This window comes from Furipterus horrens, unplaced genomic scaffold, assembly GCF_987537825.1.
Source record: "Furipterus horrens unplaced genomic scaffold, mFurHor1.1.pri manual_scaffold_5, whole genome shotgun sequence".
NCBI lineage: Eukaryota > Metazoa > Chordata > Mammalia > Chiroptera > Furipteridae > Furipterus > Furipterus horrens.
The window spans coordinates 50,889,281-50,950,364 of NW_028327175.1; the positions used below are offsets into that span (position 1 = coordinate 50,889,281).

The 61,084-nt window shown below is 39.4% G+C and overlaps 1 protein-coding gene across 1 annotated transcript; it reads right to left on the reverse strand.

Moving 5' to 3' along the window:
• Window positions 1-24,790: 24,790 nt before the first annotated feature.
• On the reverse strand, window positions 24,791-35,209 carry MTX3 (metaxin 3). Its single transcript, XM_090276420.1, has 9 exons — window positions 35,115-35,209; window positions 34,536-34,605; window positions 34,093-34,169; window positions 33,505-33,597; window positions 32,814-32,996; window positions 32,590-32,666; window positions 31,935-32,092; window positions 30,594-30,682; window positions 24,791-27,547 (listed from the first exon to the last, which is right to left on the reverse strand). The coding sequence occupies exons 1-9, from the start codon at window positions 35,193-35,195 to the stop codon at window positions 27,437-27,439; spliced, it is 939 nt and encodes a 312-aa protein (XP_090132546.1). The 5' UTR covers window positions 35,196-35,209; the 3' UTR covers window positions 24,791-27,436.
• Window positions 35,210-61,084: the final 25,875 nt, after the last annotated feature.

Below are 61,084 nucleotides of genomic sequence, written 5' to 3' on the forward strand. Positions count from 1 at the left end.
GATACCTTCAGAGTGATTGTGACATCTCTGCTCTCCTCACCTCCTCAGGTTTCTTCCACCTCTTCATTCCCAAAGCTACTCTCTGAGCACAGGCTTGGGTCACCTGGATGTATGTCAACAGCCTTCTATCGGGCTTCCCTGCCTCACCTTCTTCCTTCCTCCCTCCCATTTCAGGAGATAATTATGCATGCATGCAGGTCAAGTCACATTGACCTTACTAACTTTTAGTAGCTTCCCATGCCAAAGGAAGGAAGTCAAACCAAGAAAAGCAGCGAGAGCCTTCCCAACCCTTACATCTGGCCTTAATATCTTTTCTTTTTTAGAAGATTTTATTTATTTATTTTTAGAAGGAGGGGGAGGGAGGGAGAAAGAGAGGGAGAGAAATATCAATGTGTGGTTACCTCTCACACACCCCCAGCTAGGGACCTGGCCCACGACCCAGGCATGTGCTCTGACTGGGAATCAGACCAACAACCCTTTGGTTCACAGGCTGGTGCTCAATTCACTGAGCCACACCAGCTAGGGCTGGCCTTTTCTCTCTCTCTTTCTTGCTCTCTCTCTAGCTGTGCTTTCTATTGTCCCCTCAGCACATCACGTGCTTTTCACCAAGGCTATGCTTAGCTCAACCTCCTAAGGATTCCCTCAGTTGTTTCCCTTTCTAATTTCTCCTCTTTAGAAAGCCCTTTGTGCCCTGGCTGGGGTGGATTAGTGGATTGAGCACCAGCTTGCAAACCAAAGAGTCACCAAAGACGCCTTTCGTATCTCAGGAGTTGAGTTTAGACTTCTTGCTTAAAGAATTTTCTGCTCCTTTCCTCCTCTCCCCAAGTTGATCTCTTTCCCCTGCATTTCCATAGCAAGTGATTGTCTTGTGCTACTGTTTCCATTCTGCTTTGCAGGAGCATTAGTCCTTGGCATAAACTTTTTCTCACTCATTGAATTGTAAGTGGTTGCAAGGCAGGAACCATGTCTTATCATCTCAGGATCCCGCCCACAGTACCTAGGACTTAATGCTCAATGAGAATGTGTTGGATACCTGCATTCAACAAATATTTGTTGAATATAGACAGTAGGTCCCTGCCCAGGTAGCTCAGTTGGTTAGAGCATTGTCATGATAATGCCAAGGTTGCAGGTTTGATTCACAGTTAGGGCACATACAAGAAGCAACCAGTGACTGCTCAAATAAGTGGAACAAAAAATTGATATTTCCATCTCTCTCTCTCTCTCTCTCTCCCTGCCCCCTTTCTCTTTCTTAAACCAATAAACAAAATTTAGAACAGTAGGCATATCAACCTAGATTGGGTGGCAGTTCTGACTATTTTTCTCATTTTCAACCAAGAAGCTCTGGTTCTCTATCCACTCACTTCTTTCCATTCTATAGATTTACACATTGCTTTCTCCCAGCTTAATCAAATCTTAGCATTTTGTCACACTTACTTCCTGTGCTATAAAAAAAAAGACATTACAGACACATGACATCCACTAGGATATCTTCTTGATCTCCTTCTCTTCTGTACCCCTCCCCCAGAGGTAACTACTTTCCTGAATTTTTTACTTTTATATTTACATGCTTTTATCCAAGATATGATCAAAGCATTGTACTTGAACCTTGAAGAGGCCTTATGCTCTACAAATAAATAAAATATAGGTGTTTGTAGCTGTGGTGTAACAAGGAGTTCCTGTATGATAGACCCCCAGACTAAATGGGTATATTAAAGGCAGTGGGTCCACAGTTAAGGTGTCTCTTGCCCCAAGGTTTCTTTACCCTCTGAGGGCTATTGAGACCACAGAGCTTCAAGCACCTGTTCTTGAGGGCCTGGGGAAGAGACTCCCCTCTCACCTCCGTGTAGCCTTGATTTCTTCATGTAGCCTTGGTAGTAACAAATGTGGGGTCATCTCACCCTATCTCTCCATCCACCAGCCTAGACCTGTCTTTGTAGACTAGTCTAGCTCCTTATGTATCCTTCATCTACAATAGCAGATTAAGTTAGCATATTTTCAAGTTTTATATAAACTGTGTGCTATTGTTGTATGTGTCATTCTGCAAATCGCTGGGGGGCATTTTTTCCCTCAATTTATGTTTTGAAGGTTTATAACCATGTTAAATCTCAAGACACATATTCGACTATATGCATATAGCAAAAGCTGTATTTTTTTTCCTGGTGAAAAATTACCCAAGCTTAAAATTCTGACAATGCTGCGGTGAACATACTTGTAACATGTCTCTTTGTTAATCCTGTCTCGTCAGCAGCCGTCCGTCTCGAGAGACGATGGTGTAGCTTCTTAAGAGTCTATCTGCATCGCCGAGAATGGTTGTGCAGTCCGACTCGGGAGTGACACGGTATCTGTCTCCTCCCGTGTTGAATCGACATCTTACGATGACGCTGGAGTGTCCTCTCCAGTGAAGCTGAAGCTACAGAGCCTCGAGAGACGATGGTATAGCTTCTTAAAAGTCTATCTGCACCGCCGAGAATGGCTGTGCAGTCCGACTCGAGAGTGACACGGTATCTGTCTCCTCCCGTGTTGAATCGACATCTTGCGATGACGCTGGAGTGTCCTCTCCAGTGAAGCTGAAGCTACCATGCAGCAGACCCCCCCTCTCTTCGCAGCTGAAAGATCCAAGGGAAAGACGGAGTCAATACAGCTTGGCTTCAGGTGCGCCGCAGGAGTTGCCGGTGTTGACTACAACGTCAAACCGCCTTAGGGACTCCGGCTCCAGATTTTCTGTCGGGATTTACTCCCTTAGCCTTTCCCCTGAAGAGGTATGCCACAAGGCAGCAGAGGTTTTTTGGAATCAGAGTTTTCCTTCTCTGATGTGCCCTGACTGGAAGATCGAACCAGCGACACTTAGCTCGCAGGCCGACGCTCAATCCACTGAGCCAAACCATTTCTCACTTTTCTTGCGTTATGCTTTATGACAACCTGATGGGTATGTGAAATGGTATCTCCTTGTGGTTACAATTTGAGGCGTTCTCTTACAAGAAGGAATCAAACCACGGAGGCAGCGGTTGGCAAACTCTTTTTGTAAAGAGCCAGTTAATAAATATTTTAGACCATTCATCCTCTGTTGCAATACTTGACCCTGCCTAGTAGCACAGAAAGCAGCACATTCATTCATAAGCTAATCGGCATGTTTTAAGTAAGTATTACTTATAAAAATAGCTGTATCTAGCTAGCAGGCTGCAGTCTTCTGACTCTTGCTCAAGAGATACTCCCTGAAAAATACAAACCAGTAGAAAAACATCTATAAGATAATGTACAGGTGGTCAATCAATAAACAAACAGTGTAGGGAGGGAGATGCTGGGTGGAGGGGAGTAAAGGGGAAAAAATTGGAACTATTGTAACAATACAATCAATAAAATATACTTAAAAAAATAAAAATAAAAATAATAATAATTAAAAATATATATATATATATATATACAAACATTTTAATCTTCCAATGCACCAGTTTGTGGTCAAATTCCCTCCTGACACACACTGAGAAAGCCTCAGGTACTCTACCACGGCAGGAGGCAGCCATGAGACCAGTAATGAGAGCTTCCTGGTAGGTAGCTCTTCCCACCCAGAATGAGGGACGCACCTTGTCTGTTCTTCATTCACACTGAAACTGTCCAGGATCCTCCTTGACACCCTCAGATGCACTTAAAACATGTATCTCCTGCCGGGAGGCAAGAACTGCATCTAGTAGAATCACTGATAAGAGACAAAAAATTTCCAGACCGTCCTTCCTAAAGGTTAAATTCTTTCTGCGTGCAAGGAGAGTTGAACAATGGGGTAACAGAGCAGAGGCAAAGAGGCTTCCAGAGACCTTCCTGCTTGGTCAGCTGTAATGTTTCCTCTGAACATCGCTGATACTAATACATTTTAAATGACTCAAGCTTAAAGAAAGTTTACCACTAGAAAAACATCCCACTATCCCAAAATATGATCAGTGGGGAAACTAATAGCTGCAGAGTTTGCAAAACTCTCCATCTTCCCTGGATTAAGTCTGCAACCTGGGAAAACACTGGGACTAGATGGTTCGCAATCAGGGTTAACAAGCAAACCCGAGAGGAACTGAATTTCTTCCTTTCTTTTTTATTTTTTTGTTCAACTTTCTTTCTTTCTTTTTTTTTAATTTTATGTATTTTTGGAGAGAAGAGATGGGAGGGAGAAAGAGAAGAAGAGAAACATTGATGTGCAAGAGAAACATCGATTGGCTGCCTCTTGCATGCCCACCAACCGGGGACCTGGCCCACAACCTGGGCATGTGTCCTGACCAGGAATCCAACCAGGTGACCTTTTGGTTTGTGGAAAGACACCAAATCCACTGAGCCACACCAGTCAGGGTGAGAAACTGATTATCTGCTTTCAACTAACTAATGGAGGAGGCCTGGTGCAGTGGGAAGGACCCTGATTATGTTGGTGCTAAAGGCAGGGAAGGACCCCAAGGAACAGGGCTTTAAAATGCAGGCCTGTCTCACCAGTTAAGACAAAGCTAGCCCTGCTCTAATCAGGATGCTTTGACATATTCATTATCTCAAATGTCAGCTGGGTGACATGGCTGGTGCTGGAAGCCATGCCCACCTCAGGTGTATAAGACTGGAATGAACATAGGCCACCCTTTTCCCCCCAAGGAACCCCAAACCATACTCCATTCCAGAAATCACCACTGTAGGATAATCCTCCCATCCTCGCCCCGTCCATTTGTCCATTTCCTACAGACCTTGCAAAGGAGTAGACTTCTGAAAACTAGCATCTACGACATCACGACACAGCCTCAGGTCCCAGCGGGGACTTGCCCAGGACTCCAGTTTTCTGTGTCAGGTCAGATTCCATAATTAGCTACTCTGGTCAAATGTTTTGTGATAAACTTTCTGTGCTGGGCTTAAATGTTGTATTTCACCTTAGACCGGTGAGACATTTGCCCTATTTCACCTTAGACCAGTGAGACCTTTGCCTGTGACCAGCACACTCCAAGAGCTGGGTTTGAGAGTCAGCAGCATGAAGAGTTAGCAAGTAACTAAGGCCTAAGGGTGAATTCCCGCCTTGTCCTCTGACCCCAAGACCCATCACATGCAATTGGAACAGAAACCACTACCATGGGAATAGAGAGGAGATATGTTGCTACCTTCTGAGCTAGAACCTGGAATTTGTTTTTCTGTGAATAAAGCCAATTTATAAAACAGTGGCTTGTTATAGGTGGAATAGCAGGAATAATCATGTACTTCAAGTAATTATATATTAGTATTAACATTGTTTGCAGGTGTTTAGTGCCAGCACATTACAATGGGAGTGGGAGATTTTTTGAAATATGTGTGTAAATTTTGTTGTTGTAAAATCACTATAAATTGAAAACTACTTGGACTTTTCTTTATGAAACTTTGATTTTCTTAGAATGTATTCTTCATCGTTATCATTAAAGATAAAGGCACTCTATGCACGGTTTGCAAAAAATGTAATTTTATGTGTCCTGCATACAATGTTAAATAAGCTTCTCTAGGCTGATCTGGAAATGTAAGCATTTATCCCATTGTTTCTGTCTGGAAATATATATGATTTTCAAACAAATAACTTGAAAATGAATTTGTAGCACAGTCTGATCAGAAGTGGAAGGCAGCCTGCATTTTTACTGGTCTCCTGGTCCCTTTGGATTCACATGCTGTGTTATTCTTGTCCCTGTATTAATTGATGTTTAAGTGACATCAATGAGAGTACTTTTTGAAGAGGTGTGCTCTTGTACCTCTGGTACATCATCCTGGATGGTGGAAAGGTCTCCGGCTGGGAGTTAGGAGCTATGAGTTCTGGTTCTGAAGCTGCCATACATTAGCTGTAAGCCCATGGGCAGAGGTGAGTGACTGTACAATACCTCTGAGGTCCTTCTATTGCCAACATTCTATGATTTATGACTTTATGGCAACTAGATCACAGATGATGAAGTAAACTTTCCATTGCTCCATTTTCTGGTCAAAACACAATGAGAATAGTCCAACCACTTTATTAGGATGTCTTTATTTTTATGTCTTTTCCACCAAATGCATTGCTTTCTTTATTTGGCCTGGGTTTTGGGGACATCAACTTGGCTATTACATCCACAAATGCTTTTGACAACAGGCAACAGAGAATGTGGGAGCCAGAAGCTTTGAAAGGTCTATAACTTACAGTTCTGCTGGGATTTTGAGTTGATGAACCTGTTTCACTTCAATAAATTACTGAGACTTCTCTTTCTCCTGAATCTTTTCTGGTGTCTTTGTTCCAAAACCAGCCAAAAAATATGCTCTAGAAGTTGCCTATGTCCCTGCTTTGAAGGTGAAAGATTGCTGGGTGCACCCTGAAAAAGCGACCTCTCCTATTCAATGTTTCTGTGGTTCCAAGCCCACTGTGAGCTTTGCCTTTCACTTGGCAAAGGAAGTCATCGTTTGATAAGCTATTTCTAGCCCAGAACAGCTGTTCACAGCTTAGGTTCAGCAAATGCCATCATTTTGCAGACTTGGTCCCAATACCCCCAGAGAATTTATGATGACCCAAGTGTATGGCTTTGATGAATGAACAAATAGTGACCACTTGTCCAAAGTCTCACAGAAGTCACCCATTGGATACTTAATTATACTCACTTCTCTTAGCTGGTCTAATGCAGGCTCTTAAATGCAAGAACCCAAAGGAGAGTCTAAAGCCCTCTAGGTTCCTGCCCTGGTCTTCCACTAGTAAAATCAAGGGGTCAGATGATAGTAATGAGGTAATAATAATAATAACAATAACAACAGTAGTAATTTTCATTTATTTGGTCTTTATTATATGTTAGGTAATATGCTAGATATTTAACACATTGCATATGGGTGGCAAGAATTCTCGTCATTTCTAAAGGCATTTAAATTCCCCGGTACATAACGTGTTAACAAAACTATTACCCCTATTTTCAGATGAGGGAAAAGAGATTGTGTACTTTGCCAAAGAACTTGACATCTACGAAATAACAGACCTGGAATTTAAACCCAGGTCCCCCTGGAGAAAAGGTTCATCTTATTTCACTATGGTTCATGGATTAAAATTTTGACACAGAGACATGGATGTGGGTATGTGTAACTGTCCTGGCTCCTTCTAGTTTGCAGATCCTTGCTAGGTTCTTAAACAGTCTGACCTCAATTCTGCTGAAATAATCCCCACTTCCCCAGCCTGTCCCCACTTGCATAAAGACAGAACTTCTTTCCTTGGTGTTTCCTCTGTGTTTCCGGGAATACGCAAGTGGTGGCAGTGGAAGTTAAAACACATCACTCACACTACTTCTTGCCCTTTGAATCCTCTGTGCTGTCTCTTTACCAGCTATGTGATGTGGCCTGTAACTTTTGCAGACCTGCCCAAGTTCTCAGGTGGCACTAAACCACCTGTCTGTGACCTCTAATAGAGGTCAGGCCACCCACCCTCCTTTCTCCAGTGGCTCATGGGGCCCCTTGGTATCTCTGATTACCCCCAGGCCTCCCTCTGGCTGGAAGGGAGAGTGCTCAACCTTCTGTGCCCTGCTCTCTCATGTGTATCATTTCACCTGTGTGGGAAGGAGTGGGAAGGTACAGTACCTTGCCTGGCCAACTCTGGAGTTAGTTCTTTCTGTTTCTCCATACAATCCTCCCATCCAGGCCATATAAGCACTCAGGGCAGGATCAGAATGGTTCATGTAGTAGCTGCTGTGCTCAGTCAGCGGGGCCAGGGCTCCTTCCTCAGTCAAAGATAAGTTTTTCTCCCCAGGGCCCTGGTTCTTCCCTGTAATTTGTGTACATGTCTGCATATGAACCAAAGGCTTTTGGGCCAATGGAAATCAGGAAATGTGGCCAGAGGGAGTGAGGTGGTATTTCCTAACACGCTGGGTGTCCAATTCTCAGGAGGGAAAGAGAGAGGCATGAGTCTGGGCTGAATAATATGTTGAAGTATCCATCTACCATGATTTAATCCTGTTTCCTTCTTTTTCTGCCTCCTGCTCCACTCCCCTCCCCCATTCAAGCCAATAATAGCTGACTGCTCCTGCCCGGTGGGAGGTTTGTGGTAGGGCACAGGCAAAGACTTTCCTCCCGGGCTTTGGAAACAAAAGCCTAAGCCCTTAACAGAAGATGTTCAAAAATAATTTTAAAAAATTAAAAAGAAGACAGTGTGTCCTGAAGAAACAGGGGAGGAAGCGATTTCCCCAAATTAGAAAGATCTTCTGTTCCGCTAGGAGGAGGCGAAGGTGAAGGTGACAGAGAGAAGTTGTAAGCCCTGTTTCCTGGAGAGTGACATCAGCATGGATCAAAGGCACCTCTGCAGAGATGCTGGGGGGCAGAGTGGAGGGGCAGGAGTGTGTCACCACGTGGCTAGCAGCACACGAAGCGGCCAGGCCAAGGGGGCATGCAGGTCAGGCAGGTCAGGTAAGGGCAGCGCTGTCACAGACAGGAATTATGCAGAGAGGAGGACCAGCCCCACACCCACCAGAGGCCTGTGTCCACTCCAGAAACAAGGGCATACACCACCGAAAGGAGGGCACCCTGGGAAAGACAGGCTATACAGTTTTTGTTTGTTTGTTTGTCTGTTTTTCTGCCAGCCAGGAGAAACAAGATCTTGGCATTAGAAATGAAGTTGTTGTAGAAACTAGGGACTGGGACTTGCGACCTCCATCATCTGTCTTTGCACCTCTTATGTTAACCCAGGAGAGAAGGGGCTGTCTCACCCTCTGGCCCCAACATTTGGTGAAACTCAGACCTTCTGTCTTGGACCCAAGAATAAGTAGCCCGACCATAAATGTTGTCATATTGTGCTTTCTTTTCTACTTCAATAATAAATAATTCAGGGAAATAGTTTTAAATGGAAAGCATTCAGTCAACACTGTTGAGTTTTGCCAGGACCTTAAACTTCAGAGGAATGTCACAAAATCATCTTCAGAGAAGCTGCGCGCTTGTAAGGCCAAGAAAACAAGAGTCCATAACGAAAAGTTCTAATTAAACCTTGCCGAGCACTGTATTTCCTGCCTTGTAACTGTGATGAATGGTACGGCTTTGTTTTTAAACAACACCTAATCTTTAAAATGACTCTGCTGAGCAGCCTAGCATTTTTTTCCAGAATATGTCCACTGTGTATATTAAATTGACTAAACATTCAGAAGAAGGAACACAAATCAGACCCAGGAGGGTCTATTGTTCACTGTAAGTAGGAGGGAGGGAGATGTTACCAGTACTGAAAATACACTCAAATTCTGATTAAAATTCCAGATCCAGGCCCATGCAAGCCTCTTAGGAACATTCAGACTGTTGAAAATAAAATGGAAAAAAGCGATTACCGACTGGCAGCAGCATTTATTTGTTTAATGAACATTGCGTGGCCTGGATCCTGTTACTAATGTTTCTCTTCTTCAACATACGTCCACTGATGAAGGAAAGTTCTCTGTGGGTTGCGAAGTGGCCTTCAGAAGTTGGACGCCCTGAGAGATGACAAACAGGCAACGTCTTTTTCTTCTTGCTCACCAGTGAAGTGCTGGCACTTTTGACTGGTCATAAACACACATGAAATGCTAAGCTTAGTGGGTTATTCAATGCTTTTCTTAACGTTGAAAAAAAATTTTTAAATAAACCTCCCTTATGTCTACTTTTTTTCCACATACTCAACTCTGACATTCAAGTGCACATCACAAACCAACATGTAATAATATGTGAAACCAAATTCAGGAAACCTTCATGAGTCCAGGCACTGTTCTTAGAGAATTTGCACGGTGTGAGGCCTAGGAGACTACAGGGAAGCTTATCCTAGTGTTCTTCTGAACAGACAGATGAATGCTGTAAATAATATTGTTAAGAATAACTTCATTAAGAGACATTTTAATGTTTTTTAGCTATCCCCCAGGCAATTACCATAGTTACTTTGAAGTTGTCTGTGTTTTGGTCTTTTTGTTAGAGCACTGAAATTCATTAGATCCTTCTGGAAAGGGTCTCATGGTCAGTTTCTCTGATGTCACTCCTCCTTTAGTTTCCAACTAGCTCTCAGGACACATCTTCCCAAATTCTTTTGTAGGCTCGTCTTCCTCACCCACCTACTGAGCTGCTGCAATGACTCAGCATTCCATCTGCGGACCTCCTCTTTTCTCGCCATTTACAGACTCACTGGGTCACATCAACCCCAGAGCCTTTACTTGATGAGAATGCTCACGTGTAGGTTCCCAGCCCTGATGTCTTCCTTACACTCCCTCACATGTCTGCTCTCTCAGTGGGTCACCTCACAATCTGCTGCTAGCCTAAACCTTAAACTTGGACACTGTCTGTAATCCTGCCCCACCCCCATCATTATCCTAAACATCACTCACTTTAACCATTCACTCTGTCCCTTCCCACTGTCACCATCTTATTCCTGCATTCATCATTTCTTGTCTGGATTTCTATAACAACCTGTTCACTGGTACATCTGCTTCTAATACATTCCCTCCCCCACCCCAGCCTGAGACCAAAGGGATCTTTCTAGAGTACAAATCTTAGATGTCATTCCCTGGCTGACATCACTTAGTTTAGACTCTCACTGCTGTTGGGATAAAATCCAAACTTTGTGGAGGCTGACAAGGGCCTTTGTGATGAAGACCACATTCATCTCTCATCATAATCTCCTCTATTTTTGCACACCAGACCAAATGCACTATGTTTGCCTCTTCTGTCCCCTCTGCTTAGAATACCCTTGCCCTTCACCCCTACTCTCTCCTGGATCTATTAAGCTTCTGGTTAGGACATCACCTCCACTGGAAGCTTACTCTGCCTTCCTGGGGCTACCTAAGGCACCTCTCCTATGTGTTCCCAAGTATTCCTTGGTACTGCCCATGTCTCCGCATTTAACACGAGGCATTGCAATAGCAGGTTTACATCAGTTTTCTCCAATGAACTGCAAATACCTCCAAGGAGAGATTTTTTTTTTTTTTCCATTATATCCCCAATAATCAGTTCGCTCTAGATACTCAATAAATATTTAAAGGATAAATAATTACAGTTACCTTAAAAATCTGTTTCTCGGTTTCTTGATTCTAAAAGATGAACAGGGAGGATGTCATCAACCCAGCTGGGGTCAGTGTCAAATGAGCTACAATGAGGTTGTGAGGAGAGGGATGGACTCTCTCAGAAAGGAGGGTGGAGGTAGGAACAATGGAAGCATACTTCCAGAATTATAGTGTCCTTTGCTGAAATAATAAAACTGTATTTTATGTTTAAATCATACATTGTATATTTTTCCTAATCCATGCAGCCTCCTCCCATTAGTTCATTATTGAGAAGTAAAACTGTACTTTTGTTATAATACATAAAATAAAAATTATGTAATCATTTCTTAATAAGTAACTCACTCATCCATCCAGTCACAAATATTAATGAGTGCCAGCTATGGTGCTATCTACTGGGTAGATAATGGCAAATAAAACAAAATCCTCACTCTCATGGTGCTTACTTTAAAAAATAAAGTCACAAATATATAATTAACAATTATTAAATTTACTATGAAGGAAAAGAATAGGGTGATATGAGAAAATAGTTGGGGGGATGTGATTTAGATACTGGGGTCATGGAAGGCTTCTCAGAGAAAAATGACACTGAAGCTAAGCCCTAGCTTCTTTGGGAAGAATGACTGTGGACTGCTGAGTTGAGGAAGGGTGGACAAGTGCCGAATCGGAAGTGTCAGGGAATTATTGTGGCAGTCTCAGCAAAAGGCTAGAGTGCTGGCCACTGTGATGGAAAGGGGTAGATGGGTTCAGGACATTTTTGGAGATGGAACTGTTTGCACTTCTGGTAAGTTGGGTGGCAGGGTGAATCAGAGGGTGATGCCAAGAAAAACAGTTGGTGCAGAGGTTAAGCACGTGGACTCTGATGTCAGATCATCTGAGTTTAAATCCTAGTCCCACCATCAGGAAGCTGTGTAACCTTGGGAAAATTACTTACCTTCTCTGTGCCTTGGTTTCCTGATCTACAAAGTGGGCGATAATAACAGAAGCTCCCTTACAGATCTGTTTAAAAAAAAAAAAAAAAACAAAAAAAAAAACAGACCCGTTATTATATGTACAACATTTCAGGCATTGCCTGGCATATTAGTAGGTTTTCTTACAAACTAATAAAGAAGAAAATTCTCAGGTCTCTGACTGTTGCATTGGAGTAACACAGGTGACATTTATGGAGCTGGGAAAGACAAGGAGAGAAAGAGATTTTGGCAGAGTGAAGACCAGAGTTCAGCTTTAGACATGAGTTTGGTCATCTTTGGATAGGAATCTGATGTCAGAAAAGAGACCCAGGCTGAAGATGTCAGTCTGTGAGACTTCAAAGGATAGGCAATATTTAAAGACTGGGACTAAAAAAGACCAACAAAGGAGAGTGTGTAAAGTGAGTGAGTAAAGTGTAATGACAGGGCCAAGGACTGAGCCATGACACTTCTCAAAGCTGAATAGAGAAGAGGCCAACAAATGACTTATGCACAGGGCTCTCACGCATGTACATTAGACCAGTGGAAATAGAAATACAAGGAGTGCTGAAACAAAGGATCTCACTTCCATTTCTATTTAATGGAGCCTAAAAAATCTAATTCTCTGTTTAGTGTTGTTAAATTGGTTTTGTGGCTTCTTCTAATACTCATTGGAGTCTCTTCATTCAAAGATTTAAAATAAAGTATGGGGCATTTGGAGATTTGGGTGCTTTTGGTGGCTGGATCCTCAAGGGGGTGGTGAGGAAAAGGCAGGACAGAGTTAAACTTGAACCAAATGATAAAATGTCTTATAAGCTCTGTTAAGGAGCTTAGACTTGATAACAAGGAGTCACTAAAAGGTATTAAACAGGAGTGAAGCATGATCATTTTATATTCTAGAAAAATCACTCTTAAACAGAGTGGAGAATGGTTTGAAAGGAGCAAACCCAGAAGCTGGGAGACCGATGGTGTATCTGCAGCAGCGACCCAGGACAGAAAAGACTGTTGGGGCAGAGGAGCCCATCATGCTGCAGTGACGACCACAGTGAGGACACAAGGGATGAGGGCTTCCCGCTGGAGGGACGAGCACAGTGAGGACACAAGGGATGAGGTGACTGAGTAGGTAGAGAGGGCAAGAAGGTAGATGACACCAGGCTTCCGGTTTGTTTTCAGACTGGTCTATGCCTTTAAACATTTTCCCAAATGTACTTATGCCTTACACAGCCTCCTCAATGCTTTCTGCAGCGATAACCCTTTAATTTTCAAATATGCTCACATCCTGTCCCCTGATGAATGCACACAGTCATTAAGTAGCTCAAATGGAAAATAAACATGCAGATTTACTTCATTTAGGCTCAGTTCTCTGGGCCTCGGGCCTGGGTACGGGAAACAAATTCTATTACCTAAACCACAGAAGCTGAAATCCTCCAGACAAAGAGGAAAATACTCCAGTGATTGACTTGGTCTCTGCACCATTTGGCTTAACAAAATATAAAAGTGTTAATATGCTACACCTTATTTATAAAAGAAAATAATTTAGCTCATCATTATGAGAAAAAGCCTGTATTTCAAATAGCAATATTTTTGTAATAAATAAAAAGTCCCTTGAAAAATTCTATTAAACCCATTCAGATCTCTATTAATGGGGAAGATTTTCTAATGATCCAGCCCAACACTTCTGACTGCATGCTGACTTGATTTGCAGCTCTGCATAAATATACATAAATAAAGAGATGGCTGCCTCCTTGCTGGGAGCTCAGGGACTCTGGAGAAGACATTTTTACTTCTAGGTATCTTTCCCAGGTCTGTCATGCTGTTTACAATTGTCCTATTCATCATTCTTTCCTTCTCGTACTTCCTGGTTCCTCTCCTCCTAGTATCTCATGAACCCGTTCCTATTCAGCACTCCATTGAAACTGCTCATCAGGGTCACAGGGGACCTCCATTTTGCTAAATCCAATAGTCACATCATGTCCCTGTCTTAAATAACCCACCAGCTGTATGCATTGCAGTCAGTCCCTTCCTCTTCCTTGACACACATTTTCATGTGGCTTCAAGAACATGACATCTTTTGGATTTTCCTCCTTCATTGCTGCTTCCTTCCCTGATCTCTCAGTGCTTACAATTTCCCTGGGCTCATTTTGTAGTTTTCTTCTCTTCTCTATGACTTTAATCTTTGGTGATCTCATTCTAGCTCATGGTTTTAAATAATATCATTATCCTTATGACTCTTCAATGTGTATCTCCAAATTTGTATCTCCTGAACCCCAGACTTGTCTACTCAAGTGCTTATTCAACATCCGCTTGGATGCTTGAGACATCACAAAGTCAACCTAATTCCCCCTCAAAAGCTATTCTACTCTGTCTTCCCCATCTCAGATGATGGCAACTTGATCCACCTAGTGCTCATGTGAAAAATATTAAAGTCACCCTTGACGTATCTCCTTCTCTCATAACACACATCTAATTAGTCAAGCAATCTTGTTGATAGTAACTGCAGAACACGTCTGGAATCCAATCCCTCTTACCACTTCTAATCCACCTGAGCCATTGCAATCCCTTAGCGAGGGTACTATAATATACTCACAACTTGTCTTCCTGCTTATACCCTATCCTCAGCACCATAACTCAAGCGGGGAGGGGAGGGCAAGGGAGAGCAACAGGGGAAAAACTGGGACAACTGTACAAGAACAACAATATTTAAAAGGCAAAAAATAATAATAAAAAGTAATCAGTGATATCACCTCTCTACTCAAAACCTCGAAATGGCTCTGAGTAAAAGCCAAAGGCTTACAAATGCCTACAAGCTCTTACCTGGTCTGCTCCCCGCCCTTAGATCACTGACCTCATCTTTTTTACTTTCCTCTTTGCTCACTCTTCCCCAGAGGCCCTGGCCTCCTTGCTGTTCCTCAGGCATACCAGAAGAACCCTACCTTAGGACCTTCGCTCCACCTGTACCCTCTGCCTAGAAGGCTCCTTGTTAGCTATCTGCAAGGCCAATCCAATACTTCTTTCAAGTCTTTGTTCAAGTGTTATCTTCACAGTGAAGTCTACCCTGCCATATTTAATACTGTCCCCTTCCCCCAACCCCAACACTCCTAGTCCCCCTTAGCCTGATTTATGTTTTTCTTTTGCCATAGTACTTATCACTTTCTACTATATTATGAACCTGCTTATTCATTAGGTTCATTATTAATTATCCCCCTTGCTATAATTTAAGTATCACAAGTGTCTTTTGTTCATTGATGTATCCTCAGTACTAAGAACAGGGCCTGGGACATAGGAGGCACTCAGTAAATACTTGCTGAATCAATGAATGCATTTTTTAGCCATAAGGGGCTCCTGTTACAAGGCAAATACCTATTATTGGGGATAAGTGACACATTCAGCTTCAAGCTTCCAGAAGAGCTGCTAACATAAAAGCTAGAACTGGAACTACGAGCGATACGTCTTTGACATCCCTCCTTTCCAGCTCACTCCTTCAACTTTTTCTTTGTGCCAGTGTTCTGTTCTTCTCCCCAGGACGGGGAGTAGATACAGTCAATGTCACCTGCTTAGGTTTGTCCTCCCTAGAATAATTTGGTCCTCTTCCTCCTTATCTCTGTGGGGTCCTCACTGTGACCCAGTTCCTCAAGTTCATATAAAAAAAAAAAAATTGGAGTATCCTAAATTAGCCCAAATCTATAGCCTTGAATAAATCTGAGTGAGTTTATTGACATCAAGAGAGAAGACTAAGTGATAGTAGAACACCCACACCAAAGGCTGGGATGGGAGCTCTGTGTTATTAGAGGTTAACATGAAGGCAATGGAAGAGAGAAGGAGAGGGGCATGGATTGAAGAAATGGACTATCTCATGGAAGAGCAATTATGAGACACACATCTTATTTTGTCCTAAGGTGGATGCCTATGCTAACCCACCAAAGGTTTTATGGGGCTGCCATAGTGCTGCTGACAACCAGGACAGCCTGGAGCCAGCTGCTTTGAGAACTCTTGGCAACACCCACTGAATGAGAAATGCCCATGTAGAAATGGGGCAAATGATTGTTCCTGCCAGAGCTTTTTTGGACATTCCAGGCCACTTCTACAAAGCTCTCTAGACTGATAACACTCTAACAATGATTTGGATCAGTAACTAGAGTAAGGCTGAGCTTTTGTTTCATTAAGTTCTGGGCTCTTGGGCATAATGAGTCCTCAAAAACTCCATTTCTTACACAGCACTGAATTTAACCTTGGTCAAAAACAAATCAACACAGAAAGTACCAAATAATAGTTGTGGACACATAGGAAGCTTTCAGCAACCACTAGTTCCTGCTTCCTACCTCTCTTATTCTCCTCAAGTAGCTGCACCTCCCGCCCCCCACAACCTCCTTTGAGATGACTATGTTCCATGTTTGTCTCTTTCATCTGTATTTTTTCTTATTGGGCCCCAGATGTCAGATTGGCTTGCATTACTCCAGGATGAATCATTTGATTTCCTGTCCATGTTCCTAACCTTTCCAGCTCCTCTTGTATCATTTCTCAGTCATTCCTCCTGTTTACAATACCTCTCAATTTAAAACAATCTGCAAATCTCATTAGCAAACCACTGACTCCTCTCCCTTATGATCACAGGACATGTTGAATAAAGCAAGATCTAACATCAGTTCTCTTCCTTCCATTTGAGGCACCAAAGCTCTAAGTAATTTTAATTTACTACCGTTTTTAATATGATTATATTACACATTTGCTTCTAGTCTATGCAAATCTAATATGTGCAAATCAGAATTAATCATTTTTTAAATGTTATTCACTTTACAAAAAGTGTAGTGCCTTTAGTCACATTTCCTCGTACCCTTACTCTTCAGCTTACAAAATAAAATCACTCAACTTTGTAAGGCTAGTTATAGCCTTGAATATAGGTATTTAATGTCCTTTAGCCACTTTAGTTTATAAGAAATTGTTTCTTAGTAGAGTTTTGAGAATAACAGTTAAACTCTTCTCTTTTAATAGTAAGCTTCTGATGAACCCACCACTTTCTCACTGCTGATTCACTGGATCTTGGCTTCAACTTTTCTCACTTCTTTTCCTGATATACTCAAAATGTTTTCAAGTCCTACCTAATCTTCCTTCCTCAAAATCTTTCTGAACACTTTCTATGTTCCAAGCACTGTGCTATGTGTGGAAATACAATAAAGAGACTCCATCTCCTATGATGTTCTTAATCCAGGAAAGAACATAAAGAGAACATAAAGGAAATAACACTGTTGGCACCTGCCTTTTCTGGATCTGCAGTGCGCTGTCCCATTTAGACCACAGGAAAGCCACATCTTACAGCTAGGAAAACTGGGTTTCAGAGAAGTCCAGTCATTTGCCTTTTATGTAGACTACGAATAGACAAGTCACAGAAGAAATATAAATGAACGACAGACATATGGGGGAAAATATTCAACCTTACTGATGATCAAAAAAATGCATGTTAAGTAAATAAAAATACTATTCTTTTTACCTATGAAGTTGGTGAAGTGAGAAAGAATGTGTGAAGCTGGTGGGGTTGCAGTAATACAGGCTCTTCTGCACAGGGCTGCAGAGAATACAAAAAGGTTCAATCTTCCTGAGAAACAACTTAATAATATGTAACAAGAACAGTTACAAGAACTTACTTTAATGTTTTATCACAAAGGAATGAAATAAACAATGCTACATTCATACAATAAAATTACATATAGCCTTTAAAAGTCATATAGAGCCCTGGCTGGTGTAGCTCAGTGAACCTAAGGGCAGCCAGTTCAATTCCCAGTCAGGGCACATGCCTGGGTTGCAGGCCAAGTCCCCCAGTGGGGGCGCATAAGAGGCAACCACACATGGATGTTTCTCTCCCTCCCTTCCTCTCTCTCTAAAAATAAATAAATAAAATCTTTACAAAATAAAAAATAAAAATCATATAGAGTATGTAATGACCTACAAGATTTTCTGAATACTAAGTAAAAAAGAATATTACAGAATAGTATGTACTATGGGATTACAATATATACAGGGTTGTTTGTGTATGTAAGTGGGTAGACAATAGAAGACTGGAAGCATAGATACCAATATGTTAACAGAGGTTATTCATAAGAGGTAGAATGGGGCCCTTTCTGTTGCAGCTGCATAGGTGAGATTGAACACTCTGAAGCAGTGTATAAAGTAAGCAATAAGGTTTATTGCCGGCAGTTGGGGCTGAGACCAAGTCTCCAAAATGACGCGGACGTTGAATGGGTTTTAGGGCAGGGCTTACATAGGGGGTTTGCTTCTTTGTTTCTCCTTTGGCAGGAAGCAGCCCTGAGAAGTGGGGGCTGGGCAGGGCTGCAGGAATGTCTTGGCAGTAACAGGAACAGAAATTTGCAAGGCTATAAGGTTATCTTTAGCCTGCAGCTGCAGCCTCTTAGTTAGGTTGAATTCTTTGTAAACCAATTAATTTTGCAAAAAGGCTAGGCATTCTGTAAGACATAACTTTACAAGAGTTATAAACAAGTCACAAGCAAATAGAAGGAGATAGGGCCACCATGGGAAGGAACTGAGCTGGGGTCTCTTAGCTTGTAAATCACCGAGTGGCTGTAACATTCCTCCCTTTTATGGCTTTTTAGTAGGCCTTTGCTACTTCTTACAGAGAACATCTGAAGCCCCTACATTTTTGCATATTTAGCAGACTTCTGCAACTTATTATAGGGAATATCTGATGCCCCTATATTTCTATTAATATCTTTTAAATTTTAATAGTTTTAAAAAACCAAACACATAAAAATGTTCATTCATTCATATTCAGTTATTCCACTGCATTGCAATGAACAGTAACGCAGACTAAGAATCAAGTATCTTGCTCAAAATCATCATTTTGGTTTCTTGTGTTAAGCCTGCCTTTCTACTCTAGAATCCACTGTCTTTCTATATGACACTCTTCATCACCATTGCTCCAATTATATCATCTCTAGAGTTCTTCCTCTTTGGTTCTTTTTCCTCTTAATTTCTACACCTCCTATAGCCCTTCTCACCTTTTTCTAAACCATTTTAGCATTAAGGAGTCACCATATGAATTAATTGTTATATGTAATACAAAATGTAGAACATGTTCATTAGACAGACAAAGAGGCAATGTTCCCCCTCATGGAAAAACTGGGACAACCCATATCAGAATAGGCACAATCTGACTGTCTTCAAATAAGTCAGTTTGCTTCTTGTATTTAAAATAAAACTGAAATCTGTTTGGTCTTAACTGTGATGTGTGGAAAGTGTCATGCTTTCTTCTACACAAAAAGATTTTTTAACTTTTTCAAAATGAGAATTAAAAGACCCCCTTTCCCAAACTAGGATATGAGGAACTAATCCTTAATTGTATTCATAAATGTTAACATTTCTCTATTCTTTTCACTCGCTTTCTCAAAAAAATAGGATAAGTATAATAGCCTTTCTCCCACTGGGAAGAGTACTTTTGGAGCCTTGAGTTGGCAGTGTTAGAAATCAGAAATGTCTTTGATGATGCAAAGCTGTCTCCATTTCTTAATCACACGTGTCTAATGAATTGCAGGAGGCTGACTAATGCGCCTAGGGAATGGACCATAGTTTCTCATCCTTTCTTCTGAAGTCTTATCAGTTAGATCAAGAAGGGACTAGTTTCTCCCTTCCTCTACAACTAGGAACTTTATTACAAATGGTCTTGAGTAAGGCATATCCTTACATTTCCCCACCACTTCCTTCTTGTTCTCATACCCAGTTATCTCAGACATACCAGGCAGCACCCACACATTGGCTTCTTGGTTATCATTTATCAGTGATCTACTGATTCCCTTTATCTCAATCTTTCTCCTATGGAGATTCACTTAGGACAAGATCCCAATATGGAAAAACTTAAGTTTGCCTACTAACTATTAGTTATTAGTGGCTCACCTCAGAGGCTTGACTTTGGTCTGGGACTGTTCTGGGTGCTCAAACCCCCTGGATAACTACTGAATATGCTATCCTTCCGTGAGTGGGTGGCTGCAACACAGTACTTACTTACCTGAACAGTCCTACTTGGGAGACTAATGCATTTTACCGTATGTATATTATACCTTAATTTAAAAAAATAAATTCTAACAAAGATACTCATCCTCTCAGGGACCGTGCCCTTACTTGACTAACAGCTCTAACGGGGTTCTCTATATCCATATATCCTATTCCATTAAAAAAAAAAAAAAAAGCAGCAAAAAAACACATCTTCCCCCCCTCACTATAAATGCACTATTTTTCTCAGTGTATGTCTTCCATTCAATTACATGGAACACTGCTGAACTATGCAAGTGGGCAAAAGGGAAACTTTTCCAAAACTTATAGAGCCCAAGGGATGACTGTAGCCCTGAAAAGTTATGTGAGTTGTCAGGTCATACACTTCCCAGTGGCCTCGGGAGCAGGCCTCCCACCTCCCTTAGCATGGGCTAGAAAGAGCACAAGTGATCTCAATGCATCATAGAAAGAATGAACATTTTAAGAAGGACAATCCCACCCTGGCTTGTGTGGCTCAGAAAACTGAACACCAGCCTATGAACCAAAGGGTCACCAGTTTGATTCCCACTCAGGGCACATGCCTGGGTTGTGGGCCAGGTCCCCATTTGGGGGCACACAAGAGGCAGCCACACATTGATGTTTCTCTCCCTCTCTCTCTCCTTTCTTCTCTCTCTAAATTAATTAATTAATTATTTTTTAAAAAGAACAATCACCTATCTAGCTCAATTCCAACACTAAATAACTGTTTTCAACCATCCAAAAATTCACCTCAAGGAATAAATAACATCAAATGAGAATTTAAAAAACATGCAGGCAATTTGAGATTTTATTGCAAAAACAGCTCCTTTGACATTATATACAGTTTTTCATTTGTCAGAATAAATTTTTTATAACATTGATCATCATCACCACTTCTGGGTATTCATACATAGTCTCTGAATAAAATATATTCATACTAGACAACACTAGAATGTTGAAACTATGACCAAAATTTCTTATTTTAAGATTGTTTATAACAAATCTATAGTATTTGTACACTAGAACAGATTTTTAAATGTTTACCAGTCAAAGACAGGCTTGCTGGAACAAAGCCACCATATGTATAAACATATATTTCTTATTTATCTTCTTTGCTGTCCAGCTTCCAGAAAGCTAAAGTTGCATTCCAAGAACCTCAAATATCCACTTCAAAATAAATAGGGAAATGGAAAGACATTATTTTCTATTTTATAAAATAAGACATACCGTCAAAAGAAAATAGAGCTCATCTTTATGCAATTAACGTAAAAGCTAGAGTTCACCCTTCCTTTGTCAAGAAATAGAGACGCCAGCTTGCAGGAGAAGGAGGCAGCAGTCCACAGAACAAACGGCCAGCACAGCCTTCTCTATAGTACATGACTTGCAAAGCACTTAGGCAAATGCTGGCAACTCATTTTTCTCGACTTCCAAGGATCTGGGATATATAAACTCAATGATTAAAAGGCATTTCTCTGAACAGAGACAGAATCATGGATACAGAGAGCGTTTTATGGTTGCCAGATGGGAGGGGTGTAGAAGAATGGGTGAAGAGGTGAGGGGATTAAGTACAAATAGGCAGTTACAGAATAGCCACGGGGATTTAAAGTACGGTATAGGAAATGGAGAAGCCAAAGAACTTATACCCATGACCCATGGACATGAACAATGGTGTGAGGACTGCCTGAGGGAGTAGGGGTGCTGGCTGGAGGGGAGACAAAGGGGGGAAAATCAGGACAACTGTAATAGTATAATCAATAGAGTATAGTTTTAAAAAATAAAAGGCATTTCTCTGAATTTGCATGAGGAAAACTGAAAAATCAGAACAAAGGTCCAGCTGCTTTTCACATGGCTAGAGGTTCACCATTACACAACTCAAACCCAAAGGCAAGTTTTCTATCAAATGCACATCCAAAGCATAGTGTTCCAAATCTACAAATGTACAGAAGACAAACGAAAGCACCCTTTAGTGCTATAAATACTCAGTGCCTTTTTGGCACTTTTAAAGCACAGTCAAAAACGGTTTAGAAGATTGTTCTGGAATTCCAAGTTTGTTCCCTGTCTCCTAGATGCCTACAGACTGGTTAGTTCTCTGAAACCACCAGCTCACAAGCTGACTGGAGTCTAGGGAAAGGGGCTGGACTGACCAGGGGGCTCACATGTGCCCATTTCACCAACCTCGCACACCTGTAGACACTTTTCTCTCAACTCCATGGTCCAAGGGAGTCCTGACCTGTTTCTTCCCATTTATGGCCACTCATTTGAGAAGCCTTTGCAATGAGCACAGACAAGCAAAAACACTATAGGGCAGCATTTCCCTAAGTGTATTTCTCAGAACACAAATCTATTAAGACGCCTACTTATAAAAAAAAATCCACATAAAAATAAATTAGGGAAATGCTGTATAAAATACAGGTCCTTCTTGGAGACTGAAACCACACAACAGCATATCAAAGGTTCTGAAAAGCCTGCAGTAACTTAATTTTATCTAACCCAGCTCCTTCCAAATTTATTTGGTTCTCTATTCATATACCAATATATTCTACCAAAATTCACCTTTAGGAACTACTTCTCAAATGAACTAAAAGATTTTTTAAATCTTACAGTATAATTTCAAATTAATAATGAAGATATAATAAGACTTACTTTTCTGTACTTTTAATAAAGAAGCTACTTTGTTTTACTCTGAATACTCTTCTATCATAAAATAGTCCCCATTCCCTTCTCTATTTAAAAATGTTCAGGTCAAAGTCACCCCTTCTTACAGTCATTGTTCAAGAGTGTTAATGCTCATCATTGGCCTCTTCACCTGGAACAAATAATTGCTGTATATTTTTGATTCTGAGAGTTGCTCTCCATTTCAATCACAATAGTTTAAGACTAGGGCAGGTAGCCTGGGCTCCTAGGAAACACTACATGCCCACAGTTTTGGACTAAATTATTTTCTAAACCCTTTAAAAAACACTACATCTTAACAGCTCAGTGAAAATCAACTTTTTGAAGAGCTAATAAAATTTTAGTTAAACCTTTGAGGATGATAGAATTACTAACCTTTGATTCAGGTAACTAACAACAAATTTCTTAATGATCTGTTTAGGAAATATGAAAGCATTGAAAAGTAAATGTAAATTCCACAGAGCTGAACAAGAAAAAAGGCTAAAGATAAAATTCTTAATACCAACAACATATACAAAAGACCATCATCACAACCCAACTGCAATCTGTGGCTCTGCTCAGGATTTCAATTATATAAATAACCAAACCAAGACCAAGTCAATTACTAAATCGCTGTGAACTTAAAATACACGCAAGCCTGCTGCACCTTCCTTAAAGCGTGGCTCCAGTGTTTTTCTAGTCACACTGTACAGTTAAGAGAGGTAACACATGCGAAGCCAAGGACTAACACCTGGAGACACAGAACTTTTTTCAAAATATTTTATCCTCAAGAGTTAACCCAGGTACCCAGATACCCTAGGAAGGAAAAGATATAATTACAAACATGAAATCGTAGAATTTTTTATATCATACAGAAAAGGAGTTCTTGGTTGAGGTTGTTTTGTTTTTGTTTTTTTCTAGTAAAGCAAAACAGATCTTTAGATAATCAGTTGTTACAAACCTGAGTTGCTTGTTTCTTTAAACTCAAATATGAAATAAATTATATTTAACTTATATTATGTATTTATTCATCTGGAATTGAATACTGGATACTATCTTTGCAGCATTAAGTTTTAAATCATAGTTTATGTAGATAATGAAATATTTGCTCTATTGAATTTACTTTTTAAAACCCTTTTATTTTGAAATGATTATAGATTCACAAGTTGCAAAAACAGTACAGCAAAATCCTGTGTACCCATCACTCAGCTTTCTGCCTTTGCATTTAAGCATTTATATTTTGGTTTTAAAGGGTTAACATTTTTGGCAGTTTATGAAAAACTGTCAAAAAATCTATAGACCTAGTAAATGTATATTCTTGGAAGGGGCTCTAAGAAAACATACTACTGACTTCAAACTTTTATCACATGAGGCTACCTTTAAAAAAATTGGCTTTCTAAAATACTATCACCCTTACCAATTTTTGCCTATTTTTGATATCTAGTTTTTTTCCATTTTTGCAGACTTCTGAAAATTGTAACTTGGCTATGATTGAAATAAGCTTCTCTATTCCTTCATGTTTATATATGAGGTGGGGGACCCAAAAAATCCCAGAATTATCTTCTGGAGGCATGTCCCTTGTAGTATACAGGCTTCCCCCACCAGGTGAGTGTCCTAGGAACCCATCTGTATCATTGTACCAACTGGTGGTGTTGTGAGAGGCTGCATTCAGCTTCAGTGGATTATTTTCCCAAAGACTCTTTCAACTCGTTTGCCATTTTCATGATGGATGAGTTACAAGTGCACCTGCCCACACCGAGTTGACTGTTCAGCAGTTTTTGACCAAAAACAGTATGACCTCTGTGCCCTACCCTCCCTATTCACCTGATCTCATCCCAAGCGAACATTTTTGTTGTTGTTTCCCTGGATAAAAAAATTCCTCAAAGGGAAATGTTTTGCCAATGTGGAAGAGGTGAAACAAAAAATGGCAGAAGCACTAAAAGGCATCAAAATCGATGAGTTCAAAACTGTTTTGAGCAGTGGAAAAAATGTCTCGATAGATGTATTGCATCAAATGGAGAGTACTTTGAAGGTGGCTGACGTTTAAACATGTAAGAATACACAATATTTTATCAATAAATTCTGGGGGCCTTAAGGAGTCCCCCTCATATCTAGCAATATTAAATGAATAAAAATTACGAATGGAAATCAAGATGCTTTGAATATAAAATCTCCAATCCTCTAGTACCCCCAAAATAATACAAACATACCTAAATTGAAATTTGTTTTACTTGTCAGTGCCTACCTTTGTGGTGGGAGTAGAGGAGCACTATGAACAATGACCATCCTCACAGTTCTTTACAGTTTCTTTAGGAAAACAGTCAGTCTTATGGATGACTGATGACAGTTGATGTAAGATCTTTATCACATGGGCATTATCTGACCAATTTTCTAATCCTATGCCACAAACAAATATAAACACTAACATAGTCCCTTGTATATTATCCTCCACCATCACCTCCAAAAGAAAGTAGGCCATAGCATTCTGTTTAAGACTGGACCATTTATCTCAACAAACTCAAACTTTATACAAAGCACATCCTGACAGGCTGATCATAAGCTCTCTGTCCAATCTGGAAAGTTATTCCTTTTCAAGAGTGCATCTCTGCAGTGATCTGTGCTCAGTTATAACTTATACCAAAAAAGCTCAGCTAAGCACACCAACACACAAATTTTCACATGTCTAAACCACATTTTGCATTCTGGAAGCATCATGGCATTTGTGGTATAAGGCTACCAGCAGTTCAGAGCAGGAATGACCAAAAGGAAATAAATCATATTTACAAGTCATCTTCTCTACTAAAAAAAGACAAATATTTGTTATTCTACGATGACATCTTTTGATTAAACTTTCAACACATGAAACATTACAGTGTGCTTATTGACTGAAGTATGTGTGTTGTAAGAACATGATCTCCCACATTCTTATAAAAACTTAAACACACTAATCTTATTGATGGACATTAGTAGTTGTATTGACAGAAAAATTTACATAATCCAGTATTATCTTTTGACTTTGCCTATTGAGGAACTTAGAATTAAATTTACCATTCAATTTTATAATCTGTAAGAGTTGGTATAGCTCTTTCTCCCACTCTGAAACTAATTTTAATTGTCCTGTTTTACATGTGTTTGACAATTGTAAGCCACTTCAAATGCTTTTTGGAAGTTTTAATACAAATCATAACTAAAAATGACTAACCCTGGCTGAAGCATAAACAGATGTCTGATTAATGTGCTAACCAACCACCTCCAATATACACCAATCCTCAAGGACAATAAAATCCTCTGGTCAAGATTTTCAATACAGAATATTCATATGGATTTCAGATGGTTGGAAATTAATAGAAGATTAATGCATAGCACATGCATACACACTCTCCCACCTGTTGCAGAAATTATATTTTCTCTAAATGCATCTAAACAGATGAACAAGATTTTGAAGACCACCTTGTTTCTCACTTTCAAGAAGAAATATTTACAATGACTTAAAGATACCTATGTAAATAGCTACCTAAATACAGAACAAATTGAGAGGATGCAGGTCAAACACAGCTGAGCTCCACTCAGCTCAAATTAGACGAGTCTGGACTACAAAGCTGTTTCTTAACATGTGGGTTTCTGCAGGACGTGATAAGATTTGCTGAGCACCATAGTAATCTTTTAAGACACTAATCAAAAATATGGTTCTATATTTTAAAAATCCCAGAAGTGGTTTTAGGACAACAGAAGCACCTCAGCCACTAAAATAAGATTTTATTTTAAGTAAAATTACTTGCACAGCAAATCCATTAACAGTTCAGCAACCAATACATAGAAAATATTCTTAAAAATGTACTGGTATTCCTGATTATTCCATTGGACCCTTCAACTACAGTTAATCTACATAAAAAAATGGTTGTCATAAAACTTTTGACTACATGATATGCTTCTTATGAAAGAACACTGGAATGAGCTAAGCATAATGAGCCTGGACTAACACACAGTAGGTACTTCTATTACTCTGGTGGAGGTTCCTTTTGTGTTTAAGAATGGGGCAAGTTTCAGTAAGACTTTATAGCCTGGCATAATAACAATGACCAACACATTCAGTTCTCCTGAAATCAATCCAAGAAAGAGATGACCAGAGTTAAAGATATACTACAAATACATAGGTCTAAAGCTGGCACATTCACCCAATAAACTAAAAGAGCCCTTACTAAACTAGATTGAACACATCAGCAAATACTAATGTAATATTGAAGTGCATATACTCAGATAAATATTACATATAACCACCTTTAATATTTATAGATGGTACTAACCCCCCAAAAGATTAGTCTTTAAGAAGCATAATTTAAAAGCACATTCCTCATTGTTTTTTAGTTATATAGGCTTTTCTATGGAAATAAATAGAATATTGGGGTACTATATTTTTCCTAATGTCTAAAATAGGCATCAAATTTCTAAACAGAGGAAAAAGGCCTCAGCCAAAGATATTCATACTGGTCTAAGAAAACTAAATTAATAAATTAGCTTGAATAAATTAGGAGTGCACATTCAGAACAGAATTGTAGCTTTTGGTCAGCAACATGGGAACCAAAGGCAAAAATCTGCCATGATTAAGGCAGGTTATTTTTTAAATATATACAGTACAATATGTTTTCTTTTTCTCCCCAAGTTCACTTAGTATTTACTCTGATAGTATTTAAAGTGCATTGCCAAGCTAAAATACAAGCTTCCTAATTTAAAAAAATAGATGTCATAAAAAGTTTTTCTTGCTTTAGAGTCTTCCTATACCTATTAATGGCATTTTCATTTTGCCTTAGTAGATTACTACAATGATCATATGACTTTGGACACAAAGCCTCATGTCTGTCAGGGTGAGAGCCGTTGTAAGGAATCGCTTTCTTCTTCTGCTGGAGTCAATTTAAGTGTTGGCAGTTTCCGAGGCGGAAGTTGAGGGCTTTGGCGAAGATTGTCATCCATCTGTGGAAAGTACAAAAGGTACATCTGACTAATAGGCTGTGCCACTGCTTATGTGGACTATGGCCTCCCCATCCAAACTAGAGCCTAGAGCAGCACAGAACCATATGTTTCTAGGACTGCCAGAGAAACCTTTTTCATGCAGATAATCTCTCAAGAATTCTAAATGTCATACCTCAAATACCAGCTGACTCAGTATATGTGTAAAAGCAACATGGCTCATTCTTGATGCCTTCACAAAATTAGTTATTCCACAAAATGAATATTCTGCTGAAATCAATTATAGGATGACTTGGTTTAAGAAGTCTTCTTTTGTTATACTAAGTTCCACAGTTTACAAAGCTTGTTCACATACAATACCTTATTTGATTTTCCCAACACCATTGTGAAGAAAAAAAAAAAGCAGATACAATCACTCCCTATTTTACAGATTAGCAAAATGAAGCTCAAAATGGTTAAGGAATTTGCATTCAGTTGCAAAGCTAGTATCAGAGCTGAATTTGAACCCAGGCCTTATTCCAACACTATTATTCTTTCAACTATACCTCATTGCCTCAATGAAAATTATCTGTACTCCACTCAAAAAGACCAGCTCTTTTAGATTGAGAGTATTTAGCCCAAGGGAAACTAGGAAAAGACTTAAACAAGGATACATTCTTTAGCCCTAATTGAGAGGCATCCCAAACACTGTCTCAGTTTTAAATCTGCTCTAGAGAAACTAATTTGGAGCAGATTGAGAATAGGTCCAAGAGTTTCAGATTTACCTAAGGATACATTAGTATTCCTGGAGCACTAGGAGAGGGATTATTTAGAACTGAGTCAGACCTTAGAAAACTACCTTTAATCAAGAGCATCCTGCAAACAGAGCAAAATACTCAGATCCTGGTGCTGAGCTCATAAAGACTTGAAAGCAGCCGCGATCAAAGGCCCAAAACTAACAGAATATAACATCTTTTTACACACTTGGTATGCACGTTTGTTTTTTTAGTTTTGAATTTGTGCAGAACAAAGCTTTCCCTTATCTTCTCAAAATACTCTCTTATAAAGCAGAGTGGAAATGTTTCAGCAGAGGTACACAGGATTTGTAGGAAAGGAAAGAGAATAAAAGATTAACTTGTAATTTGCCAATGAAAACAAGTATATCCAGTGAACTATTTGCATCAATTGTGTTGATGTGTTTTTTTCCCTTGCACAAACTAAGTTTCTGAAACATAACTATTTTTTTTCAACTCTAAATTTTCTGTCCAAACAATGAGCAATAGTAGCCATTAGGATTTGTTGCTCTAATGTCTTATAGCAAACAGTGAACCAAAATGAAGAGCAAGTTTGAAGGGGCTTGGGGGACACTGATACAGGGTTGGAAAACTTTCATCTATTGATGGTGACAGGGAAAGTGTACAAAGTGGTGACAGGGCATCTTGGTTTCACTTTCTGCATGTGTAGGTATTTCATGGTTCTGTTTACATGTCTGTCATGAATTTGCCACATATAGAAAATGGAAACTATGTTGGCTAGCCTTCATCTAGCAGATAAGTGTCTAAAATAGTCTAAGTAATCTTTCCATTATCCACACTTAACACTATATATTTCCTCTCATGAGGTTTACTGGTTGGACAAAGAATTGAAACAAACTAGGCTTTTATTCAGTTTACCCTAACTTTAATAATGGACTCTTACAATTTTACTGCTCACTTTCACTTCTCAAGTTCTAACAACATATGAAATACAATAAAAAGGAATAGAACACTCATTCCAGAGAATGGCAGTTATAAACCTGGCAACTAGCCCTGGCTGGTGTGGCTCAGTGGATTGAGTGCCGGCCTGTGAACCAAAAAGTTGTCAGTTCAATTCCCAGTCAGGGCATATGCCTGGGTTGCAGGCCAGGTCCCCAGCTGTGGGTGTGCGAGAGGCAAATGATCAGTGTATCTCTCATACATCGATGTTGCTCTCCCTCTCTTTCTCCCTCCCTTCCCCTCACACATCGATGTTGCTCTCCCTCTCTTTCTCCCTCCCTTCCCCTCTCTCAAAAAAATAAATAAATAAAATCTTTAAAAACAAAAAATACTGGCTACTAGTACTACTACTAATAGATACATAATCTCATTCATGAGTTAGATGGCTGATTAACTGCAAAGCCCATGCGGGAGTCCAATTTCTACGGTTCAAATAACCTCTCAAACTCTTGTCCCTGGAATGACCTTGGGTAGGGGACATAAGCTACTCTCAAAGCTTCAGTATCATCATCTGTAAAACAGGGATGATAGAGGACCTGTACTCATGGAGCTGTTGTGAAGATAAAGTGAGATAACTCATATAAAAGGTCATACAATGCAGTGCCTGTTATTGCTAGCCAGTGTTATTAGGCTACATGGCCCCACTAGTCTGTGAAGGAATTATGTATTAAAAGCAAGTTTACCAGACATTTGGGGAAAAATGCATAATTCCCTTGTATTTTTCCAATTAGAATCACCTTTAAAATGCCCATTGTTGGCTCTCCTCTACCCCGTTACTCAATCTCTCTCTCACCAAATGAATACCACCAAAATGGCAAAATATCCACACTGATAAAACACTGTGGACAACATTTAAAAGAGAAAGATAAGAAGGAGAAAATATGAAATGGTTCATGTGGAAGAAAGAACAATATGTCATAATACAATTAACAAGACAGGATAAGCACAGATGCTTCCAATCTCAAGAAATGTTAACCTTCAGAGACAGAAGCAGACAAGCAAGCAAGAACTGCTTTTGTTTTTTTTTTTTAGCCAGGCTTTTGGGTTTCCTAACTTGAAAAATACTAATTGTGTGGTAAAAGTGAACCCAGTGCCATTAACAGATCTTTCCCCAAAGCAATCAGGACTCTCTGGCTTCAAAATACTGGATTATACTATACAATTTTGATAAGTGTATATTTAAAAAGCTTCCTGAAAAAAATAACTATTTAAAAATAAACTAAATGGTAAAGCTAAATCATAACCCAAATTACAATATTAATTGCAGAAAGGAAAATACTCAATTACTATTAAAAAATGATTGAAGTAAACTTGACCTTTTCAATCAAGTTGGATTCCTTATTTACAAGTTGTGTGAGTTTCTGCAGATTTGCATCTACTGTTTCTTGTCCAGCAGGAGAGATGCCTAAGAAGCCAGGGACAGAAATCAGAAAGACAAGAAATTTTGAAAGCCTTTAAAGCTGTTAAAATTAAAAGAATTTTGAGTCTGTCTACCCTCCCACATGGACAACCCTCCAAAAAAAAAAAAAAGGCAAAGAGAAAAACCATTCTGGGTGCAAAGACAAACTTAGTTGGGAAAGTAATGCTCCAAAACCAAACCATAGACAAAAGCACTAAATTTGTCCACAAAAGTAGAACCTGTTGGCCAAGTGTGACGTAGCTAGCCAAAGTAACTAGTAAGGGAGCACAGCAGTCCTCACTTCTTTCTCAAGTTTAAGTTGTGCCTTTCCCCCACCCATTCTGAATAGATCTTTAGTTACAAGTATTTAGATAGCTTTCTAAGGCAGTGACTCCCAAATGGGTATCCATGTGGCATCCAAAGTATTTGGAGGGACTTTTAAAAATAGATTCCTGGGATCTATCCCTATGAAACTCTAAGTTGACGAATCTAATATAGGACCCAAGATTTTATATTTGTCCTGTAGAAAGGTTTGCCAGCCACTGCTTCAAAGAAATAAGAATGAACGTTACTTAATTTCATGACTCTCAAACTATTAATACTAACACCTCCCTATATACAAAACACATAACCACCCATAAAAAGTAAACTCACTCAGCCAGCTATCCTTATAACTTCTGTTTCTTAAAAGGACACTTTCTGCCAATTCTCCCAATACAAATTTAGTACCCCAGTCACTTAAGCACAAGGCCTCACGCTCCCAATGAATCATATCCTAAATGACAGGTGCCCTCTGTTTACTATACCTCCAGGCTGATGCAATCAGTTTTCAAGTAGTGGAGTCATGGGGTGTACCTCACCAAAATCAATCTGCTACTGATTTCTGTTCATGCAGGAAAATGCTAGAAGCAACATTTAAAGTAACTGCCCATTTGCATTAGGAAAAATGCTATCTTAATAAATATCTCAATAAATTCCTGTGGTTTAGTCTTTTCGAAGAAAATGACCCACATCAAAGGGGCAATAGTTAAAGAAAAACACGAAGCAAGAAATGTATAAAATCCAAAAGAAGATACAAAAAGTAAATATTCATTTCTCTAAATAACTAAAATATACAAATAAAAATAAAGTTAAATCAGCATTTAAAGACAATACACAAACTTCTTTAATAACTAATAAATCTTGCTTCTACCTCCTTAGGAAATATGCAAATACTATTCTCTACAAACAAAGATTAGTTGAAGAGGAGCCAGCTTACCTCCAAGACTAAGCCTAAAATAACTGTTTAGGATGTCATCACAAAAGCGACACAGGTTGGAGAGCTGTTTCAAATGTTCTTGTAACTGAACTTTAGGGAAGCGTACTTTATACAGAGGTGCAAGAAAACCAAACACATAGGCATCCAAGGTAGAAGGCCTAAAAATAAATTCAGCATTTTTTTAAAAGCACATAAGAAAACATTAACTTGGCATTATTAAAAAGAATTCTCAAATATATTATTAGTGAAGTCTGAAGTATACAGGATAGTCTTTTTAAATGTTTACTACCCATTTGTTTATAATATGATGCAACTAGGATTTTACTCAGTAGTTTTCTTAATACTCTAACCATTTATTTTATTTAGAAGAAAATTCCATTGTAAATTAAAGATTAATTTTTACTCACAAGTGTTACACAGAGACTGGAGACAGGGTGGGAATAGTCTTAGATGTTCTTAACTCACATATGCAGTATATTAAGTCAATGTTAGATTACCACGAACAGAAAGTTTCCCATAGTAAAAATCCATTAAATATTTTTTAAGTAAAAAACTCATTGGGGAAGGACGAAGACAAGGGGACTTGCTTTAAATAGTTGCTCATTGAAAATATGCACAGAGAATATCAAAATGATTTTTAAGGGAATGCACTCACGTATCTCCAAAGAAAAACTGAGATGTCCCCAATCTGTTTGACAGAAGGTTTAGGCACTCCTTGGCATCTCTGTATATCTAATAAAGATGACATTACATCTCAGAGGTAGGAAAGATGCTGTTGAACTCCTTTTTTAGGCAGGAAACTATAAGTAAATTCATCGCTGCTATCTCTCTGGTCCTTCCTCAGGAGGGCCCTGGCTCTGACAGTAATTGGGACCATACCTGTGCCTCCACTTCTCGGAGGTGGTAGAGGGGAGGCTGTCCTCTGGTCAGGAGAATCCTAGTCCGTGCTCCCTTAGACATTCTTCCAGGAAGGATCAAACTCAAGGGAAAGGGAATTCGTGAAGCAAACCATGGCTTTGTCACAGAAAAGTAATTTTCACTCTCAACCCAGAATGTGTGAAGCTGCAAAAAAAGAGAAAAAAACACTACAAGGATGTTCTTTTATTAAAAGAAAGATCACTCAATGTGCAAGTTTTTCATAAATATCTTTGTATAAAGTGACTTCATACAAATTTTTCCAGTTAGAAAGACTCAAGGATTAAACAAATTTTAAACATGAGTTGTTTGATTGCTATATCCCAGGCACCCAGAACAAGGCCTAGCATACAGCAGGTGCTCAATAAATATTTGCCGGATGAATGGATTACAGTTCACCCAATTCTATACATGGAGCAACAAACTCCATCTTCCACAAAAAATTTTCATTTCCAAAATGACATTATCTTTCACTTTATTGTTTTGCATACTAGTTGAATAACAGAATCCAGTGTCACAGGAAAATTTAAGAATCAAGATTAATGCATACATGAAATTTCCTCTCTTAATCTTTTTTAAAATCATTTTTCTTCTAAACAAACTAAGGACATTTTCAGTAGATCATTAAAATATTATAATATTCACTAATGCTCACCACTGCAGGAAGAAGCTTCTCTTCAAGGAGAGCAATGTAAGCCAGTGTATCTGCCCCTTGTTTTGCTGAGAGTTCATAATCAGCATTATATTTCTATTTAAAAAAAATATAAAACAACAAAAAGCTCCTCAGAAGTCAAGAGCATCCCAAAACAGTGAAGCTAAATAAGTTATGATTACTACTTATTCTTCTTCAAAAATAGCAAACCTGATATCAAAAGGGGGAAAGAGAAATACAATTTAGTGACAAATGCTGCTTAATGCAACTTAGCACAGCATCATGCACACAGTAAAGTCTATAATTGTTATGATTTTTTATTCTCTACTACTATTTTGGTAATTGTTAATGATCAGTTTAATACAAACTTAATAAATAGAAGCTATTATTATTTTTGTTAACAATAAGGAAAAAGTTCTAATTGGTTGCATTTTTCCCCATGAAAAAAGAAAGAAAATCTTCCAACTGTCTACTGACATGGCAAAAAAGAATTTTCAAAAAAAATCCACAAACTTTACAATGTTTTGTTTTGTTTTGTTTTAAGCAACATGCAGGGATCAACATTCTATTCCTTCAAAAGGAACCACCCACCTGTTTTCTTAAAAAGTTTAGTATTTTTGCTGGTTGAGAAACAATGTTGTCTTCAGTTGTCAAAATTGGTACATCTCCTATAATCAAAAAACAGTTTACATACAAAGAAACATTTCTATTTCCTCTTAAAAGATCCCAATACTCTAAACACTCTACCAATTGCACATTTGAGGAGAGAAATGAATAAGTTTACCTTAGTTTTCTGCAATTTCACAAAGAGCAATTCTAGAGAACATTTACATTTCTCATAATTTCCACTGATTTGGCTTGTACTTTGAGTATTACTCATAATGATAAAACCATAAGCAACACACAGCCAAGGTCATGGTAAAAAGAAACTAAAATCCCAAGGCTATATGCCTCAGAGCTTTAAAGGGGGAAGGAGAGAGGCCCTTATAGAGGGCAGAAGGGGTTAGAAGGGGTGTTTAAAGTTTACACTGTACCTCTTGAACCTCTCCAGGTGTTATCTATGACATTGACTTTCAAGGGTGCACCAGAAAATTTGGCGTAAGCCTGAAACAGAGTTTGCAATAAAATGTTTTAGACTGAGTACGTAATGCAAATCTGCAGAGCTGCTTTACTTCACAGCCCGGTTCCCCGAAGACAGAAACGCCTGACAAGGGGGCGCGTCCTTTCCCCTATGTCTAGCCAGGGGAGCAGGCGCGCCACTACCCGGCTTTCAGGAACCTTGTTACCCAAAGGATCGGGGGTTGGGGGATGCAGAGCAGGGCGCGCGAGCGTCTCCTGCTTCAGACTTTCACTTGACCGCCCAAATAGCTTTGCAAAGCTGAGAATAATAAAGCAAAGAAGAGAAGCGAAAGGTCTCCCGCCACGCCTCGCGGGGGTCACAGCCAGGTTGAAACTCATCAACTGCAGGGAGCCCAGTGCGGTGCAGCAAGCAGCGCCACGGCTGACCTCTGCCGGGCAGGGAACCACTACAAGCCGGGGGTACCCGGCCGGCTAACCTCGCGCCTCTGGCCCCGCCCCTCCTTTCCCGTCCCTGGCCCTAGAGGCGGCCTCACCATTACCACCAAACACTCGCTGTGTACCGATGGGAGCCCCCAGCCCCCCCCCCAGCAACTGAGCTCCAAGGGGGCCGCCATCTTGCCCGGGCCAACATTTGCTATCCCGGAAGTACTTTTGCCGCCTAATTTCCGGCAGGTGGAATGAGGGGCGGGGCGAGGGAAGAGCAGGGTGGGTACCTTTGGACTGGAGAGATGCAAAAAGGACCGCTGGTGAGTTAAAAACACGCTTAGAGTAAGCTTGGCCTAGGGGTTAGGAGTTCTGGGCTTTAAGTCAGACCCACCGGTCATTCCTTAAATATTTAGTGGATGCCTAATGTATCCCAAACCCCTTGAACCTTACAGTCCTGGGCCTAAATTTACCTGTTTGTAAAATAGGTAAGACAGTTTATTTACAAGAATGTTGTGTTTAAAATTATGACATGGAGAAAACAAATTTGACATACAGTAGGCATTTAATAGTTGTTCAACCTCTCCCCTCATATATTGGTTTGGCCAAAAAGTTCATTTAGTTTTTTCCCCGTGATGGCTCTAGCAATGCTTGTCTTCATTCAAAACAATTTTGTTAGATTGTATTGTGACAGCTGTCATATCAGCATGCATTTTTAAAAAACTTATACAAATTGGTGAATTTTTGTGCAACCATTTCAATATTGAATATGGAAGATATACAATATTTGGGCATATTATGCTTTACTATTTCAAGAAAGGTAAAAATGCAACTGAAATGAAAAAAGAAAAGATTTGTGCAGTGTATGGAGAAGGTGCATTGACTAATCAAATGTGTCAAAAGTGGTTTGTAAAGTTTCTTGGTATTGTTGACATTTCGGCCAAATGTGGGGCTGTCATGCATTGGAAGTTGTTTAGCAGCACCCCCAACCTCTAGAAGCCAATAGCAGGAGGTAGCCAGCATACTCAAACTATCCAAATCTATAAAGTTATTGGTGAAAATGAAAAATGTGTCTTTTACTTTATGGAAAAAACTAAACGGACTTTTTGGCCAACCCCGTATACTTGGCTTCTGACTCTTTGCACTCTCAATATCAATTATGTCATCCTCATGATAATTAGCTCTACCCTTCTTGAAAGTAATCCTATTCCTGAAATTTGACAGGTGAATCCTGCCTTCCTTTGGTATGAAATATGTTTCTTCCCTACCACTGCTCCCTCAAAAATGACCTCAACTCTCACCTTCCCTGGGGTGATTTTACAAAGTTAGGAACTTCTAGGTTCCTGCAGCCCCTTGTACATACTTGAATTGCAGCTTCTATTCCTAGATACAGTCCTCTTGCCTTTCACTACAGGAAGCTCTTCGCAGACGGGATGCGGCCAGCTTCACAGAAGTGAGAACTGTGCAGTCACATAGGGCCCTGTGCTTAAAAGGGCCCACACTTGCTGTTATCATCTTGAAATTCTTAATAATTTTTTGTAAAAAGGGCTCTGCGTATCTACTTTCAAATGAGCCCTTCAAATCACTAAACCAGTTGTGTCTGTGGGTCTAATAAGCATGAACTAAATGTTTCTTAAACATCAAACTGACAATTTCTAAGAAAGACTGTTAAAAGGTAGGTCTTGGAAATGTCATGATCTGAACATGCTTACTGGGTCCTAGAGTAAGGACTTAAGTGCTGTGTCTTTTTTCTAGAAGGCACAGTAGTTTTTCAGCCATCCCTCTTGAGTTTTTTCCTTTCCTCTGCTCCACTGAGATAGATGGGTTCCCTTAAACAAGTGAGAGCTCAAAAGAAACCTCTGCAAATGTTCATGAAGTTATAATTCAACAACAACAAAAAATTCTTAGGCACCCCTTACTCTTTACATATCCATCTAAATTACATTGTCAATCTGATAAAAGCTTTTGTCATGTTTCAAAGGCAAGAGTTCTCAGAAATAGGAAGGAAAAAGTATGTCAAAGGTGGGGCTCCATTAATAATACTGTGTAATTAGAAAATGCTTAATATGTGTATTATTAAAATTAAATATCAAAACATTTATTGTAGCTTCTGTTTTCAAGACACTGTAAAGCTCTGGGAGAATAAAGAGATAAATAAAACATGAATTCCATTCTCAAGAGCTTATAGTCTACAAAGGAGACTTACTTCCAGGTGTAATAAGTCAGATTATCATGAGTAAAGTTAGAGAGAGAAATAAAATTCTATGGAAGCACAGAGCATGAACGATGCCTCCTCTGTGGGATTAATGGATGTTTTCAGTTCAGTTTTCAATAAACAGAAGGTAATTCAACTTTCAGATTCAAATAATGGGACCTCCCTGTTCAAGGGTTAAAATTCCAAGCCATGAAACTCAGAGTCCAAATACTATAATCAGGCATTTTAAATACTATACACAGAGAGTGGATTCCCTGAGTCTAGTTTGTAGGGTGATGGGGTTTGAAACTGGGTGCACATTCTTATGGACATATAATTCTTCAGTTCAGCCTTCTTCCTTATTGCTGCTGTTACATATAGCAACTTCATTTGCTTTAAAGAGAAATTAAATCTATTAGCATTGAATTAAGACAGAGAATAGCATGCTATTGCATCTGATGAGAAAATTCTTCTCACAGGTTTATTTGTGCCTATTTAATCACAATCTTGTATTGCTGCAACTCCTCTTGAGAGTCTGTATTTGCTAGATTGAATTTTAAAACCCTAGTGCAGCTGATTTCACAACCAGGCTGAATATTGTTCCAGAGAACCACACAGAAAGCTGAAACCGTCAGGAATTATGCCTGGTATGGGTAGTTGGCTCCTATTTCTTTTTCTGGATGCTAAAGAGTATTGTTCAGAGTTCATCAAAATTATTTCATATTTCTACCAGGAAGCATACTATCTGCAAAACATTCATGTATGTGGGGGATAACCTGAATCGCAGCTTTTTAATGAGTATTCCAGACAATGTTTTCCCTGAAAAAGAAATATTATTTTTCAAAAGATGGGTAAAAATGACTTCATGTAGTGATAGTCATCTAAACTCAGGGGACCTGACCTTGGCATCTATTCCTGCCCCTCATGTATTTCTTAACTTGGGAGCCACAGTACAGGTTCTGTTAGGATCTTCATATCTGGGTGGGTAAGCATCTGTGAAACAGTGCTGTGAGCAAATATGAAAGGTTTGTGACAAGTAATCATGTAGTATGATCCCTTAAGGGAAAGTTGAACTAGAGAGCCTTGGATGTCCCTTTCAACTCTAAATTTCTATAATTCAACTCCATGTTCAGATGTAGAATCCTTGGGGAGGAAAAATTCAAACACTGAATGAAAGTCAGGACAGCTGGTTTCCTGACTGAGCCTCCAATTACCTATATGACCTTGTGCCAATCACTTTACCTTTATTCCTCAACTTATTCACTTATAAAGCAAAGATTCTTATAGCTCTGAGATGCTATCATTCTATGTGTCATGAACATATGAGCATATAATAATATTTGACATTAATGGAGCAATTTCTATATGCCAGAAATTATTTGAAGTATCCAACATAACTCATTGGATCTTAATAATGACTCCATGTAGTAAGTACTGTTATATTCCTGTATTTTCAGGAAGGAAAATTGAGGCACAAAGACATCAATTAACCTTCCCAAGTTTACTTAGCCAATAGGCGATAGAGCCAGGATTTGAACCCAGCTTATACTCTTAACCACTATATCATACTGCCTATTGCCTTCTAAGTCATCGATTAAAAATACTTGTTCCACTCAAACTGGGGTTATCAATGCCTTTGTATTGCCATCATTATTTGTTTCAATAGTACTTGTTTAGTATTAAGCCATTAAACAAGTTCATGAAGCAACGTCTGTATGTCCAGCACACTGCTAAGCTGTCAGGGAATAAAAATATATGTTTATGCTTTTCAGGGAGATAGTTGGTAAAATGAAGTCTACATATTTGCGGTAACAGTAGATGATTAGGAGGTACCATTTTGTCAAGCAGAATGCCAGTCTAGTGTGGTTTTAGACAAAGGCTTTAATGTACCTCAATGTTTGATAAAGGCCTAATGGAAGACTTAGGACTTCAGCTGGCCTTGAAGGATGGGTACATTGGATTTAGACTGGCACAGAGAAAGGCATTCCACATGGACTATGCTACATGAGTCAAGGCATAGAAATGGAATGACTATGGCAAAGAATTTAAAGATAAGTAATGGATACTGGATTCAATTAAAAGTTGGAGACTGATCAGAAAGACTGTTGGTTGACTAACTTGAGAAGGAGAATTAGTGATATTGGAAGGCCTGAGGATATGGATTTTTGAGGAAGTAAAAAAGTCTAAATATAAGAGTAATGGATTCACATTGTCATGGATGGAAGATGGAATGCTATTGTTGCATAGACACCATAGGAGGAAGGGTTTTATGAACCCATAAATTGTATTAAATTAAGCAAAATGTTGTGAAAAATAAAGTGAGGAAATGCTGCTGAAGAGTATTAGAAAAAAATCATCTGGCACTCTTGCACTGAGCATTTCTCATTGACTGGGTTGTTAGAAATCAAACTGCAAGGGATCCCACAGCTGCTCTCTCCTCCAGAAAAGAAAAGAAAAAAACTGTAAGGGCTTACTGAAGAAATTTGTATTAGGAGTAGGAACAGGTATAAGATCATGAAGAATATGACACAGATCAGATAAAGGGAGGAAAGAAATGGGACAGGAGCAGAATACCCAAGATAGTTTTTGAAGGAGATGACAGGATAAATCTACATACTTATGAAGGCAAAATTGGCTACTAGTGAGCAAAAAGCTTAAGATGCCAGAGAGAAGAGGGATGGGGTCCTAGAAATTACCCTAGGAGTTGAAAGGCTGAGATCAGTAGCTTGAGCAGTGGAACCGGCATGAACAATAATATACATGCTTTTCTTTGTGTGTGACAGTATTACAATTTTAATTAATTCAGTAATTACTAGGCAAGCACTTACCATGAACAACACCTGGGCCAGGTATAAGGAAAACGAGAGGAGTGTGTTCAGTGTCAATAACATATAACAGAAGCCCAAGTCAAGTGAGAGACATGCTTTCTTTCTGACACTGGAGGAAGTTTCAAGGGGAACATGGAATGCTGAGTTAGCTCAAATCAGTTACCTTCAAATTTCCCTGTTATATTAGGGAAAAAAATCAAAGGAGCCTCAGAGAAAGAGAGTTGAGCTTTGAGCTTTGAAAAGAGAGAAAACAATTTAGAAAATGTACCAGGGAGTTAGTAAAAAGTGAATGGAAGAATTTCTGACAGTGGCAAAGGTTAAATTTAAATTAGTATGAAGGAGGTAAATCAAGTGAGAGCCATGGGCAGGCTAATAATTAGGTGCCCTTTTGAACAAGAATTCTTTAAATATTTATTCATCCTTTTTTTTTAATGGAAATGAAGTTAGCTAGAGAATGTGACAGATTGATTTGCATTTTATCAATTATGTCTGTTAGAAGTTCTGTGTAATGACCTTGGTTTAGAATCCCTTCAAGTTTCCTCCTGAGAATGATATGCAGTGGATGGAGGAAAGGGTCCTGGGAATTGCCCTAGGAATTGAAAGAAGATGGAACCTACAATTTCAGCAGTGGGGCTCAGCCACCTTTAGTCTAGCTTAGGCAGCAAGTTGTGTGGATTCCTCCAATGGTACTTTGCTGTCCATAAATTTAAGTGGGGAGCCGGGTTCATTTGGTATCAGTGTTACCAGACAGTCATATATATTAAAAGTGATTCATTTTGCTTCTCCAGCGTAGTGAACCTTTTGTCTGTGTTTTGTATTAGAAAGAATTAAATGAAACAAAAATAATATCTTCTGACATAGTGATCAATTTACATAAAAACAGGAATATTATATTTTAAAAGTGAGGCTGGGTAAAGCATCCTAAATGTAAATAAAGTTTTATACTTCATTCAAAATGATAAAACATCATATAAGTTATATGTCCATGGTGTTAATACCTAGAGCAACAACTAAGAAAACTATACAAAGCGATATATTCAAACACACTAAATAAATCAAAATAGGTGTCTAAGAAATGTCCAAATAACCTACATAAAGGAGAGAAAAATGAATAATTAAGTGATTAGCAGGGAACAAACAGGAAACAAATAATAAAATGACGGACTTAAACCCTACAATAGCAATAACTACTCTAAATGTAAGTGGTCTGAATACACCAATTAAAAGACAGATTGACAGAATAAATGGGGGGGGGACAAATATATGCCATCTATAAGGAACTTCAAAAATAATGATATAAACTGTTTAAAGATAAATGATGAAAAACCTGTACCATATAAACATTAATCCGACAATAAAAGTAAGAATTGATATGTTATTATCAGACAAAGTAGACTTCAGAGAGGAAAAAAAAAAGAACCTGTTAGGGACAAGAGGAATATTACATAACAATAAAGGGAGGCCTTTCTCTGTACTTTTCAGTCAAGAAAACCCAGCAGCATAGGTAAACCCAGCTCGTCTCCTTGCAGAACCACATCAAAATTATAACTAAAATACAGAAAAATCATCACTCAACCATCAGAAATCAAGTTGAATGGAAATCTGACAACTACAGAATTAAAGAAACCACATCCATCCAGACTGCTAAGAGAGGTGGAGATGCAGAATAGGCTGCTCCCATATCCACATGTGATCGATAAGGATTCAAGAGGGATATCCCAGGAGTGAGGAGTCCCAGCCCCACACCAGGCCCCTCAGCTCAGGGTTCCAGTGCCAGGAAGAGAAGACCCCATAACTTCTAGCTGGAAAAACCAGTGAGGATTGAGTTGGTGGAAGAAACTGCTGGAGTCACAAGCAGTTCCCCTTAAAGAACCCACACATGGACTTATTTAGACTCCCTCTGAGCTGCAGCATCAAATACCAGCTTGAAAGGCACTAGTGGCATACAGGGAGGAACTAAAGTGTCTGGCATCAAGGCTGGAGCTGACGGACAGTTTTCTCCCAGACAGAAAGGTGGACAGAGGCCATTGCCTCTTTTCTGAACCCTCCCATCACAGAGCCACAGAGCTGACAGGCTAGTGCCATATCAACCTGGCTAACACTGTTTGCCCTGCCCTAGAGATCCCCTGAGACTGTCCCATCTAACTTATGAGCCCACCCAAACTGTTAATCATGACTTTTCCATATGAATTGTTGGTCTTGGCTCATATCTTACAACTTTCTGAATCCTATTAAAAAAGCAACAGCTGGCTTCACTGAGCCTGGCACTAACAGCAGCCAGCATAGATTCAGAGCTTGACTTTGCCTGGAAATCTCCAAGCCCAGCACAAGTAGTAGCCATCTCAGACTGCTTTACAGCTCATGCAGGATGACCCTGGGCAGAACACAGGTGGGGGCTGACCTTGGCCTGCAGCACCCAGGAACCCCCAGAGCCTGTGTAACCAGTGACCAGCTACAGACCATGTCAGAGAACCACCACCCTGCACCTACACAGTTAATTCTTCATGGAAAGTGGAGGTTGGTGGACAGTGGTCACCCAGTCCTTAAAGCTGACTGGCCTGGGTAAATCCTTCCTGTTGACCAGCCAATAGCAATCAAGGTTCAGCTATAAGGGGAACGTGTGCTCAGCCCATATGGAGGGCACACCTTGAGTACACAGCTTGGGTGATAGGGGAGGCTGTGCTGCTAGACCCTACAGGACACCTACTACATTAGGCTACACTACCAAGACAGGGAGTCATAGCAGGTCTACCTAATACATGGAAACAAACACAGGGAGGCTGCCAAAGTGAGGAGACAAAGGAACATGGCCCAAATGAAAGAACAGGTCAAAACTCCAGAAAAAGAACTAAACAAAAGGGAGATAAGCAATCTATCAAATGCAGAGTTTAAAGCACTGGTTATAAGAATATTCAAGGAACTTAGTGAGGACCTCAACAGCATAAAGAAGATCTAGTCAGAAATGAAGGATACACTAATTGAAATAAAGAACAATTTACAGGAAACAACAGTAGAGTGGATGAAGCCGAGAATCAAATCAATGATATGGAACATAAGAAAGCAAAAAACAACCAATCAGAACAAGAAGAAGAAAAAAGAATCTAAAAAAGCATGGGTAGTGTAAGGAGCCTCTGAGACAACTCCAAGCATTCCACATTCACCTGATAGGGGTGCCAGAAGAAGAGAAAGAGCAAGCAATTGGAAATCTATTTGAAAAAATAATGAAAGAAAACTTCCCTAATTTGGTGAAGGAAATAGATGTGCAAGTCCAGGAAGCACAGAGAGTCCCAAATAAGATGGATCAAAGAGGCCCACTCCAAGACACATCATAATTAAAATGCCAAAGGTTAAAGATAAAGAGAGAATCTTAAATGCAGCAAGAGAAAAGAAGTTAGTTACCTACAGGGGAGTTCCCATAAGACTGTTAGCTGATTTCTCAAAAGAAACTTTGCAGCCTAGAAGGGATTGGCAAGAAATATTCAAAGTCATGAAAAGCAGAGACCTACAGCCAAGATTGTTCTACCAGCAAAGCTATCATTTAGAATCAAAGGACCAATAAGGAGCTTCCTAGACAGGAAAAAACTAAAGGAGTTTATCATCACCAAACCATTAGTATATGAAATGCTAAAAGGACTTATTTAAGAAAAAAAAGATCAAAACTATGAAAAATAAAATGGTAATAAACACATATCTCTCAACAATTAAATCTAAAAAACAAACTAAGCAAACAAGAAGAACAAAGACAGAGTCATGGATAACAGAGAGCATTTTGATGTTGCCAGATGGGAGGGGGGCTGTGGGGGAATGTGTAAAGAGGTGAGGAGATTAAGAAGTACAAAAAGGTAGTTACAGAATAGCCATGGGGATGTAAAGTACAGCATAGGAAATGGAGTTGCCAAAGAATTTATACACATGACCCGTGGACATGAACAGCAGTGTGGAGATTGCCTGAGGGGGTAGGGGTGCTTGGTGGGCGAAAGCAAAAGGGGAAAAATCAGGACAACTGTAATAGCATAGTCAATAAAATATAATTTAAAAAAAAAAATTGGGCCAGTCCACCAAAAAGTCATAGCAATTCTAAATGTGTAAACCAAACTATAGTGCTTCAAAGTACATGAAGCAAAAACTGATAGAAATTAAAGAATAAATAGAAAAATAATAGTTATTGTTATGCCCTACTTTCATCAATTAATAGAATTACTATACAGAAAATAAGCAAAGCTTTAGATAAATTAAACAGAATCCAACTGACACTTATAGAATGTTATATCCAACAACAGCAGAACATACATTCTAAGAGCTTGTGAAACATTTACCAAGGTAGAATAACCATATACTGAGTCATAAAGCAAACATCAACAAAAAATTTTAATGAAATTATACAAAATATATTCTTGGACCACACTATAATCAAGCTAAAAATCAATATCATAAAGACAACAGTAAACTCTTAAAACACTTGGAAATTAAACAACATGCTTCTAAATAATCAATGCATCAAAGAAAACATTTCAAAGGAAAAAAATACAGTTAAATAATGAAAATATAATGAATTCTATTAAGAGAATGAAAAGATAAGCCACAGACTGACAAATATTTGCAAAATTCATATGTGTTTGAGGACTTCAATCCAAAAATATGAGAATTTTAAAGACTCAATGAGAAAATAACCCAATTTAAAACTGGAAAAAAAAGATGTAAACAGACACCTCATCAGAGAGGATCTACAGATGGAAATAAGCATGTGAATAGAGATACCCAGGCTCTGTAGCTTCAGCTTCACTGGAGAGGACACTCCAGCGTCATCGCAAGATGTCGATTCAACACGGGAGGAGACAGATACCGTGTCACTCCCGAGTCGGACTGCACAGCCATTCTCGGCGGTGCAGATAGACTCTTAAGAAGCTACACCATCGTCTCTCGAGACGGACGGCTGCCGACGACGAGAGATACCCAGCATCATCTGGCATTAGAGAATTGCAGAGGACTTGAAGACGAAGCACCCTGCAGGCTGCTGACCAGGGAAGGAGTTCTCCGCAGACATAATAACTTCAGTAAAGACATGGAGTAGAGAAATAGTATGTTGTGCTTTGAGAACTACATGTAATTTAACACTTCTAGAGAGCCAAGAGTGTAGCAGATAATGATGAGAAATAAGGCTAACACAGAGACCTATGTAGCCACGTTAAGGAATTGGGACTTAGAAGCACCAAGGGTAAATAACTTATCCTGAAAAGTGATTACATGTGGATTTTTTACCCAGTTCTGTTTGTCTCCAAAGTCTGTACTTTTTACACTAAACCATACTTACTTCATAGACATTCTTGAAGTAACTATTTACCAAATATAAATAAATCATATTGTAACAAAGAAAAAATATTTGGAAAATATTTAAATAACATTATTTTGGAAAAGCTAGTGCTATAATCCAACTTTCAACCTTCTTTGAACTTTGAGTCATTGATTAGACATCTTTTACTCTCAATCCGTACTCTCAAAACCATGTCCTCTATTTGATTTTGTTAACTGTAATTGATATTAAAATAGCAAACTCTTCAACATCTAATACTGGACTTGGACTTGGTGAGTACTGCACAACAGGCACTCTGCTCTTTGGACATCCAGCTGCTACTTTCAATAGCTACCTGACATGTATGTAAACCTGGGACCAGACCTTTGCATCAAGGGCACCTCCATCAAAGCACATCTGTGGTGCCTGATGGGAGCAGAGGTCTCCCCTGTCCTGGCATCGGGGATTGACATCTTCTCAATGGATGTCAGGGGAGGCCCAGTTGCTAAGGATGACTCTGCTGCCCCGAAACCATTAGCATTTCCCAAAGAGAAACAGAAGCCCATGGACTGTGCCCTCTGCTGTGTTTACCAGTCATACTGCCCCAGAAGGGCAGAGAAGCACCCCACTGGATGACCTTATGTTCCATCCTAATTTGAATGGTCTTCATCCTTTTTTATCAAATCATTTTAATAGAAAGGGTGCATAGAAAGTGAACTATAATCGCTCGGTGCAGAGCAGAGAGAACATTTTATATTCCAGAATAAATTGTCCAAGTAGTAAATGTCATTGGGGTGAGTCCTGTAATGAGAAAGGAGAGAATCATCAGACAGTTGAGAAAAGTCCAGAAGGAGAAAAATGGAAAGACTGAGAACTAACGGAAAGAGCATTAAATGTACACAGATTCAGAAAAAGACTTCTGAACACAATTATACTGATGATGGTGGGAAGCCTAGCTGGTACATGCTCCTGCGCAGGAGGCGGGTGGAGAATACATTAGCTGAATGAAAGTTCATTGAAAAACTTTGTTTCCTATTTATTTTTAGAAATTTAATTAAATGCCCTGACTCTTATAATAAAAACTGGGAATGTAATTTTTCAGTAAGAGCAAGTTTGACTTTTTTTAACATTTTGTATTATTGTCTGTAACAGGTGAATAAGTTACAAGTTAAGTATTGTGGTTAATTCCTGGTAGGTAAATGAAGGGTGGAATTTTAAGGACAGAGATAGAGAAGGGGCTTCAATAATTTGTCATAACAAACTTAGCTGAATAGCAGGAATGACTGTTCATTATATTATTCCTTATAGCTTTACACATGCCTGAAACATTTCATAACTTTCAAAAAGTGAATTGGAGATGCAGGCAATATTTAGGGAAAGGAGAGAGGGAGCAAGACAAAGATCAAAGGGGCAAGGGATGAGACAAAGAGGAGAAATAAGTAGGGAGAGAGAAAAAAAGGAGAAGCAATGATTTTGAACCCAGAGAGCTGTGTGAAGAGTTGGGTTACAGGTCACACACCGTGCTATTTGCTGGTTATTTGCCCCATCAGCTATTGCCCTGATTAAATGAGCTCTCTAACCCTTTCTCACCAAATATGAGCTCAAGCAGCTGCCCATGGCATTCTGATCTCTACAACCCAGACACAAAAGCAGTTTTTGCAAATGAAAGAAAGAAAAGAAAAAAAATGGACAGCAAATGCAATTCCTTCAAAAAGAAAAGAAAAAACAATGAACATATATGTATGAATGGACCAAAAGCAACTCTAAACTACTTCCCTTTGGAGGTAGAAGCAAATGCTTTTGCCAAATTCAAAATGAAATCCCATATCCCTCAGGACCCCTTTCTTGCCATTACTATGTAATTTACATGCAAGTTGTCTGCGTAGTTAATCTTCCTCTATAGCATCTGGCATTTATCATCAGAAACAGATTGGTGAGAGATTTTGGAGGAGTTCTTCATATATTGTGGGTTTTAGACATTCCTCTTCAAGTATGTTTCTTTAAAAATTAAAAGTACAGATGAGCATAGGGAAATACATGATAGGAAGTAGGGGGATGGGTCATTCATACATTGAACTCTCCTAATGTGGCATAAATGAATCACAGCCAGAGAGGCGAAAATAAAGGAAACCAAAATTTACAACTAGAAGTCATTGAAAATCTTCCAGCTTAGCTTCCTCACTTTCTACCCATGGCAGGTAGCTTTCAAAAGGAACCCCAACCACAATGGCTGAGCTGAAACTAGGCGTTGGGTTTTCTGAACTATCGTTTAGGGTTACATTAAAGTTTTATTTTTCTCCCCAAATGGAGAAAATGGAAAAGTTTTAAGGATCAGTACTGCATTTGACTGGGCTGGGGAAATCAGGACTTTGTACCTCGAGGCTAATACTTTCAAATGTTGGTGACACGAAACAACTCTTCATGTTCATATCCAAGGCACAGATTTGGGATCCTCCCAGACACATCGTGCAGGCTAGACCTTTGCAGGCCACCAGGTTGAAGCTTTCTTGCTTCTCACCTGCTAGAGTCTGACCTTCTCTGTGGCCTGTGGATTTGACTTAGAAATTCAGGAAAATCTAGAAATAAACGAGTAGGTGAAAGATTAGAGAAGTGTTTATCCATTGGGGCAAAGCTGCAACTTGAAGCATTTTACAACTGTGGTAAATAAAAAATAAAAATCTATTAAAAATTAGAATAACAATGAGAACTCAGAAATGATAGTAATTAGATAAAGTTCATGTGGAAAAGCTGTACTTGATATATTTTAGGACAAAGTGGGTTTCCTTATTCTTTTTCTTAGCTCCTTGTGTGAATATTTATTTTAGTGCTACAATGCTACTAAACAGAAAGTCCAAAAATTATAAATGTCTTCATTTTTAATGCAATGTTCTGCAGCCTTTTCTATATTGGCAGAAAGTAATAAACTATGGATTTCTTAAAGTTTAGCTAAAGGTTAATTTAATTAGGATATTGGCAGTTATCCGAATTAACTAGTCTTTAAAATTTAATTTACCAAACGTGAGGTTTTGTGATTAAGTCATTTTTAATATATTTTAATATTCCTAAACCACAAAGCACGTTAAACTTTATAAAGAGAGAGCCTGGCTCAGAAGGATTGGCACTAGATGTGAATTCTAATGAGTTGGGGTCTGGGCCAGGTTCTGCCACGTGTTGGCCTGAGCAGTTCACTTCATTTCCCTGAGCTTCAGAATCCTGTTTTATGTAAAGAAGGGCACCGATCCCCCTTCTCCCTGCTGGCAGAGTGTTGTAAGAATCCAGAGAGATCACACATGGTAGAGATGTTTATAACCTGGAACATTGTGTACAAGTTTATATTTTGTTTGTGGCATTATTTTTAAAGCAAAGGGTTTTGTATGCATTTTAGTTTTCATGAAAAATAATGGTTTCCAGAAAATGAATTGGGAAACATTTTTTTTTTCCTTATAGTTGTAAAATATCTAGAAATCTCATTTCCCTACCTTGGTCAACTCTCCTCTGCTCTGGTCCTTTTTGGAGCTCAACCACTTCCCTTCGATTCTCTTACCCCTCACTGTTGGAATGGAAAATATCCCCACCCACCCCCCACCTCAGCTCAATGCCACCCTGCTGGCACGTCCCACAATGAAAACATCTAACATGGGAATGGCTAAGGGAGGATTCTGACTACAATTGCAAAGCTGGCTTAGAATGAAGGAGGCATGCCAGTCATTCATTCAGTAAATGTTTACTGGTCACCAACTCTGTGCCAGGCACTCTTCTGGGATGCACAAATAAACAAAATGGGCAAAAAATTCCCTCTCTCATGGAGCTTACAGAGTCCAGAATATGAGGCCAAGGACATCAAAGCCCCAGAGGGATCAGATAGGAGGGAGAATAGACGATGCCCAATGAACAAGAGTGTGAAACCCAAGAGGTGTTCATCCTCATCCATAACTCCGCCGCCTATAGACATGCACAGACCCAGACTTGACCATAATGGGACTGGATTCTAACAGGGAGTAATTAAACATGTTTTTTCTCGTGAATTTCACAGATATATACAATAATATGGTTTTAAAGAACTAAATTAATTTAACAGTAGTTTTTTAATATATTTCATGTCATTTACTACTGGCATGTCAACAAAAGCAGAGCTTAGTACAGGGGCATCCCTGAATCTCCTGGAATTTACCTGTACCATGAAGCCAGGTAGCTGGTGTTCAAGGTTAGCCCCCCTGAGAAGCAGACATCCCACTGCTACCCACTATGTGTGTCAGTTCTCTGTCAAGTTCCGCCTCAATGCTAGAATCCCAACAATTGACACATTTCTTCAGGTCCATCTGCTTCAAGGGCCCAATTTGTCTGTGAATGAAACAGAAGCTCAGCGAATTGGTGAGGAGCCCAGAGTAAGCCAGTGGCAGAACCTCAACCAGGATTCAAGTCTACTGATCCCAGCTCATACAGACATAGCATATATTTTTATGAAAGACAAATATTATTGTTTGGGTCTTATTGTCACTTTTATTCTGGTGATGTGGGTGGTATATTGGATTTTATCTGAGATGATCAGTACTGATTATTCATATTCTTCTCAAATAATAACTGCTTAGTTTTATTTTTGAGAGTGAAGAAAGCAACAGATGATCCTGCAAGAAAAGAAGTTGAAAGACCCTGATTTGTGTATTTGGGGTAGGATCTTAGGACAAACTGGGCCCAGGTCCAGAATAAATGTAGACCATTCCTAGCAGAGCATAAGAGCATAAAAATGTTTATTATCATATCACATCGGTATTAACAAAAACAGATTGATATAATTTTCAAAGAAGAAACTAAAGATAGTCTCCAGCTGTGTTCATAATATATGGTCTTTCTGAAAGATATTTAGTTTGTTTATGTACCACATTAACATAAAAGATTTTTAAAACCAGTGAGCATCTTTTAATTAAAGTCAGTGCTTTAAATGAAGATATAAAAGCAGTTCTACCAGTTAAAAACTAAGGCAAATGTCTCCATATAAGTTAGGGTTGCCAGATAAAATACAAGATGCCCAGTTTAATCTGAATTTCATATGAATAACAGATCTTTTTTTTTTTTTTTCATATAAGTAAAAACCTCAAATCTAATTCAGCTTCCTGTATTTTTACTTGCTAAATATGGCAACTATAGTCTAAGGGACAACTTTTGTTTCCAAATACTACTCCTGAATAAAATCCAAAATATATGGTAGCCAATTAATTTGGAAAATAATTCAATAAAATGCTATATCCCAGTGAAGCAGGGTTTCTCGACATCAGCACTACTGACATTTGGGACCAGATAATTCTTTGTTGTGGGGCTGTCCTATGTATTGCAGGACTTCAGCAGTATCCCTGGCCTCTACTCAGTAGATGCCAGTAGCATCCCCCAGTTGTAACAACCAGAAACATCTCCAGACATTGCCAAATAACCCCCGGGGGTAGGGGAAACAAAATTACCCCTGATTGCAGACCTCTGTTCTGAGGGAGGAAACTTAACACGAGTAAGTGTGCTACATATATTTTAGTAGAAAACTAGCTTGTCCTAGTCTTGAAGACAAAAGGGGAAAGTCATACTTTATTGTAGTTTTCATTTTATAGCCTCCTGGGAGAGACACCAACGGAGAACTGATGGGAAGTGGTTGAGGGGTGGGAGAGCTTGTGAATGTGGGGCTGTTTTGCAATCTGAGGAGCTATTAGAGAAGCTTCTGTTCCTCTAGGGGCTTTGAGAGAAAAAGGCCGTAGGAAGAACTTTTGAGAGGGCTCAGGTTCCCAGCATAGTCTTATCCAGGCTCTGCAAGAAGAGTTAGTGCACTCTGCTGATTTCAGGAAAAGGAGTGTTTTATTTGGATAGCAATAAGTGAAATTCCAACCTAGACCACCTAGCTGAACAATTATGCGTGTGTGTCCAAAAAAAAAAAAATTGCCAAGAGGTGTGTGGAGAACCAGAGTGGGAATTTCAGGGAATAATTTGACAGGGAATTTTACTAGCTGCTGTTGCTTCTATTTCCCTCAAGAAAACATGAATTTAGTTTGCTTTCTAAACCAAGAAGGTAATGCAGTCATGCATATTATGAGAAAGTTTTTAAAGCATTAACCTTTCAAGTCTCTGTGGCTCTAATTACTGTTCTTTGGTTGTGTAGAGAGAGTCACTAATCATTCCTCCCTCCAAGGAATTTTTAGCTCTAATCCTATTTTCCACTCAAATTCTACACGACTGCCAGACTGGAGTGAAAAATCAAATCTACTTCCAGTGAAGAGAGGCTCAAAGGAACGGTGGTTCAAAGAAAAATCCAAAGAGAATACATGAACTTCTTATTCTGCCTTTATTAATTTGAAATCTACAACTTCATATTCTGTGAGGATAGTGCAAAAAATATTTTTTGTTATTCTAACTAAATATAAGGGATGGATCCCTACTAATGTTTTTGTTTGTTTTTTTTTTTAAGTTATGTCAAAGCTCAGAGAGCAAAGAAACTCAGTTCTGGTCCACAGTTCTTTCTTTAGACAAACAATATACATAATGCATAAAGATGGAGCAAAGACCAATTGCCCTTAAGATAAAGTCCAGAATTCTTACGGCAGTCTACAAGGCTCTAAATTATTCAATAGGAGTAGATCAGTTTCCCCAACTCCTAGGGTAAGGCTATGCTCTTCTAACATACAGATCCCAAAATAGAATTGCTCAAATAAGATCAAAGTTGATTAATCTCTCACACAACCGATTAGAAGTATACAGGTGGTCAGTGGTTCAGGGTTCATGGGGAGCTTGATCCATGAAGTCATCCATTGACCCAAGTACTCTCTATCTTGTTCCTTCACCCTGTAAGTCATTTTTCTTATCCATATGGTCAAAGCTGGCTCACCACCACCCTCCCTATGTTCCAACCTGTAGAAAGGTAGGCAGAGAGTACTCCTGAGATCAACACATGTGGTGGCCGGTGGGGGTGGGGGGGAGGGGGAGATGGGGGGAGCCTACTTGGGCAGAAGGGGAAGTTAGGCTACAGTATAGTCTCAAGGTCTCAACTAACCTAATGGGGAGCACTGACCCAGAGATGGCCCTTAGAGTTCAGATGGGAAGTTGGGCCTTTGTGTCCCTTGACCTGTTATTGGCTTCAAGCTGCTCCAGGAAGGGGGCATGGCCTTGGATGAGTCAGCTGTTTTCAGCTGAGGCAATTCCCAAAGATGGTTGTCAGCCAGTAAGCTTGCTGATAGCTAGATGGCAGCAGGGCATAGCAGCCATGACAGGATATAGCCTGGAAGTTGCAGAAACCCCTTTAACTTACATCCCCTTATCTAGAATGTCTAGGATGGCCACCTTAGCTGCAAAGTAGGCTGGGAAATACAGTCTCTAGCTGGAAGCCATATACCTAGCTATGAAGGGGACGGGAGGGAGGGAGAATAGATATTGGGGAACAGGGAAAGAAAATAATTGCTTCAGTTTGTTGTTTACTGCCTATTTTAGATCAAAAACTATTTTGTTGAGGAAGCTACCCACAAAGCACAGAGGCAGAAAGAGCTGAAACAGGGTAAGAACTGAGAGGTTGCTCATATCCAGTGATGTCTCAACTACTGATGACTACACCAAACTTAGCTAGATTTTGGAATGAGCCACCATGGATTTCCCAGAGCTCTGTAGGAAGAAGTTCCTAGGGACAACTCCCATGCTGTTCCCCCAAACCACAAGGAGAACCAAATAAAGCAGTATCTTCAAGAAAGGTCCAACTCTGAGCTCTTATCTATTTCCACCTGTGGAATTAGATGCTTTTCTAAGACCTGCTACATATCAGAGCAAGTCACTTACTGTGGTATATAAAAGGTACTGAAATGTGATTCTACTACAAAGAAAACAGTACTTGTATTGACCAAAATCAGACACAAACCAGATAGCACTAATACAAATGAACTACTTTCTATTAGTGATACTTGAGTTTTTCAATATAATAATGTTGTGTGGAAGGAAAAGAAACTAAGAAAAGCTTAAGTGCCTGCTACCCCTTTCTTTTTTTTAATGTATTTTTTCTTTTTTTGATTTTTATTTATTGCGGTGACATAGGAATGTATAGGTTTCAAGTGTATGTTTCCAAGACACAAGATCTGTATATTGCACTGCAAACAATCCAGTTAAAAAATGGGCAGAGGACCTGAACAGATACCTATCACAGGAAGACATACAAACAGTTGACAGATACATGAAAAGATGTTCAACCTCACTAGCTATTAGGGAAATGCAAATCAAAACTACAATGAGATAACACCTCACACCTGTTAGAATGGCTATATCAACAAGACAAGTAATAACAAGTATCAAAGAGATTGTATAGAAAAGGGTACCCTCTTTCTAAACAAGCAGCCAGACAAGTTCCTGCCACTGACTGGACCAGAGATTGGAACCTATTGTAAAAGTTATCATCTATAAGCTAAACATAAGGAGATCAGCAGCCTCTGAAGAAGCCTAGTAATAAGACTCTTACCAACAGGAGCACTGTATTAGATAGCATGAGACTAAACAACCAACCTACCCTCTCATGAAGTTGGAATAAGAGAGAGGAGCCAGAATTCAGGAACAGGAAAATCATAGTGGAACTATAGAGACAGCTATAGAAACTATAAAGGAACATGAGGGACCATAAAATGTCTGACTTCTAGAATGATCAGTGGGCTCCTAGAAGTGCTTTGGTCTCTTCTCCGAGGGCAAATTCCAGCCACACAGCGGAGCTAAGAAGCTTATGAAGCTTCAGGGCTTCCTACTGAGACAACCCCCACTCCCCAAGGCTGTGGTTTCCTGGGCTTCCCTGGCCACAGCATCCTGACCTCTGGGATCCATCACTTGAAGCAATCTGAGTGTCTCCGCCACTATTAACTTAAATATGCCTAGTGAGAAAGTCTACATCCCCACCTGCAAGTATGGTGAAACTAAGATACAGGTTCACAACTTGGGAAATTTCATTCTGCGGAAGTAGTGATGTTAATGCCTTCAGATTAAAGGACATCTTGAGAAAATCTCCAGGCAGTCTTTCCACTGGGCCCTCATCCTAGGACTCTCCCACATAGCACTTGACCCTGCCAAAGACCCTCTCTCCTCTCCCCTCTGCCCTCATCCCCATCCTCTCCCACACACTACTGCTGGAATGCAGGGGACTTAGCTGCATATAGAAAAGGCCAAAGGGAATCCTCAAAATGGAACAGGTTTCCACCCTACCCTCCAAAAAGTGTTTAATTTCTTAACTCCAGAGGAGTTGTTCCAGGATCTGCATACTGTTGTTTTAAGAACAAAGCGTGGGGGGGGGGGGTGCTGGGCGGAGTGGAGCAAAGGGGAGAAAATTGGAACTATTGTAACAATATAATCAATAAAATATACTTTTAAAAGTAAAATAAAATAAAATAAAAAAGAACAAAGCAATATCTCCATGAAGGACCTACTCTGAGTCCTATCTATGTCTACCCCTGTGATTTAGCCATAGCCAGGCACGTGGGCTAAGTGGGAGTGATGGCCTGTCCAAAGCGTATTTGCACCAGGCACTATAGATAAAGATTAAGAAAGCAGGCTCCAAAATTCCACAGGTCTGTGGTTAATTCTTAGCTCTGTCATTTATTAGCAGTGTGACCTTGGAAAAGTCATGTATCCACCCCAAGCCTCCATTTCCTCTTTTGTAAAATAGGAACATAATAAAATATTTAATTCACATAACTGCTGTAAGAATTGAGGTAAAATTAGCTCTTGGCACAGGGCCTAGAATGTAGTAAGCACCCAGTAAATGACAGCTATAGTAGTAGCTACCCCATAAATAAGCCTATTTGGAGGAAATTTACCCTAAGACAAGAAGAAAGTGAACTTGACCCAGTAATAAAACCTCACAAGTGGAGATTCTAAATATAGATTGGTGCCCAGCTCTTAGCTCTGTCTCCTGGCCCAACTTCCCAATCATTCATCATCATGTATGGAGGGATTACAAGCAAATTATGGACAGAGCTTTTTTCATTAACAATTCATTAAGGATTTGAGGTGTTACAAGGCATTGTTACTTTGGCACCACCACAATTTCCTAAAATATATATACTCCAACTAACCAGGAAAGAGTCTGTCTCTCAAACTTCACTTCAAAATGCTACACAGCTTTGGAATCTCACAGGATCCAAAGCCTCAGCAGTTACTCAGCACATGGGCAGTGGTATCCAGCAGACATGACTGTGGTCCCCAGCTGATATGACAACAGTACCTAGTGGACATGAATATGGTCCCCAACAGATAGAATAATAATCTCCAACAGACAGGACTGCAGTCCCCAGCAGATGTGACAGTGGTCCCGCCAGATCTGGTGGTATCTCCAGAAAAATCAGATGAGTGCTCTGTGGATATAATAGCAGGACTCTTGGGAGCAGCAACCAGCTCGGACTGATTGAGACCAAGAGTGGTGCTGGAGCCCAAGCATGTGGTACTGGCCAATGGTTGCGGGAAGAGCGGAAGAAAATGGAGAGGCTACCATATTTACTTAGGAACATGTGCAGATTATAGCCCAAGGTACAGAAATTTGGGGTATGAGGGAAGCAGAGAAGACTGTGAATTGAAACAAAGTGAGAAAACTAGGTGGGGAGCTATGGAGTGCTCTTCTGTTATCTGGGATCCTCATAGGAGTCAAATAAAGAGGTTCATTTACAGCACAGTACTTCAGTGAGGAAGGAGCACTGCACCAGGAGTCGGGAGTACTGCGTTTTCCCCTGGTCTGCCACTGACTCTCTCTGGGGGAAGTAACTGAACATCTGTGGACCTCAGCTTACCCATGTATAGAAAGGAGGAAAGAGGGTTCTCCTTGATGACTGAGGCCTGTCTTTGATGATTTTATTCCATCACTACCAGATTCAGATAAAGCCAAGGTCTCCCTAACACTCATTCCCAATTGAAATGTTTGACTCCCAAGAACTTGGAAATGTTAGCATTCTGGTTAGTCATCTTTTAATGGAAACTTTACATCCTTTAAAATAATTAACATTCAGTACTCAACCTTAGAACATTATCCAAATTTAGATGAGAAAAGATGAAACAAGGGAAAGGTGTTACCGTATCATAGTTTTCTTTTGGGGATTAAAACAAAGATCCAAGAGGAGATGGAGAAAGTTTTTATTTCCTTAGTACTGAGTTAGTGGCAACAAAAGCTAAGTAGGAGTTGACTCTCTCCGGGATGGACTTCACCGAGGTGACCCAGGTGTCAAGTGCAGTCTAGGTGAATGATGCCCTTCTGGGACTTGCTTGGCCTGGTCACTAGTGAGAAACCCTCTATAAAGGTCTACAAGTCCTTGGGGAGATAGAAGGGCACATTCTAAAGGGCCACAGCCTGCCTCACCTGTTGGGGGTAGGAGTGAGATAACAAGTACCCCCATGAGTTGTAACAGACGAGACGAATCCACATTCTGGAGCTCATCCTATGCTTTCTGGCACATTGCCCTCAATAATCACATGTTTCATTGACACAACATCATCCTTGTCATTACTTAAATGATTGCTGATTGTCAACATTCATGGAGAACGTCCTTGGGGAGGCCAGGTGTCACAGGGAAGACTGGCAGACTGCTCCTTTCCATGGTGAAAGAGCCAGAGAACAAGGCTGGGGATTCAGTCTCAGGGCTGTGGAAACCCTTCTCTTGTCAGTGTGTGAGGGAGGCTAAAGAATAATCAGCAGACTGACACTGTTGTCATTAAAAGCCAAGGTGTCTTTTATGAGGTGGCCATTAGCGTCACCCTGGCAAGTACTGTCTTAGACAAACTACAAGGAAGCCAATTTAATAGAGTTGCTCTGCTAGCTACAAGGCTGATGTATAATTGGGTCAACTCATAATTTACCTGATGCATCCATTTCCACCATGGGCCTGTCTTCCTTTGGACCAGAAGGGTTGTGCTTAGGGCCAGGACAACAAACACTTCCCTGGACAGTGCTCACACATCCATTGCCAGCTTTTGACTCACTGACTCATCCCACACTACTCATTCCCAACCATCAATGTACGACCAACTCCCTTTCTGACCAACACAGTCTTTCCTTCTATGTGTTAAAATCTTTCATCAGGATGGGTTAAAGTCTCTGTATTGTACAAGATATGGCTACATACTGGGTTGCCCATTGGATGTGCTCCATAACCTAATTCTCGGGGTCACTCCATTCTTGCCCTCCTCCTGTGTGACACCTACACTGTAGTCTTAAAATGTCATTTTATTTCATTTCAATTTTATTTTTTGTGTTCTTTTGAATGTCTCCACTGATTTTTTGAGTGGGATTGCTCTGAGAAAGGTTGTTATTTTTAGCATAACTTGAATCGAGTGAGATGACAAATTCAACTGTCATATTCAGCATTATTATATCAAAGGAGAGTAGGTTCTTTCCCCATTACAATTTTTATTTCAGAGAAGAAACTGTCCACAAATGATGAGCAAATATACATATTTATTACTACTAGCTCTAAAAGTTGGTCAGTAAAGTATTGCATTATGAGGTAATAAGTTTTTGTTTCTCTTTTTCATAACAGATTTTGCTCATCTTGTTAGAGGTTTGCACCTCTAGCAACTGCTAAAAACCCAAACATGGACAAACTGCTTGTAATCCCAACCTTGGATGAACTGATTCAAACGGGTTAACTCTATTCCATACTCTGTGTGCTACCACCAATGAAGAAGACTAAAGAGCAGATGAAATAGTTGCCACTTCCAGATTTCAGTCTTCTATTTGCTTTCAACATCTAATTGTTATTTATTGATCCTTTCAACTATCTATTTATTTATTTCTACCTAATTTGTTCCACAGAGCATTTAAGACAGATGACAAGAACACAAGATGAAAATCAGGATCAGAAAAAATATAAATAAATGTTAGATGATCAAAGTGGGAGGGAGAAGTTAAAAGATATATAGGCTAGTAATTCCTACATAATTATTAAAGTGTAGGCCAATGTTTGTCTAGGCTTCCTGGTGGAAAAAGCAACAATGAAAAGGTAACAGATAAAATATTAGCTATTACCCACCCAGAAAACCTCTCAAAATAAACAAGGCTTTTTCTTGGCACTTGGCTCCAAAAGAAATTTCTTACTTTATATGAGAAAAACTCAGTGATGTGGATGACACATTCCTACAATATATTTTGCCAACAGAATGGCAAACCAACAGAATTCTGTGGTTTTCGAGGGACTTTTTTCTTGTATCATTCTTCCTTCTTTAGTTTCTGAGCAGTACATCCTCTGTCTATTCTTCTGGAGATTAGCATAAATATTTTAATATTTAATAAAATCTAAGCTTAATCAATCCTTTTTTTTCTCCTAAAACTACATTATAAGAATATATCAAATTGCTTCCCTTCCAACTTTGTAGTTATAGTACTTTATTTCTACCTTAATTTATAATCCTATAAATTAGACATCGTTATTGTTTTATATGACCTATGTTTCAATTTATTTATAAATGTCTTTGCTCACTCTTTCTTCTTACATTTCAGGTTCTAATTTGAGTTCATTTTCTCAGAGTCTGAAAAATATTCTTTAGAATTTTCTTGTGTGAGGCTTTATACTCAATTTTTTCTTAAAATGTCTTTATTTTACCCCTATTCTTAAGAGATTTTTTGATTAATTGTATTGTTTGGGATTGATAATTATTTTTTTCTCAGCACATTAACGATTCTATATGTTCCAGCTTCCATTAATGCTGTTGAAAACAGGGCTGTCACTCAAATTTTTATCCATTTGAGATGACTTGTCTTTTCTCTTGGCTGCTTTTAAATCCAGTATATTTACCTCTCAACTACCCAGATGAAAATATGGTTGTCTTCACACACACACACACATGAAAGAAAAAAAGAAAAAAACAAAGAAAAGGAGAAGGAAAATTCTCTATCAAGCCAATTTCCCCTAATTTATGAAGTTCATTTATTCAAATCATTGTAAAGTCATGTTTCTACATTTCATTATGTGTACCTGTGTGTGTGTGTAAATGAGAGGCTAGATGATGAAAGAACACCTTTTCAGTCAGTTATAAATACCTTTCTTTCATAACAATAGTGGAAATAGCCCTGTTGACAAGTGTAATACCTCACTTTTTATTTGCTTATATAAGGAACAGACTACCTAAGACTACTAAATATCTTTCACATTTTCTTTTTTATTTTTGTGGACTCAGGATGCTCCAGACCAAGCTACTCTATGAGGCTATGACACTTCTCTTACACAACCTCCATTTAAGAACCAGGGTAAACCTTTCCCCTCAATAGCTGAGTAGATTAACATCAATTTACTCAGTTGCATGAGCTCCAGCCTCCACTGATAAACAGGAATGTTTATTAATGAAAAATAGAGAAAGGAAAAGTAAACAGATGCTATCTATTCTGAAACAAGCAAATCTCAGAATCATAACATTCCATGATATTTCACAGCCCCTGACTATAATAGAATAATAGTTCCCTAGTGTCAATGACAGGTTATTTTTACTCTGGGACCTTACTTAGCCTGAACCAGCACCCCTCCTTCTGCAAATTTTCTATTTTTCTGATCTGTATGTTGGTCAACATATCTAGCTGGACCTATGTACACAAACTTACCCAGGAGTGGGATTATTGTGTCTCTTTGTAATAACACAGCTCTCTGCCCCAGCCCTGATTTGGGAGCTCAGTTTTTGCCCTATGTTACCAAGGCAGCCAAAAGCATTAATTCTGCTTGTAGTCAGGGAATTAAAATTTCCTCTAAGCCCTGCTGTCCTTCCCCAATTTTTTTTTTTTTTTTTTTTTTTACAAGAGGATTGGGTGTCGCCTCCCGCAGAGAACATTCTCTGCTCGTTGAAAGATTGTCACGGCAACCTACTGCTTCCCCACTTCCTCTCACTTAGGCTCTGGATAATAATAGATTTAAAAAGTCAATTACAAATAGAAATACCTGAATCCCATCAAAAGAGAGAGAGAGAGAGAGGAAGAAGAAGGACAAGAGAGGTGGAGGAGAAGGAGAAAGAGAAGAAACAGCTCTGTTATCAGGCACTATTTTAAATATTTGTTCTCTCACCTGACAAGTGCTATTGGCACCTCCACTCACTCTACAAGTACCATTAGCATCTCCATCTTATAAATGACACCCCAATCTAAGGAACAAGGGCCATTGAATGGCTTCCCAAGGACACACAGTGATAGAGCCAGGATCAAAGTCAGATGGTATAGCTACAGGCCCACTGCATTCCTGCTTGCTTTCATCTGCCCTTTTCAGAAATGTTTCAAATCCACAGCATCCTGGGCTTTGGCCCCAGGTCTCTGAAGACAGAGCCCCAACCCAGGAATCAACAACCGCTGTTCATTGAGAGCCACAATATGTCAGGCGCCATCCTAGAGCTAGTTCTCACACAACTCGCACAGTAGGTGTCATTCCCATTTCCCAGTGAGGAATCACATAATATATTAGAAGGAAATAAGTTAAGTTAACAAGACATCCATTCAGTCTGCCCAGGAAGCAGGGTTTTGTGCACTGATCAGATACTCACTCTCTGTAGGGCAGTGTAGCAGAAGGGAACTGAGCTGGCCAGGGGTCAGGGATCTGAGTGTGAGTCCAAGCTCTGGCATTTCCTTGGGAACATTAACCTCCCTGACATTTAGTTTTCTAGTATGTACAGTGGGAATTATAACCATGTTATCTATCTTACCTCATTGTTGTATAGATTAAATGAGATCAAATATAAGACAGGGCTCTATATCTGAGATATTTAAAGTTGATTATGATTATGTGGGCCAAGACAGTTTCACAGAAAAAAGACGGTGTGTGT

Coding starts and splice junctions, on each gene's coding strand:
- MTX3 (XM_090276420.1), bottom strand. CDS start 35,195: ATGGCGGCCCCCTTGGAGCTCAGTTGCTGGGGGGGGGGCTGGGGGCTC. Junction 34,606..35,114: donor GCGAGTGTTTGGTGGTAATG/GTGAGGCCGCCT, acceptor ACTCTGTTTCAG/GCTTACGCCAAATTTTCTGG. Junction 32,997..33,504: donor AGAAGCTTCTTCCTGCAGTG/GTGAGCATTAGT, acceptor CTTTTTTTGCAG/CTTCACACATTCTGGGTTGA.